The sequence below is a fragment of the Paramacrobiotus metropolitanus genome, unplaced genomic scaffold (assembly GCF_019649055.1).
Source record: "Paramacrobiotus metropolitanus isolate TYO unplaced genomic scaffold, Prichtersi_v1.0 Parri_scaffold0000001, whole genome shotgun sequence".
NCBI lineage: Eukaryota > Metazoa > Tardigrada > Eutardigrada > Parachela > Macrobiotidae > Paramacrobiotus > Paramacrobiotus metropolitanus.
Window position 1 is genome coordinate 4315202 of NW_026570221.1, and position 72089 is coordinate 4387290.

The window sequence follows — 72089 nt, forward strand, 5'->3', positions numbered from 1 at the left end:
TGCTGCTTCGGTCGACTTCGACGTAGTATCAACAGTTTTACGGGAATTTTCGGACAATGGTTCAGGATCTTTCGCCATGCGTCCAACGACGCTTGCGAGGGTAATTTTCTGAGCGATCAGGTGATCAGCAATATCACTTTTCATAAGGTCTTTGGTATTACCTGGTCGGATACGCAAGAATTCGCATGGATTCTTGAGCTGCTTCAGAGAATCTTGCGTCTCATTCAATTGTGCAGAAATATCTGCTTTGGTAGCCATTTTTCGTTAATTAGCGGTAATTAATGGTAATTATTAGCATATGCTGGTATGCGAATGCGGTAATATTACTGTAGGTAATTGTAACGCAAATCGGAATTTTGCTGTATTGTAGTACAGCTCAATTATGAGTTGCGCCAATCAATTAACGCGAGACGGTAATTTCCTGTTCGTGACATGTTATTGTGCTCAGACTACGACCCAGACAGAACCCAGGTAAGCAGCCGGGAAATATCCGACAAACACGGAAATGACCTTTCGAATTTTACGAAAGTGCTTATCTCCGCAAGAAACAAGCAACTTTTAGGAAACCTTGAATTTGAGGTCACAAGAAAATTAATTATAAGAATAATTAATTGGTCAAATTATGTTGTATCACATTACGCTGGAAACTTTACGGCAGCCAAACGTCCACATTTAAGACGGTAACAGATTTTCACCACAATTGTACCTACAATGAGCGGTAACTTATCAGTGATTTATTGTGGAATCACTGTACCTGTAGACTTGCGGGTTGAGGAGGACGATGACGAGGAACTGGCTGCGGACTCTTCGGTCTTCTTCTTCTTATCAGACTTCTCCACAGGAACCACTGACGCAGATCGCTTCTCTGATTCTTTGACAGGGAGCTTGGGGATTTTATAGGGCTTTTTTTATTTTTATTATTATTATTCATCGTGGAGCAGGTAGCCCATTTCCGGCTAGGGTGACATTCTAGCTGGGATTTTAAACCTGGCCAAATAGCAAAATCGAAAAGTACGAGTGCAGATAGACAGAAAAGACGTCCTAAACAAAATTGACACGGTTCAAAGCTTGCTTAAAGGCACCAACTGTATGAATATGGAACAGATCAGAAAAATTAGAATCAACAAAAAATGTCCACAATTTATTAAGTTTCCAAGCAAAGGTCGTCTCGCCAACTTTCTTCTTCGCTACCGCCTTGATCAGGATGCGGTTTCTACTCCGAAGGTTGTACGGCTTTATACGGTCATCAAATTCCACCATCTCAGAGATGTACTGCGGCACATGGAATTTTTCCGGATGTTTGATCTTGTATAACCATATCGCTTCCTTTTGTTTCCATCTCGTGAAGAGCGGTAAGATCCCATGTTGGTTCATGAACGATTCCGTGGGTATCTTTGCGTAGTTTGCAGCCGCTCGGACACCGTTACGATGCATCGCGGCCAATTTATCACGCAAGCGCACAGATGCCCCGCTCCACACTGTAGAGCAGTAGTCCAGATGCGACTGAACAAAGGCATAGAAAAGCGCAATGCGTTGGGATGTTGGCAGGCCGACTTTAACACGATTTAACAGTGATATACCGTACCGAACATTCTTCTGGACCTTTTAACATGGTCAGCCCAACTGAGATGTTCATCAGTATCACTCCAAGATGTTTCACTGACTTTTCTGGAAGTAATTTATGACCGTTCAGCATTACGCTTACGTTGGTTTCGCGATTATGCGCTGAACTTATTAGTAACAAATTCGATTTTTTCGTTGACGAACAACCGGTTGGAATTAAGCCACTCACAGACTGCCGGTAGTGCTTCAGTTAGATCTTTGCTGCGTCCGCTTTCGTGTTAGCAACAGCATAGCAGATGGTGTCGTCAGCAAAGCTTTCTAAATGCACGTTTGGTAGCCTCAGTTTCAGTAGGGCATTAATGTAAATTGTAAATAAAATGGGACCAAGTATAGACCCTTGCGGAACGCCTGCCCAAACATGTTCCCACGAAGAGAACTTCATGCCATGACGTACACGTTGCGAGCGGCCGGTCAGATACGAGTAAAACCATTTTAACGCTGAAGACTTTACTCTATATCACGGAGTGTCTCCAACAGAGTCAAATGGCACACTGACGGAAAAGCTCTTTTCAAATCAAGAAAAACAACTGCAACACACTTCTTGCTATCGACAGCCTTTTTCCATGTCTCCGTCACTTTTAACAATAACGTTTCACATGAATGGCCGTTACGGAAACCGGATTGGTTAGGTGCAAGAATGCCTTCTTTTCAAAAATTTGTTCAGCTGCAGTTGGGCGCATTTTTCAAACAATTTTGACAAATTACACAAAAGTGAAATAGGACGAAATTCATCGAGTGTTGGATGAACAGTTTTTGGTAAAGCGATTACTGCCAATTTGAAAATTGACGGGAAGACATTTTTTTGAAACACTGGTTTATGAGATGGGTTATGGGCTCGACCAGTATAGGGAAATTTCAGCAAGAGTTTATGTGGTATACCTTTCGGTCCCGCACATTTTCTCTTACTTAAGATTTTCCCAAACATTTCAGCAACCACGTCTGGAGTAAGCTGATCAAATTCAAATGTCGCCGTATCAGCCTCCTTCGGGATGACAGCCACGGGGTGCCGTTTACCGTGCTCCCCCATTGTAGCGAAATGTTTGTTTAAATTATTTAAATCGAAGTCCAGATTACCATTTTCGTTGTTCTTTCCTCGCAAACGGTTAATTTCGCGCCACATTATTTTTGAATTTTGTACATTTTGTTCGAAATAGATTCGCTTAGCGTTCTTAATCTCCGTAAATAATTCTCGCTTCAAGTTCTTAAATTGTTGACAATTGCCTTGATACTCAGAGGCACTTTTCGACAACTTCTTCCGCTTGTATGCGAGATTTTTATTTTATCAGACGTTTAATGCGACCGTTAATCCAAGGTGCACTGCTATTCGAGGCTCTTTTCGATCGTAACGGATAGCACCTGTTAATTATTTCAGCTAAACCACCAACAAATTTTCCGCAGTCTTCTGGTTGGGGACAGACTCCAGAGAAGGCTGAGCAGTCTTAGACGCAGAGGAAGTAGCAGCAGCTGGTTTCACGGCGGATGTCTTCGGCAGTTCGGGCTTGCGAGTCGACTGAACTTTTAAAGTCCGAAGTTCTTCTGCTGTTATCTTCACCGGCTGATGGGATGGAGGACGTGAGTCAGATACTCCTGAGGATTCTGACGATTCCGATGAAGAAGGAGAGGGAGAACGCTTACGGGATCTTCCGCGTCCCATGGATCCGGGAAATTCAGGACAGGAGACCCAGGAGCGCCATACAACGAGACTCTCAAGTCTCTCAACGAGGATTGCTTGTTAGACGGTCCTCGAGACCAAAAGGACTGTTCTGTGCTGTTGGTATTGCACGGGATAGGGAAAGGTCAAACAAACTCAATCACACAGCCACTGGCTCACAACTTTACTTCGTAATCAGCAAACACATTAGCAAAATTAATTACCGTCACGTAAGACGGAGAAACTCAATTAAAATTAATACCACATCAGACAGTTAACCGCAGCATCTCAAACACCTGTAATCAGTGTGGTCAGCCACACTGATCAAAACCACACATGTCACGCTGAACGCTTCAATATCTACTTTCTTTCAGCTTATTCATTACAACATTTTTTTAGTAATTGCTGCCCTTTCTGGTAGAAAACTCTCGTATCAATATGATTAAATTATTTTAGCAGAGTACACACCTTTTCTGCCAAGCTGTTTCTGGTAGTCACTAATCTACCGTCGGCGTCCTGGTGTGCCTTTGAAGACATTTAGGTATGAAATAGGAATACCATTTCCGGTCACCATGTGTGCGCAGACCGGCCGTGGGCATAGTGTATGGTCTTTCTTGTACCATGTGCTAAGCTGCACCTATCAGGAAAATGCATCTCATTGCGCATTGGCAGAACGGAGCGTAGCTCTTCGGGATGAAGGCGAAAATACAGCAACGTCCTCGTACTGGTTGCCGTGTTCGCGCAACTTACGTATAGGAAATGTTTTTAAACTTATTTTGCACAAGACTTGCATCACGAACAGTTCAATTCTGGACCACGGGCAGCAAGGCAAACTCAAGTGGGGACATTGTAGCTCTTTAAGTGCGGGTTGTTATGGTAGTCCACCTTTCCCTAAAGTTCATCAACCTTTCTGCAAAGGTCATCCACCTTTCTGTAAAGGTCATTAACCTTTCTGTGAAGGTCATCATTCTGTCATGGGTTATTTACGTTGGAACCAGTTGCATTCAGTTTTAGCTTCGACCATCAAACGGTAAATGCGCGGAAATGCTTGTAATGCAATCGTACAACGCTTTTGCAAGCCATTCATTTACTGATGGCAGCAGATTTGATATTCATTAATAACGGCGCAAAATATTTTGAAAAGTCTGTCAATTTCGCAAGATTGAAGTGCTCTGTACAGAAATCAGTATCTAGACAGGAATCAGTATGTACAATAATCAGTATCTTGTTCAAGGTTTCGTCAATTATTGAACGACTTCCAACAGCGTTAGATGACTCTAGCAACCATATTTCTGCGCATTTATCGGTTGCTGAACGAAGGAAAAAGTAAATAAGGTTATATCGAACAAAAATGACCTTAGACAAAAAGGTTGATGACATTTGCAGAAAGGTGGATGACCTTTTGCAGAAAGGTGAATGACCTTTGCAGAATGGTGAATTAACTCTGAAGAAAGGATTATTAGCATGACAACACTCGGTGTTAGTTGTACAACTTCCGCACATGAGTTTGCTTTGCTGTTTTTGCTCCAGAACTGCACTGTTCGTGATACTAGTAGAATCAATCCTAGTGCACAAAAAGTGTGCTAAACTGTTACTGACAAACTGTATAAGTTGCGCGAACACGGCAACCCGAACGAAGAAGTTGCCGTATTTTCGCCTTCAACTCGAAAAGCTGCGCTCCGTTTACAATTAGGTGCATGTTCTTGATGGCTGGAACAGCAATAATATGCAGCATATGATAATTATAATACAAGTCACACCCTACAGTACAGATACGGCTACGGCCGCTCCCAGCATAATATGACGGGAACTGGTATTCATATGGCAGAATAAGTCCAAATGCACACCATGACGCCGACTTTGGATCAGTCATTAGCGGATTCCTTAAACCGTTTGGGAGAAAAGTTGTATGCGAGCGATAGAAAGATTAAATCATATTGGTACGAGAGTTACAAGTATTTACCAGATAAGGTGGAAATGACTAAAAACTCAGTTGCGCTAATTGACCTTTATACAGAATATAAGAAGGTGGAAAGTTAACATAGTCGACTAACAGATGGGTTACCTTCGGCCACAACCTCAGAAACCACAACAAATCAGATTTAAAAATAGAAAACTATCAGAGCTCTGTCATTGTGCTCTCAAAACAAATATCTTTCATTGCAAAGAATTAAAAAATAGCAAAGAACAGTAAAACATCTCAAATGTTGGTAGCAGCAGAGGGAAATCAAAACATTTTTGCATGGAGCAAAGTCTGTATATTAGGCTTGCATTTTTCCGTACACCAGACTCTGTGGTCTCACTTCATCTAGCGGATACAGTACCGTCGCCTTTATCCGTTGCATAGTATATATACTGGCGTGTAATGCTTTACCGTCTCTGGACTTTATTGGTGTTTTACCGCACTTACACAGTTTGTTAAATAATACAGTGTCAGACTTGAGCATTGTAAACGAAGTTCTGTGTTAACACAGAAAATTAGTGATTTATATTGAATAATTCTTTTATGCTAAAACTAACGTTAGTTTTAGCATAAATTCAATAAAAATCACTAATTTGTCCTTCGCGCGAAGGAGGTCGTCCTACAGTTTGGCCACGCCCACCGTTATACCGGTGTCCTGACCCAGGAGTGGCATCAAGCTAATGGTGTGCAGTGCACCCTGAAGGGCCAATGGATGGCCAAGTCAACAGGTTTGACGTCCTTGGACTACGTCAATAAACGGGAATTAAAAACGAATTTTATGTGGGAGGAGCGAAACCGCGATAGCTGGACTGCAGCGCATTTCGAAAGTGGTCTGCTCTAGTTTAAAAATTTCTATAATTCGTACCAAGCTCAAATCTTGGAAACCGCAGTTGTAAATGGTGTTGGATAGATTAAATATTCATATAGAAGGTAAAAAAAATTAAATATATTGTCTAGTGGTTCATGGGAATTTTTGAAATGGACACCACCAACTTTGTGGACGGATCTACAGCGTGGTAACGCCAAGTTGAAGACAGCGCATATTTAATTCGCCCCCTCACTTCCCTGTACTTGTTGGTCCTGCTCAATTATTATGGATAAAACTATGGTTCACGGTTCACCTATTCGAAAAAAAATTTTCGCTGACTTTTGTATAGATCTCATATTATTTATATTTTAATTTCATTTCCGGTGAAATTTCGACTGACCAGCGTTTTCAGGATATTTTGGCTTGAAACTTTTTAACGCTCTTCGTACTTTTCAGTGTTTGCTTTTTTTCTCATGTACTTTTCCGCCTATTTCAAGAAAAAAATAAGGTGGTTGGCTTTCCTTATCTTCCACAGGAAAGAGGATTTTTTTAAAATATGCTGTTTTCAAAAACCGACCGGGATTTTTTAGGTCGCCGTGGTAAATTCCCTGTACAGTTGTAAGGCATTACTCGGCTTCTCCCTGCCTGTTTTCGCACAGACACAACTGTTAGGTGTCCTAGTTTTGTGTCTGCTCAGGGGGTAGTCGCTATTAACTACACTTGTCCAACAAAATCTGGGACCTACTGTGTCATCCAGGAATCTTCCCTTTGGGAGACCCTGCAGAATCGGAAACCAATTCGAATATGGAACAATTTTGTTTTGTTCGTTGGCACAAATATCAGTCTTTACGGTGATAAAAAGTACGAAAGAGACCCAGACGATCTGGATTTTTTGCGTAATTTTTTTGTTGATCCACCCCCTTTGCATTTTGCGAAGTGGTCACTGGTCAAATTCCAGTGACCACTTCCGGAAAAAATCCAAAAATTCCAGAAAGAGTTTATCCACCAAAACAGAGTGTTTTTCCAGTTCTCCAAACATAGCGTTACTAGTTTTAGCAAAAAGAGGGTTAAAAGTACCAAACTCTGAAATTTTAATAATTGGCAACCAACTGTCTTCAACTTGGCGTTACCACGCTGTAGTAGTAGTTCTACTACCATTCGCAGAAGCCGACCCAAGAGACGGCGGTATTTTACAATAGTTGCCTTTAGGCGATAATATTTCATACACAATCCAGACACCGCATGACTGGTTTATGCACGAAGCCGCATGGTACGCACGTCAAGAAAACTTAGCCTAAATGAAGACAGTCCAAGATAAATTATCATTCATTATTTGAAACGTAGTCTGTGCTCTGGAGTACCACTAGCGTCGATCAGACTAAATAAAATCGCGGATAGGACATAACAATAAGAAGGATCATTAGAAATGCAGTGCGAACACCAGTTTTTGCTTTCGGTTTTTTCAGAAACCGATTCTTCCTCTTTTAAAGCTCGTAAACTGTCCAGAAAGGCATTGATAGTGCCGTGTGATGAAGCGGGGAAACTTGGGAAATGTAGTCCTCTTATTAGCAACTGGCTTTTCTGTAACCGTGACTATTATTCTTATTCCGTGCTGCCAGTAGTGTCCGCTCTCTTTGGACTGTTTTTAACTGGGCTGGACACTGTGTCGGATGTCATGCTGGCTCGAAAATATTTCATACAAGGGCATGTCATCTGGGGTTCCTTGACTGTGTCATTTGTTGCTTTGCCCATTGTATTTGCCCTGGGATATCGTGTTTTATACCACAATTGTAAATGGTACGAAGTGCATCCGGTTGGACCTATTTATTGGTATGTACAATTGACCGTATGTTCAACGGTCCAAGGCAAATGGCCCGGTACAGATGCAGTATACATACTTTAAATTCGTATACAATCACTGAAACAACGAAATTCTTATACAATCACTGAAACTTTCGCCTTCGCACTCCGCAATAGGTGGTGTACAGAATTATGTTATCGTAAAGCCAAATGATTTTCATTCAACCGCTTGCCCCCAGAAAGCGGCCTAAATTATTGACTCCGGCAAGTTATAATGTCTTTAAAGATTTCAACGCATTTTGTCACAGGTTATGGGTCCGTTCTCTTTGAAATGTTGTTGTAGAAGGCACTTAAAATTACTTAATACAAAGTCAAGTCTAAATCAAGTTTAACTTGGCAATACTTTCTGAATTTTAGATAGTCAAAAATTTTAAAAATGCTCCGAAATTGGTTTTGGTTTAAATTCGATAGTTTTGGTTTATATATGTATATTTTGCAGCAAAACTTTTTAATTTCCAGAAGTTTAGATAACAATAATATATAGACAGCGTTGGGCGTTAATGGCATTGGCAGCTGATATTGAAGTAAAAATGAAGTTATGTTGTGGTATCTGTAAATCGTGTTTTACCATATGCTACTTATAAAAAATCCGTATTAAAATCATGCGCGTGCTACTTTTAAGTAATCCGTAATAAAACTACTTTGTGTTATGTTAAGACGAAGAATCCACTAGCATCTTTAAATACAAATATTTTTTACAACTACGAAATTACACTCTCTTTGATCGGGCGCTGCAGGGATACATGGTAAAGTTAGGTTATTGTTTTCGTCGGAGAAGAAAATGGTTTTGTAAAACAGAGGTTATGAAGTTGACGTACAGTAAAAACTTTTATCCGGCAAACCGTCCGGACGGTTAAACATTCCGCTGTTTGTTCTAATAAACAATAGAAAACAGTGAAATTTGCTCGGCAAATTTGTTTTTAAAATTGGGCAAAAATGTTCCCCGTTTTAGACAACGTTTGTACATTAACGAGAAGTTATACCGTGTTCGTGGTCTGAGCGGCAGAATCGCTTGTGCGCGAGGCGCACAACGTTGACAACAGAACCGTTACAGCTTATAACAACCAAAATGGTTCTACTACACATCTTAAAAAGAGAATAAAATCTTTGTATGTGTTCAAGCCAAAAAATCTGGTGTTTTGTACTTTGAATTTACAAAATGTAATAACCAATTTCACTGTTTTTGGAAAAATTCAAATTTACCGTAGAAGGGGCGTATACTAGAATAGGAAAAACTCTGAGAAGAGTTTTTGTGTTTAAAGTTTGAAATACGCCCAAAATTTGCGTTTTTGTGCACCGGAAGTCACTTTATTTTTGTGTAGCGAGTTAGGAAACAGTTATTCACAAAAGCCTCGCTAAAGTTGTTAGCAAATGATTTTTCTACACACTGATCAAATTTGAGAATTTTCGGATTCTTTGGGATTTAATTTTTGATTTTACGAATTAACTTTGTCAAATCGGTCAGTAATCAGCGAAGAACTTTCTTTGTTCTGCATTTTCCATGAAACTTTCGCTTCTGCGCCTGCAGTGCCGCCACAGTCAGTTTGCACTTATAAGGAGAGAGTGGCCACCAGTGAGCGCTCACGGATCCCTGTTATGTCTTCTCCTTTGTCTTACGGCTTTGTTATTCGTGTCCTTACTGACTACACAAAGTTTTGGTCTGTTTCCTATCACACTCGTCATTGAAATGTTATTTCAATAGTGTATCTTGTTTGCTGCCAGCTGTGGTCATTCGGCTGGACGCCTCTGACCGCAGGTGGCAGCAGGGCAGAAAGATCGCCAGTCCGCCAAATTTATCATGGGTGACAATCGAAAAAAATTGATAACTTTTTTGCGACTTGCCATACTGATCTCATATTGTTCTCGATTGTAGATAAGATAGTATTCTTGCCGTATGAGCAATTTGAAAAAATCAGTTTTTCGAAACCTGACAATGGTATAACTTCTTCTTAAGCCGTAGAAGAATGATGTCCCGAATATGCCGACATACGTTATAACTTTTCCGCACCAGTATATCTGATATAAAATCGCTCTTATTGCTCATCAGAAATAATGGCCCATTCGGAATAGTTTTGTAAACTTGTTTAAGTTTTGTTAACGCATTAACAACGTTGGTTTCCCAGATGTTTTCGGGTAAGTAATATTTATGACAAAGTCAGAAAACATAGCCTTATCGCCTATACTGCTGCATTAGAAGGCCCAGCTATGCCAATAAAGGTATTACGGTGCGCGTGACCATGTGAGCAATCACAAAGAAGAAGAGCGGAAGTGCAAAACTCGCAGCTGTGTACTGGTTTAGCACACTATGGCGTTAGTGTTGCACACTGCTATATGCGAGCGTGGATTTATCAAGCGTGATACGTGAAGCCGGTGTACCACATATCTGTAGCAGTGCCCCCCTAATGTTACAAGTAGGAAGCATCAGGGAATTATTGCACTGAAAATTAAGTTCATTAAATTAACAGAATTTAAATACAATAACACTAAGGATCGTGTTTCCAATTTGAGACCTGAAAATATTTCGGAGGACCGAAGTTTTCGGAGGACCGAAATTAATTAAATCGGAGTGGCTATTTTGTTCCAGTATTTGGTGAGAAATAAACTTTTCTCTATTTTGCCCCATATACCAGGGGAGAATAGTGTTTTGCTTTCGCACCAAATGGATTTAAATAGCTTATAGTTTTCTTATATTTTCTTGTATTCATTTTCTTATCTTTCTTACGTTGTCTAATGTTGCTTATGATTTCTAATGGCCTTGATTTCTTATGTTTGGTTTTCTTATGTTTTTGTATGTTCTCTTATGTTACATTCTTATTTTTTTCTTAGTTGTGCGGCAAAATAGCAAAAAGCTGTTTTAAACCACTACAGAATACTGGGCAAAATAGTCTTACTCTGTCTTAGCCCTAATACATAAGTTAAAGTTTTGATTCCAAAATGCACCAGCGCACAAGCATTTTATTGCTTGAGCAAAAATTTTGCTCGATGGTTAAAGCCTGCGCAATACAGAACTATTTTAGTTTGCTTAGTTTATAAAAAACTGCGATCAACGCTATTTACGGTAAGGCAGCTGGGAGCCGTTTCACAATCTGAGCCCAGGTTTGTGGAGTAAGTAAAATAATACTAGCATAGTTCTGTGCATTTGTAACCTTGCTAAAAAATGGTTTTCTAAAAGCGGAAATTTAACATTGATTGTCATCAGATTTGAATACCGGTATATTCTGGAATTATTGACGCCATTTACTTATAGCCGATTTATTTCGCGCAGTTCGCACATAGTCTACCAGTTAGAAAATAACTTTGTATTTGTGAGTTTTTAACTTTGTATCTTTTGCATTTGGTAACTGTGAGGTATACTATGACATTGCATATGAAAGACGCGATATCGTCCTTAGCGACCGCTGTCCTTACGCTGATGTCCATACGTGGCAGCAGATTTAGTTGCTATTTTATCGAGCTACGATTCACGAATAAAGCGGCACTATTCCCACATATACCACAGTAACCCATCGCTTATTTATTCCGCTCAATTTGCGTAGGGTCTACCAGTTATTTTATACAACTGCCCAACTTGGTTGCCCGGGGCTGTGTTGCAGCAAAGGAAAAAATCTTTTACCGCGCGCCTTAGTCAACTCCGTAAAGAAATCAGAAGCCCAGGTTCCAATTCGTGGGGGTTATTATTTGTTATTATCTTTTTTACCTGCTTATTCGTGCCGATTAGGTCTGGCAGGTGAGTGTTTTTACTGTGGTCAAAAGTTCAGATGCATGAATGGCGTCTATACGCAAAAACCTTATGTGTAGTTCAAAGTTCGTTCAACGTATGAGTAATTCAAAGATTGGTAATTGCGTCAATCGAGCATACTAAAGATGTGCTTGTTTTCTGTTCGTGTTTTTTGTGTAGGTCAGTGCGAATAATCCTGATAAACCTGAAACAGCGCAAATACGGACATTTCGAAACCCCTGAAGAAGCAATCAAATTCGCCCAAGCGTCAAGGGAAATGATGATATGTCAAGAGAGAAAAGATTATAGTTTTGCCGACGAAAAGTATCTGGAGTCATATCCGCAACTGGTTTTGCAAGCACATGTTGTAGCCGATTATCTTATCCCTTTTCTCACCGAAAACGCTAATATTCAGCATCTTCACTTGGAATACGCTAGTTCGGAAATCTGTATTTCCATCGTGACATCGGTACTTTCGGTGCTCAGCTACGAAGCGCTTGTGATTTTCGACAATATGGTGTCCATTAAAGTTGATACGTTGACAGTACCGAATATGCTGCGAATTGGCCGCATGATTCTTGATGCGATGTACCTGGGACCGAGGCTGATGTGCATGGTCTGTTTATTTGCAGTTGAACCGAAACACATTATTATTCCAGCATTTTGGATTGTGCATATGGCAGGTGCCTATGTTACATTATCTTTCTTACCCAAATCTCCGGAAAGCAAATACAAATTACCATACCGGTTTCGAAAACATATTCTATTAGATGCCTTTCGCGGTTACTATAGTATGCAATCGACGTGGATTAATCTTTCTCGAACGGCAGCAATAAGCATTTTGCTGCCACCTTCTCTGAGTTGGAAGGAGACATTGTTTACAGCGGCTGTATCAGAATATTTAGTCGAGCGGGGTATGCTAAAAGATGGACCAAATGTTAATGAAATGAATTACACTCGCATCATCTGGAAAACGAAATGGTTTTTATATGTTTCCCTGTTCCAGATTCTAGAGAGTTTGGTGATACTAGCGATTTGGTTGTACTGTCATTTCAACGTGATAACACTGCGTTACGAAATCGCAATACCGGTTACGATTACCTTTCTGCTGTTATTGCGGCCGTTGATGGAAATCCTCCAGACTCGTGTGTTCACTCCGGCAGATCGAGATAGGTGCTCCAGGTATACCGGTAAGACTAGTTTTGCCTTTATATAAGTGCGAGTACAAATTTGACAATGTGTCTCGCTTTACAGGTCTTATTTTTCCACATTCAATGATTTCGGTGGGAACTGACATGGTTATGACTTACCAAAAACTGCTAGAAGTGCTTCGAAATGTGGAATCGTGGTTGCACGACAACGAAAAAGAAGATCCTGACAGCAGGCGACCAATAGAAAACTTGAACAGTTTTCAGTGTTTCGGCGCACGTAAACAACTGTTGGAAGCCCTTGTCAAAATAGCGGCACTTTCTGATTTATATAAAATTGCCTCTCTTGATCAGCCGCTGGAATGGAATTCGGATCGCGTTGATGAAGTCTGTCGAGTTTTCGAATACATGCGCTTAAGCAATCAAGCCAAGGATTACTCACTCGAACTGACGAAGAATGTTCGCGTTGATTTACTCGCGGATTGGAAACTCCTTACCGAGGCAGGGCGCGTACTGGTAGCCATATGCTTTAAGCACGACGGAAGAGCTGAAACAAGCGCTCACGAGCAAATGGCGACCGACCTCGCATTTATCTTGCAATCAATAAGCCGTAAGTACATAATTTATTTTTTCTTACAATATTATAAAGTTACCAACTGTTGCAGTAACTTGGTATCTTCAACAATCATCCCGCTTACTGCTGTGAGTTAAATTACAGGCCGCACGGAAGCTTGGAGGGTTGCGATCATGACACTTTTAAATCATCAAGTTCTTGCCGCGGAATTCCACAGAGAATTATTTCTCGAAAATGTCCATTATCACCTAGGCAAGGTTTTCCAATATAATAAACTCGTAATAAAAAACGATGACGCATGGCGAGCGCAAGAAGGTATAAAGCTACCAAAATTTGATTTTACACCTAAACGGAAAGGGGATAATCAGCATCCACGCTGACCGTACTGCGTCACCGAAACGGACGGACGTCGTCGGACTACCACGTATTTCCCTCGGCACTAGTCTATGAAATCCTTAAAGTGTGCGAAGCAAGATATATTAACACAAATATTTTTGCCACTGCTCTTACACCAATGAAATGCTCTAAATAAGTTCTTTCGAGAGTGTCTCGCTTACGAGTTACGCTGCTGCTTTCCTAATTTGCTATATTACGGTCATGCATGGTTCCCTTACTCTACATGGGTATCTAAAAATTGGATTTTGTTAGCTAGTGTTATCTCTACTTTGCCACGTTTGTTCTCTGAAGTATTACTAATCAAGCGCTCAGCGCTACGTTATGTTTTTTGCTTTGCCGTTATTCAGTAGAAAGGATCCATTATATCTGATGATGCAGTGAACGATGTTTTGAATTTTTATTTTATTTGAGTTTGTACGTTCTAGCGAAACATTATTGTGTTGATTAATCCAGGAAAACCGGGTACTCGAAGGGATGTGACTACAGTTTTGCAAAATTGGCAGTCAGGGATAGAAAAATTCAATTAAGAGAAAAATGTTTTTTTTCAGAATTTTAGCGACCATAGGTCAAGCAGGAGATGCCCATGTCGGCCTAACACGCATGGTAACCATGTTGCGTCCGACATGTTATTTATTACCGTTTATAACAGCTGATAGAAAAATCGCACAGAGTATGCCAATAGCTCAAACGATAGATCTCAACGAGTGCTTGAATACACAAGCATTGCGATGGTCATCAAGATGATAAGTGGTCAAGGAAAACGTAAAAAACAAAGAAAGCACTAATATGCCCCAGTACATTAGTGCTACTTGAATATTTCTTAACAGTTGGTCACCTCTGCTCTACGTTTTGGTCATCGGCCTCAACTTGAATCACCGTTTGAATTACGTGTACAGTGGTAGAGATACTATATCGGTTGTGCAACCGAAAGGGATAGGCGAGATAAAGAACAGGAAGCATGGTTGACATAATGACCATCGTTAATAGGCTGCCGGCCGGTGGCCAATTCTTCAATGTTCCACAAAAAACCAGTTATTCAGATTCATATGGAAGTATAGTGTAGTAAGGTCAGCAAAGCTCTGCCAAAAACCTATTAAGTGTGTCTTTACAAGGCAACAAAATTCAGTATTTGGAAAGGAAAACACAATTTCTAGCCGTTATATTTACCGTTTTGCACAGATTCATTTTAAAGGTCACGAGCGTTCATGAACCGGAAGGTCCAAATAGCTCGCTTGATGCAAATGTAGAAGCTGAACAAGCAGAGCATTAACGCAAGAATAATAACTTGTGCAGGGATATCTCAGTCATGACGAGTCTAATTCACATAAAATTTCCAAAGAATGTCCGACTTTTCCCAGGAAGAACGGAGTAGCCAGGGGTCCAGGTTGCAGTATATGGCGATAATGGCGTTCCACATACAAGCACATGAACTGCACAATCTTCTGTGTGTTATATGTATTGTACAATGGACTACCGGAAGTGACTTAACGCTGGAAAATTATTATAGTCGATACAGCCGACGTTGAGTCACTTTTGCAGTCGATTGGAGATAATCAGGGTAGTATGGGAAATAATTGTTTCAGGGCCACCGAGAACAGTCATTGCATAATTTTTTGCATTTTCTTCACACGAATTATAATGGAGTTTAGTCGAAAATCACGTTTTTCGGATTTCCGGTCTGTGCTGACCAGGAATCACTTTTCTGACCACAGTGTTCAAATCAGTCAATGAAACCTTTTATGGGCTTTATTTTGATAGCTCATTGTACCGTGTACGATGCTTCTGCCAATTGATATAAATTTTTAACAAAATATAATTTATTAGTACCCTGCCCAACCGTGTCAAAAACGACATGGTATTTTCATTTGACCAGCACTGACCAGTGAGCGTTTTTCTCCGAACGTTGTTCCGGTTTTATATAGAGTTTATCAGTTACTTCTTTTGTATTTTTTTGGTAGTTATCTGATACGGATGCGGCTGTGCAGGTAAGCAGGACCTCCGAGAACTCCGTTTGGTCGGTTTTGACCATGTTTGGTCACTATCTGGACATTACGGGCATAGCGGAGCTAACTGTTATTCATTCTAAACTGTTGTCTAACATTTGTCCTTTACAATAAAACAATTAAACACTACCTACGACTATAATTACGGATTAGAGAGAAGAAGTCTTCCACCATGTCGGCTTAGCACGCATGGTGTGGAACGGGTTAAAGTTTTGGTTTATGGAGTAAATTGCTGGCCTGTGGCAGTTTGTAATTGTAATCGTCCTGACTTTTCCTGATGAGAGATACCGTAACAGTCGTAGTATGGCATCATGGGCCGTATCACAGCCACATTGAGCTCCAGTAGTGACTCAGCCAGTGCGTTTTTATACCTATTTTCGATAATCAGGCTTCTAAAAGTTCTGAAGCATTGACATTATTGGTAGTAGGCTACAAGATGTTACTGCAGCGCTAGTTTCCTGTTGCACTAACGATGACTCAAGCCATCTGTGCTCTTATCGGTAAACTCCGACCAGAAGCTTCGCTTCCTTGTCGGCTAGCATTCGGAACTCGGAAGAACATACGGGATGATTTTCTTAAGTCGACGTTATTGTGAATTGTTAACAGCATCGCGACATTTTGCCGAGGATAATTAGCCGCAGGACAATAGGTTGCGAACACTTCGCCGCAATTTTATCTCGCCCACGTATGTAACCGGCAAATACATCCGGACGGTTTTGCCGGTTACATATGTATTTCTGCTTTATTGTGGAACAAACCAGAGATTACCATGGCTTTGACGTCTAACACGCGAAATTCATAGTGTAATCGTGTCCGGAATGCGAAAAACGATAAAGTGCAGGAACTAGGTTCTTGCTGTAACTTGCAGCACAATAAGCCGGAAGGCCATTGTCTGATCAATGAGTGCCGCCGGCAGAAAGGTTTACGCATTCTGGCAGCATGGTTTACGTTTGTTTATGTTTGTTTAATGAGCCTAACGTTTACAACGATCAGGAAAAAAACCTGCACGAGGTTGCAGACTAACATACAAGATTAGCTGCCGCAGTAAAGGACAGCCACGCACAAAATTCATTGCAATATCGCACTCACAAAAAGTCATACGTGCTACTATATACATCATTTAAACGTGAAAACAAGAGATCATAATGGTCAACAAACAAATTAGTACACCCATTCTCGGACAAAAACATTAGAAGGCCAGATTTCAGGTGGGAGAATTTTTTCAGCGTCATCCTTGAATATTCCAATTCGATCAAACGACGTTGTGCGCTTATCTCCTCGAGAGGGAATAAATTAAATCTCTTAAGAGCTCGTAAGTGCCGGAGTCAATCCGGGGTCGTTCTGGTCAGGTAGTAGGTTGTTGTTGGAGACCGCCGTCTGCGGCAAATTAGGTTCACGACGTCCATATTCGGGTTTGTGTTAAATGGACATGACGAAAATTCGGTGAGGTTCGTTTTAGTCCTAAAGGGCCGTTGTCGTGTCAATTTACAATTTACGATTTACGGTGAGCTATGTCTTTTATTGACATCCCTCACATTACGGTTTCCATGTGATGCTCCTAAGAATATATTCGTATCTTCTTGAGGCCCACTGAAGCCTGTTTGGACTACCCTATAGGATCTCAACGCCGGTGCGGTTGCTTCGTCCGGTAAACCAAACTTTTTACGCGTGTACACTGACCATATCCGGAGACGGGAACAGCACGGCACAGCCGGGAACGGCAGCACAGTCGGGAACGGCAGCACAGCCGGGAACGGCAGCACAGCCGGGAACGGCAGCACAGCCGGGAACGGCACTTCATGGAAAGGCACTTCATGCAGCTCTACGGGCTTTTTCCCGCGTAGAGCTGCATAACTTCCTAAGTGGCTAACTTCGAGATAGCCGAGGGGTGCATTCTACAGGGGCAATGATATCCGCTCCCTTGTCGGCTAGCATTCGGAACTCGGAAGAACATACGGGATGATTTTCTTAAGTCGACGTTAGTGTGAATTGTTAGCCGGTGTCGGTATGGCGCTCCTTCTGGCAAACAGCTACGATGGAGCAGAAAACTCAACACACCAGATTATCAACGCTATCAGATTATGCTCCTCCGCCAAGCACAGAAATTACGACGTACTGTACTATCTTGGCAATGGAAAGCCATGTCCATCTCCTGATTTTGAAAAGACTGCTGAGGATGCGGCAATTTGCGGTTACCACGTGCGGACCTCCTTCAGACAGCCTTTTTCCTTTCCGGATATCCCAATTGAGAGCTTCCAATCGGGTAAACACGTGGCGACAAAGTGTCGATAACGGTATTGGGATACGGCCGAGGAATAACAGGAAATAACAGTGAAGCGATGCGATTGAAGCGGGAAAGGACTGGCGCCTCCCGGCAGTCTGGTAGAGCGCTATACTTGCTACTGTTCGTCGTGCGTGGTGTGTTTACCGCACTAATCAGTGCGCTTACGTTCGACTCGTACTGTAATTAGCGCTCGCCTGTTTAACTGTGAACGCGACGCAACCGACCGACCTAGATATCCGGACCGACCAGGACGTCCAGACGGTTTGGTCGTCAAACCGGTCACAACGGCCAGGGACCAAAAACGTTCACCGTTCATTTTGCCCACCAAACCTTTTTGCGCTTTTGATACGCTAAACATGTGAAAGTTTTTTTCAGCGGCACACTATGGACTGAGCACCAAATACAGCCGAACAGCACGGTGTACGCCCAGACTGACAAAAAAATTTGATCGGAGCACGAATAACGCCAATATACCCAGTTGTTGAGGGGGTAATCTTTCGCGCTGGAGGTGCTTTTAATGAGCCCGGTCCGTTCAGTGAGGGAAAATCCCATCAGTTACCAGAAAGAATGTCCACTCGCCAGTCAGATGAGAAAGTAAACTGGCTCAGCAATTGTAGCAGGGAACGCCTTTGCGATCAACCGTGTCTACAGCTGTAAGACGGCGGATGATAGTGAGATCGAACGTTTGAGGCAGAAAGGGATTTTGCGATCTCAGGAAAATAATCCCGTAGAACCTAGAGACACACTGAATCCTGTTATTCCTCACTTTCTCTTTGCAAGAAAAAGCAGTTTGTTTTCGCTAGCGCGGTGCAGCGGCAAGCCTGGCACCGTGCGGAATGTCGATCGTAGTCTCCGTCGGAGGGAATCAACCAAAATCGCCTTGTTTCCACGAGGACCACAAGTCCGGCTTAGAGGTATATTTCTTGACCGATGATCGAACGGAAACTATATTTCCGGACCGGGATAATTCCGAAGTGATACCTCCTTATTTGTCAAAGCAGAACGACAGTTTCTATCTCCCATCACCCAGAAGGATGTTCATAACAGGAAAGCGATATAATCGACTCGTTACGATTGGATCGGACTTAATCATAATCATACGTAGCATTCCAGCTGCTAACTGGACCTTGACCCAATAGGCCTCGGTCACACTATCCGTTATAAAAACGGTACTCGTACGGGACGAGCGAAGAACTCCGGACGGTGGAGCTCGGACTCGACCAAAGCAAAAAAGCCCCGGAAGTATGTACCCAGAGTCGGATAAACTGAGAACACCCCATACAGGTCCGGGAATCCAGTGATCATAGGCAACCACGACTTCTTACCGGACTGGATACATGCAGCCCGTTTTGCCGGCTATTAGTGGAACCCTAACCCAATAGTATCGGCCAAAATATCCATTACAGCATCGGTAACCGCACTCAACTCCAAAACATACGGAACGACCTTTGAGCCAGTCTGTTCCGGATGACGTTATTAACCAGGCTTACCGGACGGCGCAGATCGCAGTAAGCCAGTAACCACCGGACTCAACACAGAATCGGATGTGATCCTTTTATGATTAATTTTGACTAATGTACAGATAAGTCGATTAGCTGGATTGACCTCAGTGGTTTTATGACCACATATCGTGCAGCTCGATGCTGGTTATATGGTAATTGAGTATAACAATATGAGAGCCATCTATCCGTTAATTGCAGATTCTGTACTCGTACCAGAGGAGCGATCCGCGTCCGTGTGCGCAGAATGGGGATCGAGAGGGGACTCGGAGGAGCTTGAGCGAGTTGGATGTACGCAAATTGAGTAAAATTGGTCTGCATATGTCAGAAGACGAGGAAGAACAAGATGTACTTCAAAATGATACGGGATCATCACGATTCGGGTCGGCCAAGTTTACCTTTGCCTTTTCTTTGCCTTTGCCTTTTCACTTTGCCTTTTTCAAGATTACCTTTACCTTTGCCTTTGCCGCCGCGAACACCTTACCGTCATAATTAGCCTTCCCAAAATGCCATTTGAAATAACCTTTACCGTCGGTTATAACCGTTACATGACGGACCACAGTCAAACACTTTACCGTTTCTGGGCTTTATTGACACTTATGCAGTTTGTTATAGAACGATATCAGACTTCGTAAACATCGTAAACAAAATACTGAGGTAGTTTTTAGCATAAAAAATTTATTCAAGATAAGTTAGCCGTTATAACCACTAATTCGCACTTCAGTATTTACATGGGCATTATTCCAGGTAAATGACAAACCGTAAACATGCACGTAAGAATTTACAGGGCCTTATTCCGGGTAAATTAGCCATCATCAGGTGGATTAAAAATTACAAGTGGAAACCATTATCTCACAGCTTTAAGATTTGCGCTTCAGTTTATAATTACAAATCCTCAAACTAAAATGTGTTCTAAAACTACCGTTCCCAGCGCAGTAAACTGTGCTTTAAAAGCGAAGGCCGTCGCGAAACATTTTTGCGTATTCTTTTTCGTTGTCCGCGGCATCCACAAACCATTTTCCGTCAAACATAACACTGAATCCACTGACAGGGTTAAACCCTTTGTGTCGCTTGCCGATGCACGATACTTGCATATGATAATGACGGATGTGCTTTTCCGTCGCATCAGTCGTACCTTGTTTGTAGTCTTTCTCATTTCGTATAACCACAAGGCCGAGGTGCGGAGGTGACTTCACCAGCAGCTGACGGCACCCAGCGCATTTGATATTAGTATTAGCGTTCGGTGGCAGTTTCGTGATCCGAAAAGGCTCCTCTTTATACTCTCGTGCCCAAACGGGACCCTCTATAAACGTAGCAGAACATGTAACCGCATTTAACAGGTATCTGAATTTACATTTTTTGAAATTACTTGAATCAAAAATTACCTTTTTCCAGCTTTTCTGGGGCAGGCATTCCGGACGTAACGGCGTCCTCATCAAACCGAAGGCGCTTTGCCGCGGAAAACAATTCAAGGGTGTCATCCCATTCTCGGCCATCACGCTTGGTGTGACCCGTCCCACGATACTTTGCCCTTTCAAAGCCAGGTTTGCTTCCGCCGTCTGGAGATACGCTCAATGGCTGCGCAGAAGTAGCCCACTGAATGATGCGTGCTACTGCATTTGACTTGGCTGCCACAGCTATAACGTGCCGGCAAAGCTTTTTGGGCCCGAGGCCAGTAAACTCTCCACATGAGCAAGACGACCCTCCGGATTCCAGTGTAATTTCAACTTTGTAATGCGCTTTGCTGTCATCCGATACAACGATGTAAGAAACAGTGCCAGACACCTGTGCGGGCTTTGTGTTCATGCGGCCGCAGATTTCGTCGGCTTCCAGGAGCGCTCGCGCCTCGCTCCATCTGCCCATGTATGTAATCGGCAAACCAGACTTTTCAAAGGGGGGCAGAAGCTTGTCCACAATACTCGATACGGCTGATTGAGCTGTCACTGGCACTGCCTGTACCATGCAGGACAATTCACCCGGATCACACCCAAAAAATTCCACCATTCTGGCTTTTACATAATCTTGATCATGGGCCATCTCCGGAATAATCGACAGCTGAGCTGATAAAAATTCTGCCAGCATTAAAGGACCATGATCAAACAATGCCATAGCTAGCTCTTCTTTCTGGTCTTTAGGCAGCTGAATGGAAAGGCTTTTTCAAAGGCGTTAATGAGGGCCTTCTCGCCGTCCTTAACGAAAGGAAATCTTTTTTGCTGTAGATTCTATCCATGTTCTTCAAGCTGAGTTGCAAGAAACTCGGCAAACTTAGCGTATGAGGCTTCAGTCTGGCATTGCGTAAACATCACTGGACCGGCTAACAACGTCTTGGATCCTGTTCCACGATTGACAATGCCGTCGACACTGATTGTGGTCGTCACAACGTAGAAGTTATACATCTTAAAAGTCACATCGATCTGGAGAGGATTATGGTCTGTAACAGAAAACGACCTTCTATTTCATCTATAACGCGGCGAAAGGGCTAATATTTTTACGTCTTTGAACGCAGTATTGCTTCCTTAAAAGTGACCACAATAATATATAGCTTGTTACCACAAGCGCCATTTACCGTTTTGTGCTATCAGCGACAGCAAATAAGGAGTGCTCACAATATAGTTGACCTTTGCTCCATCCGATTCAAATTCACAGGCCACCATGTTAACATTTTCGGCTAGGCCAGTCATATCCAGTCTGACACAACGTTTTGCCGTCTTAGTCCTCTGACGTATGAGACAAATCGCTTGCCGCCACTGTGTCGGTAGTATGGATTAACTGCATTGTCCGCGCGTGTGGAGCATGTTGCAGCGGCTTGATGATATACTGCGGAAGCGCTGGCCGCTTTCCCATGGTGTGAACTAGCGATGATCTGTTTCACACCGTTGCCAATTGACCGCGGCTGGTATTGCTTCTCGACAGATAACTGGTGTGGCGTGGCTCCGTTTTTCCACAAATACATTACGAGGACAAATTGGCCGGTCTTCATTTCCGCGATTAGACTTCATCTCATCAAATGCCATTGGGCTCTCGAGGAGATTTTCAGTTCCGGTTTCGTCGCCAAGTGTGAGCTCATCTAGCCTGAGTTCATTGAGATCGTCATATGTGATCCTCGACTGTTCGTTGAAATCGGTTGTGGCCAGGTTCTCCTTCTTATCCTGCTCAGATATGGCAGGGCTGGCATCTTTTGTGATGTCCGGTCCGTTTCCGTTGCCCGTTCCGAGCTCGTTCCTTCTTTGGTGACCTCCTGGTTCACCTCACTGCTTCCCGCCGCAGGCGCGGGAGATCGTTTGAGATCAACACTGGAGCTCTCCTGATGCTCCGCCGCCTCAAGCGCCTTCTGATAGGTGCTCTCTGAACCTCGCAAGTCCTTCCTCGCAAAGGTTGTGGCAGCTCGAGTGGTACGATGATGTACCACTGGACGTGAGTATGAGTTAAAATCATTCCCATAAGGTTTAGGTGCGCCTTGCTGTGAGCCTCGGGAGCCTCGGCTTCCCTGGCTGCTTTTAGAAGTCGGTTCGATGATGTCTTTGTCCATGATGATCCAACAACTGTGACGCACCTGTCAATATTGCTCACACACACGTTATAATGAGATCGTTTAAGTCCCTGAGATCACCTTACAGCTGATCAAATTCGATCGTCCGTTTTTAAAGGTCACTTTTTCGACAAAAAGATCGAGAGGTTTGTCTCAAAATGAATTGCTTCAGCTGCTGATATCAATTAAACTGTTAAAAGATCGTTTTCGAGTTCGTATTCAGTTCATATAGATGATTTCTGCTCGTTGGTAAAGGTCACTATCTGATCTGATCTGAGGTCAAAGGTGACTGATGAGCTCGATCTGATCGATCTCAGAGATGGTCACTTTTTGGTCAACTCGCTTCAATTACAAACAGCTTCTTTTAACTGAAATTAGACCACTTACGATGAGAAAAGTTCGATTTAACTGCTGGGGAGATCGTTATGAGATCGTTTAGCTCAATTTTACCAGTAAAAATTTTGACCAATCTGAGTTCGTTTAGCTGACCAATCACGTGTGCCTGTTAAAATTTTCTGACCTGCCTGACGTCACAGGTCGACGGCCAGACTTGCGCGCCGTGTGCAAAAACTCCGCCTCTGTCTAGCTCAGCTCAGTATCCACCAATAAGAATTGAGCTTTTTACGCCTCAACCAATCCAATAATTAATAACGGTTTTACCTGTCTACCGTTCCGATTCCACGAAAAGATGATCCGGTTTTCTTCTCTGTTTTCTCCGATCCCGCGCAGCCGTATTCCGTACGGTTGTGGAGCCTTCATTATCCGACCTTTTCAGCCTTCTGCTGGGCTTGTCAAGCCTACCAGCAGGTCGCTCTACAAACTTTTGATGGAGCGCATTTACTGACTCTTGGCACCTCCTTCGGTGCTGCCAACTCGTGGCTTCTCGGCGCTGGTGCCCGACAGCCTTGACCCCTACAGGGGGTGCCCGCTGCCTAGCAGAGGAAACAGCACTAACTCTCCGACAGGAGAGTTTCGCACCGCAGCCGTCTGCCGTCTGACTGGATGTGCACGACGAGTTCTCCTACAGGAGACTCTCTAGTCAGTGCTGCCTTTGATGTTGGCAATCCGATCGATGAGTGCGCCTTGATCAGATGAAGAAACCAGTGCATTACTGGTGCGATGAGATCGATATTGATCCAGATCACTAGGGCCGTTCGCCAACAGATCAATGTGGCCGTTCGCCAGACAAATAAACAATTCAACCCAGAAACCGTCTGTTCACGGCTCTGCTAACATGTTACCGTGGACTCAGGATGAATCCAGGACAGAGACCCAGACTGACAGGATCCTGTGTAGCGTGCTATGCTATCGGCTATGGATAAATGTGCAACAAACGACATCCAGCTAGCATGAGAACACTTTACTGACTGACTGAACAACTGACTGAACAACACTCATCGGAGAGCCAAATCCATCACGCTCTCAGCCGCGCTAGGCGCCACCCACTTGGGTGCAAACTATGAACGGCTTTAGGCGTCAGCCAATCAGAAGAGACACAACACAGACAAGCCATGCAGCGCAGCGCCATGGTTGAAGTTAAATGCCAGTGAAGCCATGGCTCACACTATTATTTGCTATGAGAAACTGATACGACAAATTAAAAATCCAAAATGTTTGCTATGTTGTAATTTATTGCCGCAGTAATAACGAAATGAAAGCAATAATTTCGTAAACGTGCACGCAGAAGATACAACAGCGCTAGAAATTCCGAAAATGGTAATGTGTTTGACGGTATTCTGTTATGCAACTGTGAGCGGGGGTTCTTTAGCGTTCACGCTCGTGACGCTACTCGCCACTGGATAACGTGTCTGTGTTGTGCTTCGTTTTGATTGGCTGAGAAGGCTATAGCCGTCCATTGTGTTGTGCCTTGTGGGCAGGACTTAGCCCACGTGCGGAGCAGCATGGATTTGGCTCTCCGATCGATGTTCGCGCTGTGTGGCGCAGTGTTGATTTTCGCTTGTCGAAACTTTCAATATTCATTAAAAGTTAGCAATTAGCTGTGCGGCTTCGCGTGTTATTCGCTGCTCGCAATACTTTACAGCATTGCTCACTACGCGGAATCAGTTCAGTTCTGGTTGCCGTATATAGATCATTCTGATCTATCATAATATGGTAGCAGATCGTTAACGGTTCTCAACTAATCTAATTTCAATTGATTTAATTGTCAGGCAAATCTGGCCTGTTATTTGTTGTCAAGCAAATCTGGCCTGTTTACCAGTAAAGCACTGGTGTGTGTGCGGAATAGCAACGCGCAAACACCACAAGCGGTGCAACTTCCACGTCGACGGATTACCAGCCTTGGCGTCGGTGCAGCGTCTCCCGAGGGGACCTGTGCTGTAACCAGCGCTGAGCAAGAGTGCAAGAGTTTCAGACGGCGGGTAGTGTCGGTGCAAGTATCTCCAGACGGAGAACTTGCGCTGTAACTCCTGCTACGCGGCGAGCATCCCACAAAGGGATCAAGGCCGTGGGCCACAGGCGGCGAAGCGCTAAAAGGGACGCACGGATCATCGGTGAAGTAAGACTCCACCAAACTGGTGTAGAGCACCTTGCTGTTGCTACGGCAGTCAGCCGGCACAGCACCTAGTAGGAAGGCGCCACAACCGCTACGGAAAAGCGGCAACGCGGGAGCGGAGTGTGGAGAAGAAATTTGGATCATCTGGAGCGTTTTTCGTGGAACGGACGGGAAACAGGTAGAAAACCCGTTATTAATTTTCGGATTGGTTAGCTGGTAAAATTCGCAATTTTCATTGGTCCTCGCAGAGCTGAGTATAGACGTATGCGGAGTTTTGCACACGGTGCGCATGTCTGGTCGTTGACCGTGACGTCAGGTAGAATAGAATTTTAAACGGAGAAACGTGATTGGGCGGTTATAAGAGCCGTGATTGGTTGAAATTTGAACTGAATAATTTGAGCCAGCGGACCAATAGGAATGAAGTAAACAACTTTATGGGGATTTTCCACAGATTTCAATGGGAACTGAATAATTTGAATTGAGACGAGTTATTTGAATTGGAAAGTGACCTTTTGAGTTGAGCTGAATGGGAAAGTGACCTTTGAGATAAGAACGTGACCTTTAACATTCGAAAGTGACCTTTACTATAAAGTTTCAAGTGACCTAAAATAAAATTAAATGACCTTTTAAGTGACCTTTAAGATCTGAAAGTGACCAACGGGGACCTTCAGCGCAGAGAATTTGAGCTTTGTATCGGTTCAGCGATACTAACTGCTGTAGAATTTTGTTTCCAAACGTGTCAGAAACTGTAAAACGGGTTTCGAAGTTTTGTCTGAAAAGTGACCTTTAGGGCAAACCTCTCGAAGTTTTGACCAAAAAAGTGACCTTTAAACGGAACTTGGTCAAATTTTTTCAACCGAAAAGTGACCTTTACAAAGGACTTAGAAAAATTTCGCAAAGTAAAAAGTGACCTTTAAGGCTACTGAATATACCGTATTAATTACGTGTGTGTGAGAACAATTGACAGGAGCGTCCCAGTTATCCGATCAATATGGACAAAGAAAAGAAAAGCGTGGAACCAATATCGACTGGATCAAACAGCAGTCAGGGAAGCCGTGGCTCCCGTGGTTCACAGCAAAGCGCGCCGAACCCCTACAAGATTGACCGTCACCCGTATACTCGGGCAGTTGAACACGACAGAAGCACCCGAGCGCCCAAGGCACCCACAAGAAATGACTCGCGGGGCTCTGATAGCACTTATCAGAAGGCGCTCGAGGCGTACGCTAACCAGGAAAGTTCCAGCGACGACTAGAAGTATACCCCCGCGTCCGCGGCGGGAGGTAACGTGGTGAACCAATCAAAGGTCACCGAAGAAGGAAAGTCTTCGGAAAAAGGAACAGAAGCAGGTGGCACATCACAGTTGGATGTGGCCGCTGCTGGAACAGATGAGCAGGCTAAAAAAGTGACCCTGACTCAAACGGAAGAGAAGAACACAAAGGTCACTGAGGAGGAACTGAAGGAACTCGGGTTGGATGACCTTTCGCTCAATGATAAGGCAATGGGCGATGACCTTTGGGCAACTCCAATGTTGTCGGACGAATCCAACGAATCGTATTTTACGGACGATGAAACGACAATGAACACGTCTTTCCAGAAAGCGATGAGAGAAGCTGACCGAGCAGAAGGGATGACCCCATTCAAGAACATCCCCGAACATCTAATTGAATGAACACAAACAGGAAAGGTCATAAATGTACGACCACCATCACCAAATAGCCCCACGTCAACTCTGAAGAAACGCATTCAGGAATTGGAAAATGAACTTAGCACCAAGGACGGGCAGGCGAACAAACGGAAGAAAGAATACCAGGAAAGACTGATGTCACTCGAGACTCGGTTATTCAAAATGGAACAGCAACGGGGTTATCTGGAGAGCTCAGCGGACGAATGGAAAGTGAAGTATGAGCGCCAGAAAGAAATCGCAAAAGAATATCTGAAGATGGCAGATGATAGAACAATGGAAGGTCATCTCGCCATCAGTGACCTCAACGAAAGTATGTCCGAGGAATCAGCGGAAAGGTCACGACACTTGGCGGAATTGAAGGACGAGTGTGACCAGTTGCGCCAAAAGGTTACCGAAGCAGAAGCTAAACGGGATGAATACGCCGCCAACCTTGCAGAGGTTACACAACGGTTGACAAAGCTGGCAACGGAGACGTTTAAGCTCGGGAACGATCTGAAGCTGCGAGAGGAAGGTATCAGTACTCTGCAACATGAGTCAAAAGGTCATCAGAAACGTGCGGATGAAGCAGAAAAACTACGTGATGACGCAATCAAGGCGATGCGTGAGGCGAGAGACATTACAGCCACTGAAGGAGAACGCCTGAAAGAAGAAATTAAAAAGGCCAACCAGGAGAATGAAAAGGTCACGGGAGACATTCAAAAGGTCACTAAGGACGGACTCAAATGGCAAAAAGAAGCACGACGACTGGATATAATGGTCACGTCATTGGAAATGAAAGACAAAGAAAAGAGCCAAGAAATCACGAAGCTGAATGCTGAACTACTCGAGATGACCACTACAGCACTGGCGAAAGATGTTGAGTTGATTGCAATCAAGAATCAACTGAGATCAGCCGCCGGAGAATACCAGAAACTTGAAGGAGATGTGAAACAGTTGACCGAACATATTAACAAGGCGCAAGAAGAAACCGAAAGGGTTGTACAAAAGGAAACTTTCAAGTGGCAAGACCATACGCGAAAGGTCAAGCTGGAGAATACGGAGTTGAAGTTAGAGCGTGATGACCTCCATTTGAAAGTTAGACGCCTCGAGGACAAAAACAAGGCACTCCAGATGTCTAACAAGCATAAGGACGAGCCACTCCTGCAGCATGGAGTCAAAACAGCAAAGGTGGAATCACCTCCGCCCAGTTACAGCAAGGCGCATGAAACGGGCAAAAGCCTCCATTTCGAGATGCCGCTACGAACCGGTACTGGCAAAGGAAACGCAGTCAAGACGGAAAAAGATGGAGAAAAGGTCATCGATGATCGGACATCAGAAGGTCACAGTCGGCCGCCAACTTTCGATGGAACCTCACACTTCGCCCGTCACGTCGAAACAAAGGTCATCGAAGACGAAGGACGACGGGATGAACGACCCCGCAGCTAGGAGCGTGAAACACGATCCAATAAGAAAGCAGCAAGGCGCCGTCGAAATAGCGATGATAGTGACGACTCTAGCGATGAAGACAACAATCAGAAGTCGGCAAAGGAATTGACAAAAGCACTTAACTCCATGGCCCGGAAAACGACCCTATATGACCTTTGATGGAAGTCGCGACGCTGTGAATGGCTGGAAAAGACTGGTCAAGGAAACCCTAAGAACCTACCAGCTTACTGACGATCAAATCATGATCGAAACAGCCAGCGCGGTAAAGGGCCCAGCCAAAACTTGGTTTGAGGGAGAAATGGACATCGCATCGGAAGACGGAATCGAATATTCGATAACCGAATGGATGGATAAATTCAAAGATAAATACGGCGACCGAGACGAAGAAGTCTTAGGCTTACTTGAGGCCTACGCAAGGAAGTTCGAACTGGGAAAAGAATCGCTCGACCAGTATTACCAGGCGATGATGCGCTTTAATGCAAAGAGAATCATCACTGAAAAGCAAGCAGTCAGGTTCCTTATTGAAGGATGTAGAGTGGACAATGACCTTTACAAGGCATTACGGGCACAAAAGTGCAAAACGCCAACCGACGTGAAAGACTTTTTCCGACATTGGGCAACGGGAGAAGAAAAATACAAGGCACCAAAAGGTCAACGTAACCAGGAATACGTAACCATCCGTCAAGGTCAGGTCGAACCGGTGCCACAGCAACGAGGCGCAGCCGCACCGGTTCAGCAGCAAACGGAATATCGCGCGGAAACTCCGGTCAGAGAGGTCACAGAAAGAGTGACCTCTATTGACAGTCAGACGGGACAGCCGATGACGTATGCGATGGTGGCTGCTATACAAGCGGCGGCTCAAGTGAGGCCAGTAGCCCAGAATGTGGCTCCCCAGAATGTAGCCCCGCTGCCACCTCAGAATATGCCTCCCTCGAATATGGGGTTACCGCAACAAGGTAATCTCGGCGGATATGGAAATGGTAACGGGAATTGGAATGGAGGTCAAGGAAACTTCCAGCAGAATCGAGGTCAAGGTCAAGGCAACTTTTAGCCCAACAGAGGAAATCAGAACAACTTTCAGCAGCAACAAGGGTCACGAACGGAATACAAGTTTCAGCTGATTAACAACTGGGTGGCAAACGGCGTGCAGATGTGCCAGTACTGTATGTACGGCAACCACCAGACACAAGGATGCAAATTTGCCAACACGCCAGCAGATCAGAACCCGAACTTATTTGCCTTTAGGGAATGGCAACGGTTGCGCAACACGGGTGGTTGGCACCAAGCAGTCGCAAACGGATACGACCTCATCGCCCAATGGTTTCAGCACAGGGCAAACTTCCAAAACCAGCAAGGAAACGGAAATAGTGCTGGCCAGAACAACGGCGGCTACGGCCGAGGTGGCTACGGCCGCGGCGGCTTCAGAGAAAGGGGCAGAGGCTATGGCCGCGGGAATTATGGCGGTAACCGAGGCGGCGGAAATGGTGGCGGCCAAGGTAACTACTACAACAATGGTGGTGGTGGTGGCGCCCAGAACAATGGAGGCGGCCAAAACAATGGCGGACAGCAGCAAGGAAATGTACAAGGCGCACAACAAGGAGGTGCGCCGGTTCAGAGAAACGGGCAAGAACAGTAGGCGCCGGTGAGCCTGCTGATCGCCCCGACCCTAAACCACCGGATAAAGGGGGAACGGAAAGGTCACCACTGCAGAATGGTACTGCAGTGAACGTGACCACTGCGACGGCTATACAGATGCCGTCAGCGAAGAAGGAAAGTGGACCGGCTAGATGGATGCCGTCAACGCAAAGAGGAAATGGAACGGCTATACGGATACCGTCACAGCAGCAAAAAGAACTGGTTACCGGGAAACCAGCACAAGCGGATAAAAGGTCACCGCAGAATGGTACTGCGAGTGGGAATGCGCAAGTGGGCAAAAGGTCACCGCAGAATGTACTGCGAGTGGGAACGCGCAACGGGACAAAAGGTCACCGAAGAATGGTACTGCAAGTGGGAACGCGCAACGCGAACAAAGGTCATCGCAGAATGGAACTGCGAGTGGGAATTGTCGTGACGGTAGCGCGACACTGCAAAAAGGGCAGCAAACTGAAAGGTCACCGTATTGCAGTGAGAAGATGTTAGCAGAACGACGCGCATTACGGAACGCGAAAATTCAACAAGCGCTGCTGAACCAAAAGAAACCGCAGACTGATTATCCAGAAGGGGTGGAAACGCACCATGAGTGGTTCCGAAAACACATGGAAGAAAACGGCAAGGCGGATGAACAAAGGTCATCACAGCAGAACGAGACTGCGAGAAAGAAAGATCAAAGGTCACCTTCCGTGGGAAAAGTCCAAGTAAAAGGTCAGGGAGTTAGTGCGAACGCTAAAGGTCACGCCGACAGCGTCGTGGTAAAAGGTCAAGAAACAGACTTGACACTGCGAACAGCGCAGCAGAAGAATAGCGAACCGGCACAACAGAACTCCGATGACTCACTTGTGGATGCAGTAACGCTGCAACGGGAAGGAGATATGGCAAAAAGTGGCCATTGGTTCCCAGTACCAGAGGCACTGGGAACCGAAAATGAAAGGTCACCAACACTTGAAGAGATAGCGGCAATACAGAAGGAAGCAGCAGCCGCAGCGAAACAATCGCTTGTACCGGACTTGGAATGGTCAAAGCCTATCCCAGTACCAGAGGCACTGGGAGTAAAAAGTGTTAAAATCCGGACAAACAAAAAGATAGAAGTCCCATGGGAGATATTGAAGCGAATAACTGAAGAGGAACAGATGTTCGCAAGCGAAATCCGCGGCAAAGCGATTGAACAATTGAAAGATCACCAGAAGAAAACGGGACCGGAGGTTATTGAAATATCCTCAGATGAAGGGAGTGCGGTTCAAACTGAACGTGAGCATAGCGCCCCAGCACAATTTGATGCAAAGGTCAATCCGCAAAGGACATTAACCCCAGAAGAAAGAGCCGGGAGTTGTCACCACGGTTGCTATGAAGACCAGCGTAGAATACAACCGCAAACAGAATGCACTAATTGTACCCAAGCCGCATCCCAAGATGACCTTTCGGAATGGCCAAAATGCAATGCAGCGACAGCAGACCTTAAAGGTCACATCCTAAAAGAAGTGAGGAGCATCTTACGGACCGTGAGCATGTGTAACCCACACATTGAACGATATCATTGGAATAGATATCGAGCGTGGCTCTCTTGCGTCAGAAATTTCATATACGGAAGAGGGAAATGGTTGCAATATTGGCAACGGTGTGTAGATAATGGAATCCAGAACCCTCATGAAAGAATATTGTCAAGACGGAAACTTGAAATTGAAAACGAAGAAATGAACGAAGAGATTCAGTTATGGGAAAATGCGAGAATTGAATTATTCTGGGACTTCCGTATCAACCACATGTATAAAGGTCAAGGGAAAACGATTAACTTCCCATCAGGACTCGGCACACCCGTTTACGAGTCAGTCGAGCAATTCTGCAAGGCACTTCATCATGACGACTCGGATATATTTGAAACGTATTGGAAGAAGTTCGAAGACGAAGTCCCCATATTTGACATTAAGGAAATGCGGGAGTTACAAGTGACTCGCAAAATAAGGGAAGCCGGTTTTATGATAAAGAAGAAGTTGACCTTTGCACCAGACCCTGACGGAGTTGAATACCCGGAACGTGGTGGTGATACGTGGTGTATGTATGAAACGATTCCGAGTGATGACTTTGTCACCGAAGAACTGATGGCAAATTGCGTCTTCGTTGGTTCCAAAAGACCTAAAGGTTACGAAACGGTCCAAACAGATAAAGGTGACAAAGATACTGACAAAGAAACTGAAAAAGAGGAAACACCAATAGTGGAAGAAAGATCGAATGAAACAGAAGAACATTCCCCGAGTGCTGTTGAAATAGCACAAATGTTAACCGATAGGGGAGCAATGTGGAAAAGGTTTCAAGAGGAAGTAGAAAAGATAACGAAAGGTCAACAAGACCCAGTAACGGAGGCAAAAAACGGAGAAAGGTCACTCGATAACGGTGAAGAATGTCTGCCGGTCGAGCAGACCAAAAGGCCACTGATGAGCCTCGAGGAGATTGACGAATTGCAAAGGGCAAACCAAGAAGAAGAAAAGTCAAACTCGGATGAAACAAAAAAGGTCATCGACGAAAATCCGAGTGGCACGGAGTCACCCGAGAATCGCCGCACGATATGGACGGAAGACGAAAGAAACGGGCAAACCTCTGCTCAAAAATCTGAAAGCGAAAAAACTTAACGATTCGCGGGGAAATGAAAGTGACCTTTCATCCGGCGACGAAGGAGTTGATGAACTTCCACTTGAAAAGGCTGACAAAGGTCAAGCTACTGCACAAGAATGCGAGAGCAGTGACTCAAACTCGGAATGGACGAGTTCAAGCGATAACTCAACGACTTCAGAAGATTCAGGTGTAAATGACCTTTCCGAACAAGAAGACATGTTAGACTTGGATGAAGACGACAAAGTCGATGAGGAAAAGGAACAAGATATAAAAGTTAGAAGAGTTAAAATTCAGCGAACGGGACTGGATAAAGATGTGATTAGAGTTTACAGCGACCAGCGAATCAAGCTCAAACTGTCAATTTGCACACGCGTAAAGGTCAAGATGGGAAGATATGCACCTGCCTCAACGAAACTGATGTTCACACCCGTCTGCAAGCTGAGACTGATGTACAGCCATTAACAGGAGTGACAGAACACCGAGGAAAGCACTTTGAACTGGTCATTGCAAATCATAGTAGTAAAAGGTTGACAGTGAAGAAGAATCAACTTCTGGGCTACGTAGAGCCCTACGAGCATATGGAAAGCATAAAGGTCAACAGCGGCACAGTAAAGAACGTGCTCGATGATCCCGAGGTGGATGATACGACGAAAGCAGAACTGACAAAGATCATCGGAAATTTGAAGCTGGGACCTGACCTTACACAAAAACAGAAGAATGACGTGTACAACGCGTTCTGGGAATTTTGGAAGGTCTTACCGACTTCTAGGAAACCGTACGGCGATGTAAAGGGAATCACCCATGTAATTGATACGGGAGATGCAAGACCAGTTAAATGCAACCCGGCCAGAACCAGTTGGACAGGCCGAGAGTTCATAACGAAGCATATTGAAAAGATGCTGGCGCAAGATGTCATCGAACCGTCGGATGCTGACTGGAGTTTTCCAGTCGTGCTTGCAGCGAAGAAAAATGGGGACGGAACAATGGAGACAAGATTCTGCATCAACTACATCATGCTGAATAAACTGACGAAAAAGAATAATTATCCGTTACCAAACCCAGATGAGTTGCTAGATGCATGTGCAGGCAACAAATATTATGGAAAAATGGACTTGCAAAGTGGATTTTGGCAGATCCCAATGGATCCAGCTTCCATCGATAAGACGACCTTTGTAACTCAGGACGGAATGTTTCGATTTAAAAGAATGCCGTTTGGAGTCTGCAACGGGCCAGCAACATTTCAACTGTGTATGGACAAAGTACTTTTGAAAGCGAAAAGAAAGGGTTGCGTTTTCGGGTACATTGACGACGTTATCTTCGCTGGAAAGACTTGGGAGATTTTCATGCAGAATATGATAAACGTCTTACAGAGTTTGGTTGAAGCGGGATTCACGATTAAACCGACGAAATGTGAATTCGGAATGAGAGAAATGGGATTCCTGGGTCACATGGAATCAGAATGGACCCTGAAAAGGTCACCGCAGTCTCCGAATTCAAACGACCTCAAACAGAAAGGCAGTTAAGGTCATTCCTTAGTCTTGCGAACTATTACCGCAAGTTCATAATGGGATATGCACAGAAGACGTGCCACTTGTACGAATTACTCAGACAAGACAAACAAGTGAAAAAGGATTGGAATAAAGTACGTGAAGAAGAATTCAACAGTCTGAAACAGCTGTTATGTGAGGGCCCAGTATTGGCGAAATTTGACCCCGCAAAACCAACTGTCATTGAATGTGACGCGAGTAAAGAGGGAATAGGAGCCGTCCTCTCACAAGAAGGTCATCCGATCGCGTACGCGAGTCGCGTCTTACACGCAGCTGAAAGGAACTACGGCGTAACGGAATGGGAATGTCTGGCACTAGTGTTTGCTGTCAGGAAATTCAAGCCATTTATTGATTACGCGGAATTCACCGTAAGAACGGATCACCAGGCGCTGACCGACCTATTAAGGTCAGAGACGAATAAAGTTGGAATGAATAAGCGTTTGACCAGATGGGCAATGGCACTACAAGGTCACCAGTTCAAGATTGAATATAAACCAGGGAAATATTGCGATAACGCGGACGCATTATCAAGAGCGCCAATTGAAGGTCCAACTGGCCAAGAAGAAGAATTTGACGAAATCCCTAACTCTGAAGATTACAAGAAGGAATTTGATACGAAAGAACCAGAAACTGAAATTGGGCAGTTGTTTCTACAGATGGTGGAACAGAGAGAGAAACGTCTAAAGGTCAGTTCAGCTACGGCGAAGGAGTCGGCTTAAACCGGAGTAAACGCGAATCGGGTGAAAAGCTGGTTGCCCGCCCTTAGTGACTTAAAGGTCACCGGACCCGGAACAGGATCTGAAGCTCAAAACGGAAAGGTCACCGGACTTGACGCATCAGCGGAGAAGCAAGATGACCTTTGGGAAACGGACAAAGTGGCCCAAGCGTTGAATGAATGTCCGATTAAGTTGTTAAGATTCCCGAAGCAGATGAAAAAGAGATATAAACCGCTACCGCGCTGTAAGGTCATCCGGGATTGGAACGAACTTAGCACGGCGACAGTTCGTATCGTTAACTTGCAAGGTGACGAAGAGGAAGAGGATGACTCGAATCTGCAACTACGAAACAAACAGCTGTACGATCCCCATTTGGCAATGATAATCGATGAGCTGGAACACTTACCGGATGCGGAAACAAGATCAAAATTTGAAGTTCATTACCAATTGTGGAATGGCATATTGTACCGAGTAAAGGATAAAAATGGGAAACTTGAAAGGTCATATGTGGTACCATTGTCAGTGCGAAGGGCGATAATTCACGCATTGCACGATGAAAAGGCGGCAGGACATCTGGGCTTCGAAGAGACATTGTCAGCAATCCGACTCCGATATTATTGGGATCGAATGAGTACAGACGTAAAGAATTACATACTTGCCTGTCAAGGATGACAATTCCGCAAGACGCCAAGGAAATGTCCACCGGGCAAATTACAAGAAATAAAAGTTGAACATCCGTTCTTCCGAGTATACGCCGACCTTAAAGGACCGTTGCTACCGACGAAGAAACGTGGATATAAGTACATAGCGGTATTCATTGACCAGCTGACGAAGTACGTGATTGCGGTACCGATGAAAACGGCAACGGCTAAGGAGTTCGCAAAAGTGTTCGTCAAGCACGTGATATTGGTACATGGCGCACCGCATATCCTACATACGGATCGTGGACGGCGCTTCACAGCTGAAGTATTGACAAAGGTCACCAACGTCTTTAAGACTAGGAAAGTGCACCGCTTTAGGCTAGCACTATAAGACCGAAGCGAAGCTAGGAACAGTAAAGGGGAATATAACCCAAAAGGTCACACGTTCAGGTCTGCTTGCAAAGACTACTCGTACTAAGACATAAGTGTAAGTAGTTGCTCACATTGGAACAGTACTTGCCGTACCCACTATTCTGTATAATGTAAGTAATATAACAAAGTCCTTGAGTACTGTAGCGGCTCCACCAAGTTATACCACAGAGTTTGTGTACGGGAAAATTGCACTCGCGCAGCGTGTGCATGCCCATGCATCGCGTGCACAATTAATACACACACTCTGGGTACTGTTTTCCCGTATACAAACTCTGTGGTACAACTTGGTGGAGCCGCAACAGTACTATATTGGTTACAAGAACGTATTTCCGTAACATTCAACTGACGTTCGTGACTCACTGTCAGTACAAGGTGCATGGAGTACTAACGCCGCTTACTGCTGAAGGCGCTAGTAAGCGACGCTTGTCTTTTTAACGATAAGTTGCAATCGTACATTCCGCTCTCTTTAAACTGCAAGTGATACGAGAAGGCCTTTTGAATATAATATTAGTTAGCAAAGTACGTTTCCTCACATTCCTATAGCAACGTTTATTAATTAGTATAGGATGCATGAAATATTAGCACAACTACTTACTACTATACGGTCTATACCTGGCTATGAATAAGCAACCTTGTGTAGAAGCTGCGGGGCTCCAGCAAACACAATAATAATTCTGGTAAATGTTATTCCGTTATATATTTTTACACACCTGCCAATCCATTCTTTCATAGCAAAGAGAATTAAATCATGCTGAACGTAGGACTTTGCATGGTTACATTATGTACTGCTCTCATTTACTGATCCGACTCCCAAGCTTCGGTGCGGTCTTATAGTGCAAGCCTAGAACGGTGGACTTCTAACCTCAGTGGTAAATATGCTACCGGAAAAAAAGATAAGGGTTTATTTTTTTGAATACAAAGGGTCGACTATCGTTTTAGCTGATAATTAGTAAGCTATGCGCTGTTACTTGGTAGTTAGTCTGAAGACATTGTATTAAATTGTACTGTGCTTAGTAGAACGTGATCTTGGGACCGTATAAGCACGTAAGTATGCCCGTTGGTGTTTTGCCTTAACGCGAGGATGCCTGCGATTTGGTCATTTTGCGGCAACTCGTATGACGCTGTCAAGATACGATTTTGAGTTGTGTGAATGTAAAGAAGACTCAGAGGGATGATCATTCTACACTACTACGTTGGCAAAAAAATTGTTTTACTTTCACTCAATCAGTTATATGGTTTTAAAGTCAAAAATTTTAGGCTAAATTCACTAAGCGCTGTTTGGTAAAAAAATAATCTGGAAACGCTATCTTGTGCAGAAACATTGTAAAAGCTTTTCACACACAGGAAATTTGAATAGAAGTATCGATTCATTTAAAAACTTAAAATATTCAAAACTGTTTTTGGGGTGTTGGGGTGGTACCCCCTGAACGTTTACCGTTATAACTCTGGTAGTTTCAATGATATCCAAAATCGGTGTGTGTGGTAAGCTCAAGAGACAGCTCGATTTAATGACATTTTACACTCAATTTTTTTATAAAGCGTTGATTTGTTATTCGATTAAGTTTAATTTCTCCGGAAGCGCATTCAAAGTTTACGGTGTTTTGTTGCGCTATGTCTAGAATGTTCAGCTGGACAGCTGAGTAAAACAAATGAAAGGCGGATGACTCTGGGATGGCGGGTGAATGCGTGCCGCATGCAAAGACAAAGGCCGTTGGTCAAACAAACCATCACACCGTCGTGTCACTAATGCTTTGGCTCAGCATTTCTTTGAAGAAGCTGATTACTTTGCTTGCTCACACAATTGCGGTTTCCCTACGCTGTATTACGTAAGTAGTATTAAGCACCTAGATGTCCCCCCTAAGAGCCCCTAAGCGTCGGTCACGCCCTAACTTCTTAGGGCGTGACCGACAACTTAGTGCGTGACCGACGTGCGTGACCGACGCACAAAAATTCCCGTTTTCTTGAACATAGAGGACCTTCGCTTCGCTTCGGTCGATTAAACATACGTTTGGAACTGCGTATCACCCAGAAGGTCAAGGCCAAGTGGAGAGACAAATGCAGACGATTGCGGATGGCTTGGCACAGTACTTGAAGGCGTGAAATGAAAGAAAGTTCAAAAAGTGCCTCCCATACGTCATTTCGGCGATGAACAGAGCCGTACATGCCACAACGGGTTATTCAGCATTTTACATGTTACACGGCAGAGAAATGACCATGCCGGAAGATGTGGTGACGAAAACGAACGTACCGGACGACTATGGGACTCCAGATGAATGGGTGGAAACCATGAAAAAGAACTTGACCTTTGCTGAAGAAGTGGCGAAATGTAATATTAAAGACGCATATGAGCGAAATGCGGAAATTTATAATAAAAAGAAATCGAAACTGAATTTCAAAGTTGGCGACTTCCAAAGTACTTTCAAGTACTGATACGACTTCCAAAGGATACGAAACAAGGGAAGAAGGAAACCCAGTCATACTTTAAGGCAAAGTACGATAAGGTGTGGAAGATTCTCAGTTTCCCCAAGGCAAACGAAGCGGAGGTCATCGAGCAGAATCCAAAGAAGGAAGCGGACTTAAAGGTCGTCTCGATAGATCGGTTGAAACCCTGGCACCCGCCACTACCGGTCGAAGTAGCAAAGCGCACTTCCCAAAAAGACTTGGAACCAGAGCGAAGTCCGCAAAATGATTTGGACTCCCAACACAAATCATTTTTCGAACCACGCACTGCTACCTTAAAAGATAATGACCTCTCGAAAAAGTCAACCGACCATTGATGGAATAGCAGAACGGGTATCTCAAAAAGAGCTGGAACAACCTTTTTTCGAACCACCTCTGCTACCTGAAACGGATGTAAATAATGGAGAAGAGAAAATGGAGAAACCGAAAAAGAAAAGAGGAAGACCAAGGAAAGAAGACAAAGACTTTGAAACAGCAGTTACAAAAAAGTTGAACGCAGAAGCCGGGAATTTGGCAGAAAGGTCAACAGGAAGCGCAGCTAAGGGCTTAGAACCGAAAAAAAACAGTACGACCTTTCCTGAACCACGTACTGTTGGAGTACCAGAGCGTACTTCGAAATTTTTCGAACCACGCACTGCTACCGAGACCGAAAATCATTTGGATGTTGATGAAGTAACAGAGCGTACTTCCAAAAAGGACTCGGATCAGCCCTCTTTCGCACTGCTACAGAGAACGTCTTCACAAAAACGAGAGAAGAGGAAATAGAAGCAGTTAAAAAGAAAGCTGACCAGTTAGGTCGTGATATAGAGAAGGCCATCAAAGAGCGAAAGGTTAAAAAGAAGAAACCAACTCCCACGGAACTTTTAACCCAGAAAGAGGAATTTGAAGACGCCGCTGACAAAGACTTATTTGATCGGATAACTAAAGGACGCAAAGACATTAATCCGAAAATAAGATTAACAGGCGTTAATGATATTAAGAGCGGGAGTTGGGAAGGTGTAAAGGTCATACGTCGCAAAGCGGCTCATCGTTATCGTTTTCATTGTTACAGAAGGTAAGCGAAAGTTAATGGACAGATTGGAACGTCAGATAACAGACAATTCTGACACGGAAAGTATTGGAAACCCGCTAAAGGCACCTACAAGAATGGAAGGTCAGCAGGAGTATAACGTTTACTACGGAGAAGAATCGGTATCGTCGGCGGAAACGGCTCAGAATGAACCGATAACGGGCCCACCGACTTACTATGGAGGCCACGCGTATTACCCGTATCAGGATCCGGGAACGTCAACAAGTTATCAAGACACGTCAAACTGGGTCTACGGCACAGTTGTCGGAACCCAGTATGCGGGACAGCCAACGCAGGGCGACCCTAACCTGCCAGGATCATACACTCCGCCGATAATGGGACTGGGATCATCTAACCCACAGTTTATGGGGTCACCGCAAGTGATGATGGGACCGGCAAGAATGCTGATGCCGCCACCGCAAGTACAATCACAAAGGTCATCGCCGATACTGCCACCATTCCCGCACACAGGAGGGCTATCGTTTTCGGATATCGGAACGCTTCACTTTAGAACGCCACAGACCGCAAGTAGACCTCCATGGAGATCGCCACATAAAGGTGGGAGGCGAGGAAATCGATTTGAGTCACCACGACCGCCGCGAGGAATATTGCCATCGCTAGGTCCCAACCGGTAAATGATCGGACTAGACGGCCTACGGTTAACTCCACCGGGCGAACCTTTTTTGCGTCAGTATTCACCAAAACTACCGGTTGACATTAGAGATGACGACGCACAGCTTAACATAATCGTGGGAAGCAAAGAAAGGTTGACAGAAACCGATAGGCAGGCCATCCGCGACTTCAATCGGATGTGCCGTGACCTTTACAGGATCCACGATAGGGTGGACGATGAACACGCATTCTACGGGAAACTACTTAGCGTGGAAGGAGTCATCAGACCGGTCCATAGCGCAATGAAGGAGAGGTCGCGCGTAATCGAAGCAAAACGCAAAGGGATATCGATAAAGATTGCATCGATGAAACAATATCACCCAGCGTTAGTCAACAGGAGATGGCCAGAGATGATCGAAAAGATTTTGAGGTTCCTGAAGACGTTCCCTGATGAGAAGGAGGAACCTGTGACTGATACAGCAGATACAGCAGGGCCATCACGAGTACCGGTTAAAGCCGCAACTTCAGTCAAAGAGATGTCAGATAGTGACCTCCTGGAAGGGAAAAGGAAAATCGAAGAAGCTATGTCCGAACGGGCAGAAAGGTCACGAGCCAGCTCGATTGCGGACTCATCTCGTGGAAGCGTGAAAGGTGGAAAAAGAGTGAGGTCACCAACGCAAAGCCCGAAAGACGGTGAACCGAAAGCTCAAAAGAGCAAAAAGGTTACGGCGATTAAAGCACCGCCGGCCGAGCTACAGTCACCGATACCAGTAGGAAAAAGGACACAGTCCACATCAAAGGAGCAGGAAGTTGTACTTTTCCGGTTACCAAAATGCAGAACGTTTACTGTGAAGTACACCGGAATCGACCATAATGAACTAAAGGTCACCGCCCGTATAGTCGACAAGAGATTGAATAAAGAAATCGAATCATATTCGAGCGCAGCGGACAGATCCGTTAAAGACGAGATCGGAGAGAAAGCGAAAGCAGAAGTGTTAACTGCCTTGCAGTTTATTCCACCGGAAGAACGGCACAATCCCAGAATCCTTATCCAGATGATGAAACACGTGGTTGCAAAGGTGGCGGCCGAAGAGGATGCTTGGATCCGAATCAGAGTGGGATCAAATGAGGACCTCTTGGCATACACGTATACAGTCAAAGGAAAGTTGTTGACTGTGGAACAATATTACCTGAGGGAAGAGGCAAAGTCAAAGCCAAAAATAACGCTGGAGGACTACGAGAAGACTTCGAAGTACACCGACTCGACCGCCCGGAAGATGACTATGAAATTCCATATGGTCGAGGGACCACCGGAGGTTGTTACGGCGGCCATAGTGGATCCAATTACAGGAGATCCAATTCGTTCGCACCATGCGACATATCGGATGAGAGCGAACGCAACGCAAATAAGGCGGCGCTGGACCAACTGTGGAACATCGTGCCCGAAAGCGACCGGGAAGACGTGACTGTTCTAATTAACACGAAGATCAGCATGATGCGATACCGTGCTGAGAATGACGGAGCCCACTTTAGGCTAACCAAAAGGACAGATGACGGAAAATTCAAAACGGTATTTTACGACGCCAAGAACACACCCCTGTGGGAAATTATCACACAAGGTCACCAAGACTTCGCTGCGCCACACTTGGAACTTGAAGCGCAACAACCGGCACACGAAGGCGGGGCCGAGGAAATGGAAGAAGAGGCGCAGGCAGACACATCGACAGCTGCAGCGGAGGAAACAGGAGGCGGCAGAAAATCACTGCAACGGGTACATGATATTATTAAAGGTCACGCTAAACACCTAGTGTGTGAAGACCCTAACTGTGAAGACTGTAATAAATCGGGCGACTCTGAAGAAGAAGGTGACACAGAGGGAGAAGAGGAAGAAGAAGCCGAAGAAGATGACGAACCTTTACCTCCTAAAGCGGTTATCCAACCGAAGAAAGCAGCCAAATTGGAAGAAGCAATGAGACCGGATAAGAAGAAAAAGGATGACAAAAAGGATGATGAGAAGAAGAAAAAGGAGGAGAAAAAGGGCGACGAGCAAAAGAAGAAAGACCGTGAGAAGCAGAAAAGCAAACCCGCGACTGCAGACGTTGAGATCCTTGATACGACGGAAAGGTCATCGTCACCAGCGCCTCCGAAGAAATTTGTTATTGAATCAGCGACGTCAAAAGTAAAGGATGTTGAACCGACGACATCAAAAGGCAAAACTCTCGCGGTGAAGCTAGTCGTCACTATAGTTATTTCAGCATCCACACCGAAAGAAAGACGGGAGAAACAGAAGGCAAAGAGAGAGGCGTCTCGCGAATCTACGGCATCAGAAGTGAGTCTACCAAGCACTTCGACGGTCAGCGCGAGGTCACATACGGACCCAAAAACGGTTAGAGGAAGGACCACAGAACCAAGGTCACAACAGAGCTTAGCTGACGCCTTCGAAAAAAGAAAGAAGGCGAAGAGTGAACCCGTTACGTCAAAACCGAAAGGTCACGCGAAAGCTAAAGCAATATCAAAACTCGAAGCGCTGCAGATGTTCACATATACCCAACCGGATGGTGATAGTGAACTCGAGTATTTTCGGGAGACGAAGCGGAATTCGATGACCCCGACGACGATAATTTAACAGTTTCCGAACTCGTCGATATGTTTGAGGAAGTAGAGAAGAATTATTTCGCGCGAATTAGAACGGCACCGGTCACGACGAAATTCAGGACAGGCCTAAAGAAATACTTAAAGGAGAAACATCGTAGTTTCACAAAGCAAAAGTTTGAAGCCAATTTGGAATACGCTCGGAATGCGGGGAAATTGATACAGAAGCATCCCAACTTCGAGTACAAGGCAAAGCTGTTCAGACCGACAAGCGCGGATAAAGCGTTGACGAGCCCTAATGAAGATGGCGTTACGCGGATAGAAAGGGTGATCAACGGAATGACGAGTCCGTTGGGATCAACGAGTCACCGGATTAGTCAGTACATTAATGCCGTTAGGCAAGATGGGAAAGGAATGATTAAAGAAATCGATACGGCCACTGAACGGGTGCTACCTAAGATGATTAAAAAGGGCATCTTGCGAACAACGAACGCACATAGAGGATAGCCGATTAGATACACGAGACTGGACTTAATACCACCGGAGAAACAGGATCGTTGCCATATGTCGGACAGTGAGGACACAGAAAAGGCGGAGATTCCTCGAACGGGTGACCCTAAGAAAGAACGCGCCAAATCCAAGGCACAAGTCCTGAAAACGGCGAAACAACGTAAATTACCAATGGATTCTGGCTCAGAATCAGATGACGAAGATCAAGCCACTGCACTTACGCCTTCTACACCAGTGACAGAGAAGGACGAACAATCCAAAGGTCAAACAACGGCTGAAACGACTGAGAAGGAAGCGGATTCTAAAGGTCAAGAGAGTCCTGCGCCGACCGAAACACCGAAAGGTCACGAGACTCCAGATGAAGGGAAAAGTTTACGACCCTTACGGATAAAGCCACAGCAGATACAGAAGCGGCCTCAGCACGACAGGTGTTTCAGAAATCGTTGTTAAAAGATGCACACGCATTGGGGAAACCGAAAGGTCAGGAGACTCCAAATCAGGGAGAGAAGTCAGACGAACCGAAATCGGCTCAATCATCGTCAGGATCACTAGCAAAGCTAACGATCGATGAGAAACAGAGTCAAGAGACGGAGCCTACGGACTCGGCATCCCCCCAGAAACCGATAACTACAGAGAAACCAGTTGACTTACCTGATTATATGCTTGGGTTACCGTTGAACGATACGAACCCATCGTGGAAAGAAATCAAACAAGTCTTGGAAACTCAACCAGAACGTCGTATGCTCGTCGGTGAACTCAAAGATACGGTTTTCACAAACTTGAAAGGGAAGACGTCAAAAAACCAGTTAGATCGGATCACTAAAAGGGCCTTTAACGAAGGATCCGATACTAGCTGCTTTCGGCTACTATCTGCAGTGCTCTCGCTATCCGGAACCGATTCGTGGACGTGCCAGGTTATTTCCCTTTCTCCCGGGTAAACCGGGAACTACGGTCATTGAGAGATGTAATGGATTGTTGTGCTGTTAGCACCGTAAACCAAATTCTAAAAGCTGTGCTGACAATGACAATATTGTACCGACCTCTCATCTGTTCTGCACGGACGAAACCGAGGAAAACTTGGGGAACTTGTTCCGAGGAAAACTTGGGATCCGATACACCGACTTCAACGGGTTTTCATATTATCTACCGCCGAAAGATCGAACACCGAGACTGAAGATGAACGTAGTGTCATGGAAGATAGCCATTACTGATGCGGCCATACCGGGCATTGGCGGAACAAAAGGGGCATCATGGGATGACCTTTCGAATTATATGGCGGTCCAGTATGAGTTGGGTGAACTGAATATCGAAAAAGACCGAAAATGGATTCAGAAAGCGGTCCAAAGTCTGATTGAAGACGACGACGCACTTGAACTCACCCGGGATGGGCGGATCGACTTCAAGGCACACGACCCATCCGAGTCGTCGGAAAAGCCTAAAGAGTGAAACGGACCGGTGTAGTATGCAGCGAGTAAAGAACCACTGCATATTACAGAAAAAGCATAAAGTAATTAGACAAAAAAGGGGTCACATGGGAATACGAGAGTAAAAAGGTCACTCTAAAACTAGCAAAGTGCAGAAAATAGCTGTATAAAAAGGTCACAGCAGTCAGGACAGGCGAGCGAGTTCAGTACAGATAACGTGAGAAAGGTCACCACGTTATAGTGAGAAAGGTCACGGGGAGATAGAAAAGTCTCAGCTCAGTACTGGCGTAATCTAAATAAGCATAAAAATGAAAAATGCCGCGTTAACGGATAAGGATAGAGAAAGGTCATTGGAAACAAAATACTATGATGGAATTGTTTTGAATTGCAGATTCAAGTGGCAGAATGGCACAGAAAGGTCAAGCCAGCAAACGGAGCCAGTTAACACTTCCAAGCGACGTCGACCAGTCTACCGGCTACAATCCTAGGTGTCTGGACTGCTTACGGAATAACAAAAAGGTTGATAAGAAATTCCCGTGCTAGATGTGCGTTTACAAGTTGAAGGATCAACACATCGTCCACCTCGTTGAACTCACGGAAGCTAAACGTGGAAACATGGATGTGTTTCAGAACCTCATTAGCGCGAGGAATTACCGGCAGTGTTGCTTTACTTAGTAAAAGTAAATAGTAAACCATACTTAGTAAGCCGTTTTTGCCTTTTACTAATTAAGTAAAAAGTAAGTAAGCAGCAAAACGGAAAAGTAAAAGTAAAGTAAAAGTAAGAGCAGCCGAGGCTTCAGAAGTAAATAGTAAGTACAAGAAAGAGGCGCGAAACGGAAATAGTTTAATTAGTAAAGTAGTCTTTTTACTAAACGTCCGCAACAGATAAAAGTGACGGGCATCATCAGAATTCTGCTGAACATGCTTTTTTCCATAGAAGTTACGTTTGGCAGTACAGGTTTTCTTCTGAAGCGCTAAAATTGCTGCACTGCAGACGCCTTCAGCGGTTAAGGTGGGCGACTTACGTGACTGCCAGGCGTATTAGCTAGTGCTGCTTCACTGCAACGGATACGATGTATTGACTTTTGATAATTTTGTTAAAAAATAAGTACTGTAATTTTACACAGAACCGAATTCTTTATTGAAACAAATCTCTGAGCACAAACTGAAATTAATCGGTGTGCACACTGTCGCATAGTACAACCTGTACAAGCAGTTATTTTGTTTTAGATACTTAATATGCTTAAGAAATGAATAATTGTGGCAAAATTGAAAACTTTGTTGCGTACGATTTTCATAAAACACGAATAGTAAATACTAGTTTACTAGTGATTACTAAGTTAGTAAAAGTAAGTAAGGTTACGATAAAAAAAGTAAAAAGTAAGTAAAAGTAAGGAAGAAAGATTATGAAAAGTAAATAGTAAAGTAAATAGTAAAGTCAATAGCCAGACGAAAAGTAAAAAGTAAGTAAGGTTTTGGGGCAATAGTAAATACAACACTGGAATTACGGCAGTATCCCAGTGGAAGAGAGAATGCTTCTCGAAGATCGTTACCGAGAAGCGATACAGAATAACGAAAGTGCCTGGGACGAGACTTTGGAACCACTGAGATGCCCAGAAACAGATGCATACCGCAAAAAGTTCAACGAGGGCAAAGAAAAAATGCGGCTGAAACAAATGGAAGATGAAATTCGCGCAAGAATTGAAGCGGAGAATAAGCGGGCAAGTGAACAGGCAGCACGAGAACAACCGCCTAACCCAGCGAGTTCAGCCGTATCGACAGCAAGTCTGAAGGAAGACGATGCGCAGATCATACGACAGGCACTGATTCTCCAAATCGAAACATTGGAGAAGGATCCAGCCGCCATGCAACCAGATCTGTTTGAAGCACTGCTTCGCGAAAAGGTCAGACTTCAGAAGGGATTCGAACCGGCACCATACATAAAGAAGGAAATTGAAAGACGTATGGACGAACTGCGTAAGTCTCGCCAAACCGAAAGTGATGTCCTGCAAGCGCTTAGAGGCCTCAAACGCGATGAGGACTTCAAACGGCCACGATCACCTCCGAGAAGAGAAAGGTCACGCGGACATTCACGCGAACACGAGCGGACTTACGACCGAAGAAGTGAAAGGTCACATAAACATTCTCGAGAAAGGACTCGTGATTACCACAACGAAAGGTCACGCGAACGTTCTCGTGATTGGGACTACCGTGGCGGACGAGGATGGGAACGTCATGGCAATCAAATAATGGAAACCAGTATCCAACGAAAGATTGACACGGCAAAAATCCTGTCGGGAACACGAGAACGCGAAGAGCGACGACGAGCAGAAGCGTTTCGGACAGAACCTGAAAAACAAGGTCATCAGGTGCCGATGGGAGTCGCGTTCCGCAACCGCAATGTCAGAATGGACACACCTGAAAGGTCACGAGATAACCGACGGGAAAGTTGAAACACGCGAAACAGAAGTCCGGATCCATTTGATAAGGGGTGGCAGGAAGACGCCGCATATTTCGATGGGTACGAATCAAATAAAAGGTCATCCAGCAGAGAACGGGAAGATACCCCTCCGAAACATCAGCGGGTATACTCGACAGTTCACGTAGTAGACCCAATCGTGAGCGCCGCACAAGAAGATGACCCGATGGAAATGGCGCCCCAAGAAAACGTCATTCATCGAATAACTGTGGTGTTGGACAGTGACCTTCAACCGTCAACTTCGGCGAAAAAAGAGCCGCCACGACACGAACAAGAACAGCAAAGAGCACAAGAAGGTCGACGAGAACCGGATAATCGTCGTGAAAACGTTCGACGGGAGAATCGAAATTCAAGATTTGACGATCGGAACAGACGACCGGAATTGATTAATATGGATTATCAGATGGACAATCTCGAAGAGCAAAGGGCAGAGATTTGTCGACATTTCGGAATTGATATTGAGTCGGTTCAGGCCGCACAAATTCTGAACAGCCTGGAGCACTTACGACAGTTTCTACGGGATTCAGACTATGCGAAGGAGCTGCGACGAGGGATAACCAGTCGAGTGCGTATCCTACGCGAATCAGCGCTGACGCATTACTTTCCCATACGACAGAACGGATTGAACAGTTTACTGGATTTGAATCTGCTGAATGTGCCACTGGACACTACTGATACTATCGGAATGACACAGATCTACTATACCGATTATCCGGAACGACGGGAATACGTGTCACAGTTTGTGTTACGACACGTGAATCCAGCTTTTAAGCTGTTAGCAGCAAGAGCGGCGATAGGGCTACAAGTGGATCCTGGGTCGCATAATGAGAAAAGGACAGGCCAGAAAATTTTTGCTGCACGACTGGCACACTACCAGTCACAGAATCAGTTGGTGTCCAACACCATGGCGGATGACATACCACCGACCCTTAGAGCTCAAGTTGTGAAGCTGGGAATGCCCATGGAACACGTCGGAATAGCCCATACGGCTAAATCGATGTTGAGAAAATTTAAGATCCGAATGGAGAAGGGCAACCTAACACAACGATTGGCCTCACAAGTACAAGAACGGGTCGACCGGATTAAGGACACTACGGGCAGTGACTATGTTGAACCAGCGGATGGCGTCGAGTTCTACATAGAGGAGTTCTTGGTGAACAAAGGTGACCGACGCCCGGCACACGCTCCAAACCAGTTCGGAAAACGTGGCATCCGTAATCAGCACATCCGTGACAACTACGCGGATATACAACGTCGTTTAGCGGATGACCCTAATAACCGCAGATTGCAGCTGGAAGAATATGACGCGCGTCATCAACTAGAGGCGATCAAACGAAACCGCCAAGGAAAAGGTCGCGGTCAGCGACAAGTTGACGCGGAAAAGGTCATGGGACTTGAATCGGTACAGCCAGTTGACCGAACCTCTGACCAAAATCAGCCTGAAGCAGCGAGAAAACGCCCGCCGCGAGATGAAGACGGCGAGGGCGATTCAAATGAGATGCAAGAATAGTGCAGATCGTTAGGATCTCACTATCAAAAAGACGCGTCTACGGCTATTGTCGGTACGCACAGAAATGGTATTGTATGAAGGGCGACATAACGTATCAACATAAACTGTATTTGGGTTTTCGTCGTTTTCAGCGTTTCGATTGCACGAAAAGTCAAATTGCGGGAGTAGCCCTGCGGCGAACAGTCGGTTCACTCTCATTATAAATGGTGAAAAGTCACAAATGACTGAAAAAGAGAAAGAAATCATGTGGAGTATTTTGGGGTTGAAATTGATTCGGTCTAATACGCCGGCCCCAAGGGAGTAGTTACGGTAATCAAGCCGGCTCTCTCTCTTCCAGCGATTCAGTGTCAAAACTTTAACGAGAGAAACTACGGTAATTAAGCCGGATCTCTTGTTACGAAAGTGCGCCACAAGCGGCGAAAAAGAAAAAGACATCAGGTGGAGTACATCAGGGGTAAATTTAATGCGGTAACTAGCCGGCCCCATCGGAGATGCAACGGTAAAATTATGCCGGCACTCTGGCCGCAGGAGGCGATAATGAAACGGATGTGCGACAGAAAGGTCTTATGGAAAGTTTAACCAGGGAGGCAAGCGAAGAGGCGCTTGGAAGTCGTCAAAAATCGGCTAAGTTCCTCCATGACCTTTGACGGAAGTTTAATTGAAGTCAAGATGACCTTTGGGACCATTACTGCGTCATAAATGGCCTCATAAATGGCGGCCCAACAGAGTCATAAATGTGGAATTAAAGTCGCATGACCTTTTGGAACCATTACCCAATTGAGTCGCACATCCCGGATCATCTCTATGTGGATGACCTTCACCAGGGAGGAAGCGAATCACGCTTGTCTTTATGACGTCCCTCCATGACCTTAATGGATCTCAGTATTAAGCCGTACGTTTGATACGCACCCAATTCCAAAGATGAAGCAGTATTCCTTAGTCGTACTTGATACGCACCTGATTCTCAAGCGGATTTGTGATGGCAAGTCGCATCTCATATGCGCGGAATTGCTCAACAAAGCGGAATGGGCCAAAAGTGCTTGAAACTTTGGACAGGACCAGTGACCTTTACGAGTCAACGGAGGATCCTATTCTACATTTGATTAAACTTCTGTTGATCTGTTTTGTTGATTTGATAGTATTTTGATAGTGTTGATGTTTTAGTATTTTTTATAGAATGGATCTCTTTATTCACATCGTGTTTATGGAATTGTACTTAAAGGAATTGATGTGATAAAACGGAATAAGAGATTCGATGTTTTTTTATTAGCAGTCGAGCACACACAGACAGTGGCGACCTTCGTCTTTTCGTGGATTTGGAGGATGTTGAGCCTCAACGGAGCTCGGCCTCCCCCCAGAGGCATGTGAGCGGGAGTTCACTAGCGTTCACACTCGTGACGCTACGCGCCACTGGATTACGTGTCTGTGTTGTGTTTCATTCTGATTGGCTGACGGCTATAGCCGTCCATCGTGTTGTGCCTTGTGGGCAGGACTTAGCACGTGGCGGAGTAGGGTTGATTTGGCTCTCCGATCGATGTTCGCGCCGTATCGCGCAGTGTTGGATTTCGCTTGTCGGAACTTTCAATATTCATTAAAAGTAGCTACGCGACATCGCGTGTTATTTTCGCTGTTCGCAATACATGTAGCATTGCTCACTACGCGGAATTAGTTCTGTTCTGGCTGCCGTATATAGAGCACATTGGTCTATCATTAGAGGTGGTACAAGTGCGATGTGATGCTGAACACTGCACAGCCACGAAATGGGGATGTCATATGTTCCTGTCTTTTTCTATTTACGAAGCGGCACTGGCATTTCCATCATAAAATGAAGTATACCGTAACTAGTAAACCCCGCGCAAATTGCGCGGAAGAAATTGAATGAACTACTGTACAAATAACTCACCTTCCTTACGTGATTTAAAGACTATTTTTTAAAGATATTTTTTTAGCGTATTCCTAAATAATTCTCTGCTTGATTTGTACTATTGTATACCTAAATGTAACGTTTAACTCGGATTAACCGATGTTCTGTTTAAACTGCATGTTTGCATTTTAAATGTAAGTTGTGATTTAAACGTATCATAGCTGATAGCATTACCAATTTTCATACATTGCACTAAAAGCTACGCTCTACCCGGCACCATAGCTGTACTACGGCGCGACACCAGTTAAATTAACGTTTTCTTCACACGATTTTTCAGCTCCACTACCTGGTTGTATAGCGCTAAAGTGATCAAATTATTACAACGCAAAGCACAAAGCCCAACCGCCCATTATAAAATTCAATTACTTTTATTAAAATATTTTTTTCATTGTTTCCTGTGGTTTCGGCCTGCAGCTTGTGAAAACCCTTTCGATCCCTACCCCTTGTAACTGTAACAAAAAAGTTGCAAAACGTCCAGCCATCCCCGCCCCTTCGTGTTACGTAATGTTTGCATATATAACCGGCGCGCCCTTACCTCCGAAACAGCATCGGTCCCTGTTTCCCGTAAACTGCATAAGCAAATTGCGCCTTATATTCAAAGTTGTCCGTACAGCAAAGTTTTTTGGTTGCCTCAAAAGAGGTGTGTTTTGAATGCTTTTGATTTAAGTTTAGAAGAAATCTATTTTTCGGTAAGTTTACCACAGAACGCAGACTGTCAATTCTAAATTGATCGCTCCATCACAGTTATTAACCGGTCACCATGGTAATCGGTGTACTAACTTTACTGCTATCGAATTATTTTGAAATTCCTTAAAGTTTGTAATTCAAATTAAGCGGTAAGCACTAATTTACCTAAGTGGTATCCAGTTCACATTTTCAGATTTTAATAATTTTTTTGCGCATACATAGATTATAGGTGCCCGCACCCTGAATAAGTTTCGGACCACTTCGGACAATGGGAATTGTCTTGTTCACATTTTTTTATTCAGAAAATGGAAGTCTCCGCGAGTTCAGCTCGCGTCGCAGCTCGGCGTCGCCTGTGGCTCCGCCTTCGATTCATAGCCCAGAAGTACTCACTGTGCTCCTAAATCTTTAACTGTTACTAATATATTATATTAAAGACGTATAATTAGTGAATTTTAACAAACGATAAGAATGCAAAGGGGGAGAGGTTGAACTTCGTTCACGCTCACAGGACGCTGACAGCCGCTTTCTTATGTAACAGCCTGCCAGCCAATACAGTACTTGTGGTTCAACAGTAAATATCCTATCCCATGGACGGGTGACACGTTAAAATTAAGCATACCGCTCCTGAGGCAGTTACTTGGCCACCAACTGGTATCGGAATTGTTTCCGATTTACCTGATTGGCTGTTGCATTGTTTCGTAGACTTTGTATAGTAAAGTTTCCCAGTCTTTTCTTTAGAACGTTTTCGTTTTCCTAAATCGAACTAAATTCTGTAAAAACCTATCTAATTAGGGCTATCGATTAATATACAGAGCTTAAAGATTTATCCAGTGTGTCGTTCGGGATGGATGCGCAGACACGCTGACCACACCTCCTCTTATTCTTTTATTATATAGGATTGCACGTAATTGCACGCTTGAACTTCCGGATGATCTCGTAAAGCAGATGACACTGCAGTCGGGAGAAACACGCATTATAAAGTATTTATTGCAGCGTTTCGGTACTGAAATCCACTGGCAGAGCAATGTTTTCTGGGCAGTTTTAAATGTCACCGAGAATCAGAAGAATTGTGCCATGCCCTTGACGCGGTTTGCACACAAGCCGCTGGCTTTGAACGAGTAGGATTAATTTTATTTTATTGCCATCTGTTAAACTTACGCGATGCAATAAGAGTTCGACACCGCAGCATCTCCGACTGGTGATCGAGAACAAGAACAGGACGTTATGATTCGCATGTTCGGTCAGGAGAAAGTGCAGTATGATGGTCTACTTACCAAGAAATCCTCCGGGATGCAATATTCATTAACTGCTTCACTGTCGCCAACATAATCCTCTTTGCAGCTAGAGTCTGGCTGTTCACTGCAACTTCCACCCTGAGCGCCGATGATTATTTATTGCTGGATATGGTAGGTTCGGCGAGCAATCAACATACCTGGCGTGGGCTGTTTTTTATTAGATGTACAATACATACGATGCTAATTCTACGTAAGTTTAGGTTTACTAATTTCTTCTTAGACTATCTTCGGTTTTCTTAGATTTTTTCTTAGATTTTCGTTGGTTTCTTAGTTATTTTTAGGTCTTTTTAGGTTTCTTTAAATTTTTTTTCGGTTTTTAATTTGCTCATGTTTCTATTGTTTTCTTATGTTTTTCAGGGCCTGCTTCAGATAAGTTTGTGTTGTGGTTTTTTAAATAACCTTATAAACTAAATTTGTTCAGGTAAAGCCCGAGGAAGAACCCTTCAGATTGTATGGTATTCCTGGGATGGGCGTTGCTCCCATCGATCAGTTTTTTCATCATCAGTATGCTGGCGGAAATAAACGCGCAGCTCTTCGGTCGCGTGAAACACTTGTGCGTTGATTCACATCGGCTGGAAGCTTCCCCGCATTTGACCGCGTGGACCAAATTCACACTGTGCAGACAGTGTGAATTTTTGTATGGGATTGTTCGAGGAGGACAGATAATGTCGTCGGCTTGTCAAATGGCATGGGTGACCACGCCAGTGGTCATCCACTGCGGTAATAAATACACCAGTGGACTGAACGTGTTCGATTCGGCAATCACAAATTTTGAATGCATATTGATTGTGGAGTGTGTCAACGCCTTTACCTCCATCAAATGCTCTGCTATACTTTTGGGTCTGAAGGGATTGTTCTGCACTACTGGTATTTCCGGATAGAAGTACATATGGCCGCAGTGCTCCTTTCCACCGTGTGCAGAAATTGAGCAGATTTTGGAAGATTATGAAAGGAAATTGAAGGTTTATGTATGCAGTACCGCACAGTTTTGTTCGGACAAAAACCGGGAATAAAATGTGTCTGATTAGATACACGCATGCACCATTCACAGGCTTGCAGTTTCCGCCAGTTTTTTTTACTATATACATCAAGATTTGAAATATTTTCTCCACGCCATTTGAAGTATTTTTACGGCACATGCGGTTTTCTTATCAGTTTTTTTAATGTTATAGCTGATTTACTCTTACCGAAAACATATAGCCTCGTTGTAACGCTTTTGGCGCAAGTAAGCGCTTCCCTGTTGGGACCCAGTGCTGGCGATTGATGCGCACTGGATGCATGTAAGTAGTTGTAAGTTGCATACTGTTTTGTCGTGCAAATAAACGAAAGACGTTGTCAGTCTCGTTGTATCCACTTCCCTGACCACGACAAAGTCAGTAGAGCTACTCTTGAGATCTCAACTTATTATGTAATTTATGGAAGGAAGATCCTAGATGGTAGAATTAGGCTTGATGATGTGCGAAGAAGGAAGACTGGAACCCGGAATCCCTGCTGAAAGACACGAAGGAGTATGATACAAGAAGTTATACGTTACCTGTCCTACGCTAGATGGTAGCCGAAGCGTATGAAAAACTATCCATCAACCTTGCGATAAAGGGCATGAAGATCGAAGAATGAGAAGAGACCAAAGGTCACGGGATGCGAGTGGGAGCTAGTGGGTAACCTATTACGCCACGAGACTATCCGATAATGATAATGCACGTCGACGAAGTAGAGGGAGAACCCCTGACATAAGTGAAAGGTCACTAAGAGGTCAGTTAGCGAGTATCCTCACTTGAGAAAGAGTATCCCAGGGCAAAGTCTGAAGTTAATCAGGTCGTGAACAAGTCACTACTTTGTTGGAAGAAAACTCTTAACATTTGTGTGGGCGACGAACGCCTTATATAGTCTTGGGCACGCGCAGGTGCGACTCTTCGTACGCGCAGGTACGGTTCTGAGAACAATAGGGATTTAGAATCTAGCCAATACTCTACGATCACTGACACGTGGACTAATCAAAGACAGCATCAACACAGCATTAACTAATCAGAACAAGAGGTCAGCTAGTACAACAGAACAATAGGTAAAGCTACGTCATGGACACGCGGTCACGTCGAAATGGCAAGTCGCGGTCAAAGTTCTCTGCTGGACATTTCTCAGAAGCGTCGACTCGAACTCGGGGTCATGACTCAAGTAGTCGTTGTAGTAAGGTCTAAGCCTAAGCCTTGGTGTAGAAGTAGTAAAGTAGTACCGATCTGGACGGGCTAGTACTCCCGTACACGTCAGTTTGCAGATTTTAATCAGTATCATAACACATATTATTCGATCCGCGGACCGGCTAGCCGATTTCTGACATTTAGCATTTTTAGCGATGCAGTGTTTACATTATGTTAATAATTTTATAACTACAGTCTACAGTAGTACCGTCTTGAAATCTAAATTTTTCCCGCCGCAGTGAAGATCAATGCTGCATCAGAATCTTCTCAGGCAGCAGGTACAGGAATCAGATTGCTATATTTGCGAAGCTATATTTGCGCTAATTACCGAGCATCGCCCGAGCTGGCTGTTTCTTATCTAACCATGTTTTTATATGCTCCTAATTGCCTCATTCCACTATAATAACTTTGAAACTGCTTATTATTTTATACTGTTACTCGCGTCCTATACGTTATAATTTCTGTTGATTAACTGCAGTTGTTGTGCTGCCAACTGTTGCAGTGACGCAGCTACTCGTCTCATCGCACGAGTCGCACGCGGCCATCGCACGAAAACTTCAACTCGTTACTGCTGTTATCGGTTGTTATAATATACCGACAACGCTGTTATGCGCTCGCGCACCGAAAGATAAAATGTCAAAATACAGGTTAATGACAATGCACACAGAAGAAGAAAACAATATAATAATAATATTCATTGTAGACTTTCTGCGGTAGAGAGCAGTATGCACAATCCAAACGCCGCAGGAGAAAATTGCAACGTTTATTCTCCTTCGGGAGTGTACTTGTGGCCTATGCTGAAATGTGTTGAATAAAATTATATTTATTCTACGCAGCTTACTACCATTATCAACCGGAGCGCATCGAAGGTCCTCTGTTCAGACGAAATTAAAAATTGTCTGTCTGTCTGTCTGTCCTTTACGGAAGTGGGAAATGACTTTATACAAGGAAGTAAAAACTGTTCAAAGAAGTGAAGGGACGGTTTAAGGAAGTACCCGTAAAAATGAGGAATTACGCCCTGGAATTATACGTCATGTACAAGACTAGGATAATTAGTGGAGAACTCCATTATACTTCAACCGTTTCCTTGTACCACTGTCGTCGCCCGCCAGATTTGTGACTTTACGGCAGTACATATGGTTAAATCTGGCGCGATACTCAAAAGACGACGATGTCCCAACGGTCGTAACTGAAGTGCTCCGTTGGTCATCGACTCCCGTTGACTCATCGAGTCCCTGTTCAAGTAGAAGAATTCTGGTACCATTTACTCGTACCAAGTCACTTTTGCTCTCGGCGTTAACGCCGTTAAGTACAATTACTGAGGGTAACTTGTACGTGTGACTTTAATGCATATCCGGCAGCCGGCTGCGGTGTCTGAGCTGAACCAAGTGATCTGGTCACTCATAATTAGGAAGTAAACAAAAATAGCATGGATCTTGATCATTTAGAGATACTATGATGGTAGATTAAGTACTCATCGTATCATACGATTATTATGGCCTCTGGACAATTATTACAATATTATTACGTACGCTATTATTACAATTACAATATTATTATCATTATTACAATATTATTACGTACAGTAGAGTATTACAATATTATTACGTACGCTGAATGTATCATACGATTATTATGGCCTATGGAACGACTAGCCGAATTCAAACTTTTGTATTTTTATCGCTGCACTGTTTATTTTATGTTTTTTTAACAAGTACAGTTTTGTTACCTTTAGTTTTTAATTTTACCCGTTGCAGTTAAGATAACGTTGCATTAGTAATAACTCGCTAATTTCAAATAAACTCGCCAGAACCTTCAAAGACAGCGTGTCTCATCTACCGTCACACGACTTTTTGAGCTCCTAGGCCTGTGTAGACTCGGTCCTGAATTTACATATATTATGTCTTATGATACGCCTATGAAAGTTCTTCGGAGCTATTTATTAGCTAAACGCAAAGACAAACGAACGTGCCGTGTAATAAGCTAATAAGCCCTGGCCAATGTATTAACAGCACCGTATGGTCGGAGCATTAATAAAAAGGAATAATCCGATAAGCATTTCCGCTTCATAACATCAGCGTGGCAAGTTAATGAGGACGACCGCACATCCAAAACGTCTTCTACAGAGTACATGGATATGATATACGTATTCCACACTTTGCGCTTGGAATGAGCCACCTTGGAAGCGACCCCAGGCCACCGACGCGAAGTCGCGAACTTCGTGATGTTTCTTTTATTATTATTTATAACTTGTATTGTAACTCCGGGGTTGAACAGAATCGCTCGTTAATATGGGGTATCGAGTGTAGGACAAAACCAGCTTCTGTTGTTAGTTAAATAGATTAATTGCACTATGGAACCAGGCGGTCGTAATGCAGGCGCTGAAGGCTGAAAGTCAGAATTCCAGATATCGTACTTCGTCCGTCGCACCGTACTGTTCCCCTCTGGCCACTTTGGTAACACCCATGCACTGCTGCACCTTTTGAAACATTTCAACGTCTCCGCCCTTATCCGGATGAGGCAAGCCGGATCCCTTATCCGGCGCCGGATCCCTTATCCGGCGTGGCAAGTTAATGAGGACGACCGCACATCCAAAACGTCTTCTACAGAGTACATGGATATGATATACGTATTCCACACTTTGCGCTTGGAATGAGCCACCTTGGAAGCGACCCCAGGCCACCGACGCGAAGTCGCGAACTTCGTGATGTTTCTTTTATTATTATTTATAACTTGTATTGTAACTCCGGGGTTGAACAGAATCGCTCGTTAATATGGGGTATCGAGTGTAGGACAAAACCAGCTTCTGTTGTTAGTTAAATAGATTAATTGCACTATGGAACCAGGCGGTCGTAATGCAGGCGCTGAAGGCTGAAAGTCAGAATTCCAGATATCGTACTTCGTCCGTCGCACCGTACTGTTCCCTCTGGCCACTTTGGTAACACCCATGCACTGCTGCACCTTTTGAAACATTTCAACGTCTCCGCCCTTATCCGGATGGTGCTTTCGACAGGCAGCAAGATACTTGTCGTTGATCTCTTTATTAGTAGAACTCCGGGTACAGCCTAAGAAAGAGTACGCGTTCTCCACTGCTTCGTCCTTGGGAATATCGAACAGATTCTGTGTCAACCAATCCACTAAGAACGCCGCCGTGCTGCCGCCCACCAGACTCCCTATAACCCCACCGGCAAGCGCTCCCACTGGACCTAACAGACCGCCTAACGCTGCTCCGGCCACGGCTGCACCACATCCTGCAGCTACCGTCACGCCCTGATCGACCAGTGTTTTAGCGACGCGACGACCGCTGATCTTACCGTTCCACCAGTGCGAGATGGTCCTCATCGCCTCCCAAGAAAGGTAGACCGCAGCAAGCGCCACTGGAGCTCTCCGGCCCATTGCTTTGACCACGTCTGCTGCCTGCTGGACAATGGGCATCAGCGCCGGGCTAACTAGGATCTGCACTACCGGCAAAATGCTGGCCTGTGTGGCAGGAAAGGCTGCTAAGCCACTGGCGCCGCCCATGGCGCCGCACACGGCAAGGTCAGTGATATCCGGATGGCCCCACTTATGACGCACGTCAGGTGTAATCAACGAGTGATCGACACTCCTTGGGCTCTTGCTTTCCGTTTCCGACTGGATAATCCGCAGAATGGCGAGGAAGCACTATATGAAGATGTACGATAGGTAGATTTCAACTGTATGCAACGTAACTAACTATTATATTTATTATAATGCAACACGAAACGACGATACCCAGCCGTTTCGTAAAATCCGCTTCTGTCAGGATTTGGTAGCGTATGGCAGGTGTTACGGATGGCAAATTGATAACTACTGTACCCATAAACTCAAAGGAAACGTTTAGAACTTCGAACTTATAGCTTCCTAGTGTGCAGCGCATTTTAAATTGTTAAAATTGCGTGTCCTTGTTAAAATCTGTGTTCCTGACAAGCCAGTCTGGCAACTTGCCTCGTCTGAGTCCACAACGTCGTACAGAGATTTCCAAATTCCGGAATTCTGATAGCCATTCATTTTATCCTCTTTTGCGGCCAGAAAGCGAGCAATTTCTGCATATTCATTAGGATCGGTTACAATGGCTTTCAGTTTTTTGACAACTTCTGAGCGCCATTCTTTGTCAGCCATTTTGAGGAACAACGGACACTGTTAAAGTGCGTATAATGTAATTACAATCTTTGACCATACACCGTAGAATAAAAACGATCTGGAGTGCTTTTTATTGAAATACCGAAGTCGGCTAACTGGCGATCGAAAGACAATCCCCGCTTCGTCATACTTTATTCAACGGCCGGCTGCACTACGCACGTCTGTTCAGAATTCGGGCTTGGTATTGAAGTATGTACATTGCACAAACGCAAGGAGTGGAGCGAGATGAAATTTATGATAAACAAATGTACGGTATGACTCGATTGACCCCGTAACGTGATCTCTGAGCCCGATTAAATTTATGCCTTCAAAATTATCACAGTCATGTAAGCACAGTCATGAAAAGAATGCAGTCACCTAACTACAGTGTCTGTATTCTCATATACGTACAATCAGATTTATATACACAATTATTGTATCGCGTACGCAGCAAACAACAACAGTTTTTTCTCTCGTTCGGTATCTATTTCTGAGCATATAAAATACCAACAAAAAACGAAACAAAAACAGGACGGTTGTACTGAGGGTGCAACCGAAAACCTCCTCTCAATTAAATCTGGTAAGGGAGGGACGGTGGGAAGATCATAAAGCTAACACGATTCGCTGCGGTATCAAATGTCCAAAGACTAGTTGAACCTTCGCAGCGAAAACTAAAACTAAGAAGAGCTGTTGAGGATAAAGCTTCCCGGGACAGCTATTTATATGGTCTCCTTCGGAGCGGTGTTACATCCCGCTTCCCCATGAAGTGACCAATGGCTAACACGCTGCCAATAATCGCACAGGTTACGCAGTAACCTTAGGCCGTTACTGTTCTACATCCTGTAATAAGTAACAGCGTAATTGATTTTTGTATTCATGGAACAAATATCTCCATTGCTTCCTGGTATACCGGTATGCGAACCTAGGAAGCAAGACCTGGTGTTTATTGTTGTCAGATGTTGTATAATTTATCAAAGCGATGGCTTGCATCACGTATTCTGTATCTGACAAGTTGACAACTGCTCATAAAGGTTACTGTTCATAAACGTTGCGATAACCCAACAGATTTGTGAAAACTCTTAAAATGTACCACTTCGAGTTTTAGGCACCGCCGGTGCAAAACATCGAAGTGGTGCGACTTTCCGCACCGCGCAGCTTTGTCTCTGACGGAAAACTCAGAGGCTAAAATATCCAAATTCTATCACTACACACTCCCCCTGGGCGCCCCTGGGGGGTGCCCCAGGGGGGAGTGACTGCAATAAATTTCAACAAAAGCAATAAAAATCTTTTCATTTTTTTAAAGAAAAGGCAAAACCAGCGCACGCATGATGCGAATTAAGTGTTAAAAATTAAGGCGAATGTCCACTTCCGCGCGAAGCGCGAAACCAGAGACCATTTTTACTGCGGAAATTGCGGAAGTTTTGATTAAAAATAGCAGATTAGTGCGTTTATCACCAAATTATTTGAGCTGACTAAAGTTTAAGGTCGAAATAAAATGTTAAGATCGAAGTAAAATTGCAGATGGAGGCGGGTTTCGCGCGAAGCGCGAAGCCGACGCACGTTTTTCTTGTGAGAATTGCTAGAAATTCTATAAAAAATAGTAGAATTATTATTTTTTTATTTCCAAGAGACCCCCCTCTAATTTTTTTAACGGTTTTCAACTTTTTTAATCTTACACGCTTGGACAACTAAAACTACACACTACACGTTTATCAGTACACGAAATGTGTATCACTACACACTATTTTAGCCTATGGCGGGAAAACCTAAATATCTGATCTGTCGGTGTCCTTTTCAGAAACGCCATCGGTTTTATCAAATCCGACACTTCAGCTCTCCTTCAGCATGAAGCACTACCGTGCATAGATGCCATTTATAGCGCTGACCGCGCACAGCACTGTGTAAGATAAAGCTGACATTAGGCTAATCCAGAGCGGCCGAAAAAATACGATTTACATACCGTTTCCTGACACTTACCAGTATAATATTCACAAATATACGTAGCCAGAGTTATGATTAAAGTTAAACTGGTTGAACAACGGGTGTCAAGTTGTCAACCACTCTTTTCCTTTGTCATAGTCCTGCTATGCGTCGGTCATGCAGTGCCGGCAGGAAGCGAGTGCACTTTCCTAGTAACGCCAGCATAATTTTCCATGCTCTGCTGTCTGGAACCTCGAGCAGCTTTGTGGTTTTTCCACCTAGTCATCGAGAGTTATTGATTTTTTAGATAAGCATTATATTACAGAAACGCAGTGGATTGCAAATGACCATCTCAGTTTAAAACACTACTTTCATCCTCAATAATTTGTTAGGAAAATTTCTAATCAACAAATGCATTGACTTTTTGGACGGTTACAGAATCCATTCAAAACAGCATTGCTTGCTTTATTCATTAGTCAGTAAGCCCAAAACAAATCGACGGTTAGGTGGATAACCTCTACGTAGAGGTTGCATGTACACATACAAAACTCCTAACGTCCTAACGTATACGTTAGGAGAAATGTGCGCCAACAGACATAAAGGTGAATGCGAGTTCACTTTAATTCTTTAAAGAACACTCTAGGTAGTGCGAATAGCCTAAAGGTGGGGAAGCGTGGTGAAATAACCAACTGGTGGTGCAAGGTGTTGGGAAAAGCCACACCCAACAAAGTATCTTCTTCATACCTCCTATAGTTGCGGCAGCAAGGTAAAGGGTAATAAAGGCACTGGCTGCATTTTACGGATGGTATTACTAATTCGCGGACATGGACGGACGAACGGCTGGACAGGACGGACACTGGATGGACGGGGACGAGGACAAACTGGACGACGGACACTGGATGGACAAGGACATGGACAGTGAACGTTGTGGTGAACAGAAGCGCACGAATTCTAATTTTTTTTCTTCCGTGTTGAAATAGTCCAAATTTGAAAAATGTACAGAGTACTGCTTATTGTGCACTAATACAAACCCTTCTGCAGAGCTTTAAAAGGAATAAAACATGAAAAAAATCGGGCTTGAAATTTAACAGCGAACAAATACAAATTGATGGAATTTAGTAATCATTCACTGTGAAATTTCCACATACCTATGGAAGTCCCGAATTTTCAGAAAGATCACATCTTCAATAGATATACTCTATGACGTTATGGGAGCATATGCGCCAGCTGATGTCAACTGTTTATGTGCCCAGATGTACTCACAATACGATAATTGCTACCCCACGCTACAGGCGGTATCGAATTCGCGCAAACAACACTTTTTTTAAAATACGTCGTAGTCAATGTCAATACGCCGTATCACTTTTACGTACTGTTTAGCCCATTTTCGGTTGTGGTCCACTTCACTTCAGCGTAAGGATGCTGCATATCCAATATCCAATCTGTATCCAATATCCTATCCTGATATATCCATATCCAAGCCCTTTGCCCTAATACAGGGATGCGCCAAGTTGGGACAGTTAAAAAAATTTCTCTACTTTCACCGGTGAAGCCTAAAATATTTTTTAAACTTTTGCGTGATAGTGCTTGCTCTGCTGCAACTTCAGTAATTTTGTTGCCATGCAGAAAGATCAAGCTCAGGGAACCACAGCCGAATTTCTAATTTGATTTTTTGTGCAAAAATCACACTACTTACTATAAAATAATCAAGCTCATTTGGCAAGTATTTAAAAATCGGAGGAGGCTGAATAGTTTTAAATGATGGGATGGTCACCTAACGGAACCCTCTTGCTTCTCTTTTAAGCAATGATATCTTGTATCATGGCATCACTACTAGTGGCAACCGCATTTCTCTAAAACGCTTCTTAACATACAAGTCTATGGGAGATGCGCCTTGTTTCTAGGCTACCTCGAGCAGTGAAGGCGGAAGTTCCCTTTGCTAACCCCTGATGGACACCTTCTGGGTAACTCAACAGTTTTCAAAAACCTCCAACCAGAAATGTCAGTTAGTACATTTTGCAGAGGTGCAGTTACAAGCGTCAGCAAAATGACCACTGCCCGTTCCCCTAAGCTCTCGCCCCGCCCCTTGCTGCCATAATGAACGATTTATCTTTGGCACTCCTGGATTTGCATTTAAAAGTTGTACTAGAAAAGCGCCCTTTTCCACTCAAGGACATCAGGACAACAGCACGAGCTGCGACATCCATCGGAAAGAACGTTTGGACGTACCTGTGGCAAAACTACGAATTGGAAAGACAACCCTGGCTATGAGGCTGAAGGACTTATTTAACAAAATAATAAGAAGCGGAAACGAGTTTTTTGGCAGTGGTTCTGTTAAAAAAAAAACTGCCCTTCATAAAATCAAAACATGTTCTGCAGTTCTTGTTTCTGTTTTTTTTTTCAGGAAGTGTGCTGATCAGATTTGAGAGCGCCTCGAGGGTTTGTCTGCTCAATGAACAAACTAAACTAAACTGCAACCAACGTAGGTAAATGAATGCAATATCATGATTGCTCATTGTAGTGCTGGTTAGGCAATTAATTCTTGTTTGATCACGCCCTCGTTACCTTTGCAAGCAAACATTTTTATTGTCAGAGCAGAAGGCTCTGTACCCAGGCCAGCCGCCCCACCGCCGCCTACCTGGTTGGCTCAAGCTCAAGCACAAACATCTTGATCTTCGCCAACAGCGGCGATGGCACAGTGGCATGGCTACGTGGATCACACACTCGGTAGCCAGCGGTTTGATTCCGCTCCATCGCCATTTTTGCGAATGCCTCACGGAACCGCCCTTCCTCGCTGAGATCCCCACGGACAGCCGACTGAGGGCTGACTCTGACATTATGTTTAAAACGGCAATTTTTCTGACTTTCTATAAAGAATGAGATTCTCTGAAAGTTTGGAGCTTGATATGTGTTATGATTTAATCTGATGATTATGATCCGAAGCGTTAACAATAAAAGAGAAGAAGTTAAACTGTTTTGCTCAGGTAGCGATGTGACTGTTCTTACTGAAACACACGATAGGCCGTTCATGACAGATTCAGATTTTGCTGGCCTAGATCATTTCAGTGTGTTTCGAAAAGCTAGAGCTGACGGCCATGGTGGCGTAGCTATTGTCATTCGTAACACACTGCGTGCTGTGCACCGGCCGGAGCTGGAATCTCCCTCACTTGAAATTCTTTGTGTGCAGTCTATGTCTGTTAATAAGCTCTTTATTGCTTTCTATGCTCCGCCTGATAAAAGCCTGCATGCTGTACCTTCTCTAATAGGCCATCTGCGCTCTAAATTTTCTCCTCATATGCTAGCTGACTGCATTATTATGGGTGATTTTAATCGGCCTGATATCAACTGGTCGAACAAAACAGCAGGAAAGCCAGCAAGTCGCAAACTGTTAAACGCTGCCGATGAATTTGGAATGACCCAGATAGTTAATTTCCCAACGAGGGAAGAAAACTGTCTTGATTTGTGTTTTGTAAGTGCTAATACACTTTTTCAACCAGCGGTTGCAATCTGCCCACCTGCTTCCAACAATGACCACATTGGTATTGAGTTTTCTGTAAAATTAAAAAAGTATAGCAGAAAGTATAGAACGCTAAAACGGTGGAAGATTGAAAACCAAAAGGTTGACCAGTTCTGTGGTGCTTTAAAGGATGTAGACTGGCCAGGTTTGTTCTGCTGCCTTGACGCAAACCGACGAGCGGAAGAATTCGAAAAAATTTTTATTAAAACGGCAAAGTTGTTTTTTCATTACCGAGAAGTAAAAATTCGCAAGAAATCTGTCAGTTATCCAAGAAATATTAAAAAAATTATCAACTCTCGTAACCGGGCGTTTCGATTGTACCGGCTAGTTAAATCAGCTGATAACAAACTAAAGTGGAAAAACCTCTCAAGAAAGTGCAGCGCCCTTGTTAAAAAGTTTGGAAATCACAAGCTTTCGTTAATTTCAACTGCCTATCGAAATAATCCTTCGAAGTTTTGGCAATACATGAAGTCGACCACTGATCGGATAGGCATGCCGCCACTTACTCTGAGTGATGGCACGTCAGCCTATACAGATACTGCGAAGGCCGACGCACTGAATACGGCAAACAGAGAAGTTCAGTCAGGATGTAATGCGCACTGTGCCGGGACAGACATAAATTTGTTTTGTAATAACGATGAAACTTGGGAAATTTCAGAGCTTTTGATTTTTGAGCAACTGGCAAACATTTCTTCAATGAAATCAAGCGGTAAATTCGAAATAACTAATAAGCTTTTAAAAATCGCCGCGGCATCCATTCTCACTCCGCTCAAATTAATTTTCAACGCTGCTTTAAATGAAGGAGTATTTCCCGCAAGTTGGAAGCATTCTTTTATAACGCCAGTACCTAAAGTTGCTGCCGATCATAGATTGCCCGGCAGTTATAGGCCAGTGTCGTTGTTACATCCTGTGTCGAAAATATTTGAACGATGTCTTGACCAGTTAATACGTGACAATCTGAACAAAACCGGAGCTCTCCTCGACCACCAGTTTGCTTACAGACGTAAAAGGTCACCTGAACTGCAGTTATTTCTTTTCGTTAAAAGTGTAAACGATCTAATTGCCAGTGGCGTTGCTGTTGATGCCGTATTTTTAGACTGTTCTAAAGCATTTGACAGGCTGTCGCATAAATCGATTTTAAATGCATTGACCGAATTGAATCTTCCCAGTCAGGTTGTGCACCTGATATCTGATTATCTGAGAAATCGTACGCAACGTGTTGTTGTTGAAAACGAGATTTCTGGTGCGCTACCTGTTAACAGTGGCGTGCCTCAAGGCTCCGTGTTAGGTCCGTTGTTGTTTATATGCGTATTAAACTTTCTTATACGAGCACTGAAGAACAAAAGCGCCGCTTTGGTTTTTGCCGATGACATAGTCGTTTTTCGTCCCGTTACTCAGCCCTCAGACAGCCAGCTGTTGCAGGAAGACTTGTCGTTTCTTAACGAATGGCTTACCGACAAACAGCTGAGTCTCAACGCTGCCAAGTCTGCCCACGTTCAGTTTTCGAAGAAGAATGCTTTAACATGCACGTATCAGTACAACATCAACACCGTTCCCGTCCCAAAGTGTGATAATGTTAAGCATCTTGGAGTATTCCTTGATCGAAAACTAAAGTTCAAAATTAACAGTGAAAATCTGGTAAGCAAATGTAACCGGAGGATTGGTTACATAAACCACATTTTTCGATACACTGACTATGGTGCTCGTATGCGATTGTTCGATTCGCTAGTCCTCTCTCTCATCGATTACTGTTGCTTCATCTCGCATCCGTCACTAAAGCAGTCGGTTAATGCCATCGAACGTTGTCAAAGGCGGTTTACTAAAACTTTGCGACTCGGCAACAATGTCTTGAAGTACAAAGAACGTCTAAAAGAACTAAAGTGGGACGATTTAAAAATACGCTGTTTAAAAAAAGCTCTACTTTTTATGTACAAATTGGTGTTCCGCGTTGTTCCGATGGGTGATCTGATCGTCACACCGCTTCGGTTTTCGGTGTCTGTGCTTGAGTCTGTTGCAGGAAACACCAGAACATCCGTGTCCCATCCAACTAGCCCCGACAACGATTTGTGGAACAACGGTGACCACCGCCCACGACTCGTATCTCAACAACCTCGTGTCCGTTTGGAATGAGCTTCCTTTGCTACCCACTACCTACGTCACGCTGAAGACCTTTACAGAAGCGCTGAAAACAGTGAAACTGGATGATCTGCCTTCCGCCAAACCTTCCTAAAAGTGCTTAAATTTCCTTTTATTTTTTTTTTGTCTTTTTACTACAAAGTTATTATGTGCAATGTATATGTTCTTGTCTACATACTTTTTACGGTTGCGGCTAAGTTTACAACGTCACAAAGAGGCGATTACGTGCCTAAGTGTCCTTGCTTTCCTTTTTCCCACGATTTTATTTTGAAAATTTCCGGAAATTTTTGAAAACTTTAGATGTACAGTACGTGGGTTTTGGTTTTATGCATCGACCCCACCGCGATCGCCTCCCTCCCCTTTTTGTTTTTCCACAGTTATATTCACTTACCGCAACCGAAACGATAGAAACCACTTCATTTCTTTCTTTTCTTGGGCTGCTATCTGTTAACAAGAGTCTTGCTCTCTTTGTTGCATACTGACCTTCATGTTCCGATGTTCTCATGTTATCAGTTAACGATGTTTCTATGTTGTGACTACTTTATGTTGTTCTGAACAATTTTGTCATGTTTACTACCCACTGTGTTACTGTCTAAAGCCTAGAGGGGGCACCTGCTCCGTGCAAGGACAATAAACTCCATTATTATTATTAGCGAAATCCATAAATTGTATTTTGCGGTTGCATTTCAAGCCCGGCTTGTAATCGAATTATGCACGATAAACGATCAGCTGTACATTTTCAAATTTAGCCTATTTCAATAGGGAAAAAGAATAATTAGAATTCATGCGCTTCTGTCCACCACAACGTCTACTGTCCCTGTCCGTGTCCATACGTGTCCGTCTTCTAGTTTGTCCTCGTCCCCGTCCATCTAGTGTCCGTCCTGTCCAGCCGTCCGTCCACGTCCGTTCATGTCTGCGAATTAGTGATACCCTTCTACGGATGGGTCCGACGGGTTATTAAGAGATTGCGGGGCGATGGCACAAGCTGGAGCGCGGTAACGAAATGTAGTTAATAATGTAACCCCATTTACGCAGTGATACCGGTTCATGCAGCAGGGTTTCGGCAACTCCCGGACAATCTCCTTTCCTCTATTTGTTTATGTTTGTGAACAGCAAAAAATAAACAGATTTGATTGCTGTCCATAACGACACTCGAAAAAAATTTATATTTTTTCAAAGCGTGCATGTTTGCGCCGCACGTTTCCGAAGATAAATTTGTCAAATACTGTACATCCGAAACTTTAAACATCCATTTGAAATTACAGGGAGAAAATGAGTCTTGATTAATCATTGGTTTATACAAAAATTTATCAGCAGTGCAAGACTGGTGCGTTATGTTGCATCAGATTGCCTTTTGTGCAGATATTTTTGTAGGTATTCAACCAGCATTCTCACGGAGTTCATATCGCAGTCTTTTGCACAAACTATTTACGGTATAAGATTTGGAGAAAGAAAATAACCGCAGTACAAATTTGATAACAGAACGTTTCGATCACTTAGTTGTATACCTGCTTAACAAGAGAAAAGATTTATTTTGATAAAAATAAGTCAGTGCTGGTTGAACAGAAATACAAGATGTTGTGGTATTTCGCGGTCAAGGCGCGATAAACCAGAGTATAATGACTGCAACTGCAAGCTTGGACAGAGTGGTCACATCCAACTCCCTCAGATCAACATCGCTCCAGTTGCGCTCACTGCCATCCGGTCGGAAACCACAATATCTACAGTATAGAGTTACGATAACATACAGTTTTTATTTGGGTTTTAACCGCGAAAACGTTCGCAAATTTTCCTTAAACCTACAGTTGAAAGAAGCGTCGGATCGAATGCCACTGATCGGGATAGTCCAGATTATCAGAGTTCAGCATACAGCATACAGAGAAGTTCAGTCAGGATGTATGTTACAATGGGGGAAAAACACAACTCAAGGCAGGTTCGACTTTTAATCAAAACTTCTTCGCAACTGATTTTACACTGATGTTCAGGCGCTCTGCAAGCGCGCCTTTTATTAGCGGCACATCAAAGCGAATTCAAAAATGCAAAATACACAAACACTAAACCACAACAAGATTAGGCAATCAAAACACAATTATGCAATCATCAAAACTAAATTATATAAGCATCTGACATCATCGGAATGATGTCATAACAATTCCTCCGGTAGAAGAATCGCGTCTCGCGATTAAAAATCAATTATCAAAATTCTCACAAAATTTAAAAAGCAAATTAATTAAGCAATCTTAAGCGTGCAAAAAGCATTAATTCAGTTGCTTATCTGGGATGTCCTGGCGTGGTAATATCATTCCACGTCAATATTCTCCTCCGGCTCCGGGGATTCCGGACTCATCAGCGGTGGTGGCTGATCCGATCCTCCGGAGCGGGTATCTTCAAAATCATCCACGTTCTCATTTCCCATGGCACGTCCATTTTCTCCGTTCAGGTAAACAGTTTCCATCACCCGGACAGTAGCGCGCAGAGTTTCCAGTCTTTCTTTGACTTGCGTAAATTCGTTGTCATAGTCCAGGCGTAATCCATTCACAACACCACGCAATTCTCCGATTGCACCATTATGTCCATTGATGGTGCGATACTGTGCATTCAAGGTGTTGGTGTGTGTTGAAAGCGACAGTCCATGAGCATCCAGCCGACCGCATACATTCGTAAATCGTCCAACGTGTATGTCTAGCCTTTCTGTATGAATGGCCAACTGTTCCTTCATCCGTTTCGCTTCATTACGCGTGTCTCTTTCCTTATCGGCAACATAACGCACATCCTCTCTGTCTCTCGTTCTCTTGCGCTCACATGTGCGGATGAATGCATCGCTACGGAGTGTCTGGCTGTCCAATTTACGGTGTATACGTTTAAACTCCTCTCCAGCATGCAACGCATACGCTCGCTGTTTCTTATTCATTTCGTTCACCACGTTAATTCCAGTCTCTTGCTGATCAGCCAACAATTTCAAAGCATCGGCTATATCGGCATGATTTGGCCTCTCCATAAATGTGGCAATACGATTTCGTGCCAGGTGCAGCGATAATTTGGAGATAGCTGGCGGGGTTTCATCAAGGTTTTCCATCTCTTGGTTAACTGGTCCCGTATTCATCCGCAATATCATGGCATGACTTCCATTATCGTTGATATAACCGCGATAGATAGATCGCTCCATTCTTAACAGTCTGGTGTAGATGTCGCGCAGTTTACACAGTACAGCTTTGCAGTAGGCAATCACAACTCCAGAATCCACTTGACTGGTTCTTTCTTTCTTCATGCCGTTAAATTTATTTCTCTTTGGCCGTTTACTCAGCTTCCGTTGCACCATGTTCACAGGCATTGTTCGTTCGTGATGAAATTCGTGAGCATCCACCATCTCGATACTTTCTGGACGGACATCCAAGCGCGCAGTCCAACGCATGTCTTTTATGTAAAATCCAGAAATAACGATTCCGGTCAAGAGAAAAACGAAAACAATAATAATCACAAGCCAATAAACGACGTAACGCAGTTTTCCGAGGAATGAATAATTTAGGTTGGGTAAAGTAGAAACAACTGGCACTCCAGTACCAGTGGTGAACTTGTACGGCGTACGAATATCCAAATTATTTAATTGATTCACGTAGTCGAAGGCTGGTAGTGGTCGCCTAATAACTTCCGTCTGTAGAAAATTCACTCATACATCGTACTTTGGCGCAAACCGTGTTGCAATATGGACATGGTTTCCTTGCATGGTCGAATTAACTGGGACCCAGCTACCATTCTTGGATACACGTATTTCGCCGTCGATATTCAGAAAAGGAGTTGGTTGTACGCAAATAAAGTCAATCAGCGTTAATCCATCCAAGGCAATTGTGCTGTGGTTGTATCGAGGCTGTGGGTATTTGCAAGTCTCAGAATCCACAGCAAAGTCCAGCAGTCGAGATTCACATTTAAAGATTACTGCCTGATCAAGTCCCATAGTATCAATGGCGAAACAATCCGGGTATCCCATTGATTTTCCAGCCAAGATCGGGCTAATTCGGGATAATAAAATGAGCTGGTACAAGGCAATTTTGTCCATCCGGCAGTCCAAATTTTCAGTGGTGAGTGCTAGGGTGTTACCAATATCCGTCATATCATCTCGAAAATAATTAAAATGCTGCGAGTAATAATTGGACAGCTGAAGTTTCTCTGAAGCATTTCTTTTTGTCCTCATGACGTCCAAGGTAAAATTATGCAGCTTCTGCCAAAACTTCCGGGATGCTCCGGTGTCGGTCGGCTGAACAATATCTCCGAGAACAATTTTCAAGTTCGGATTTCCCTTAACATTATAGGCTTTGGCTTTGGGAAGTCCGCATACGGTGGATAGGTTCCCAAGGTAGAAATCGATTTGTCTGAGGTCATCTCGCAGTCTTTGGAAGTTCTCATCATTTCTTAGGACTCCAACAGAGGAATATCTTCTTCTGATACATTTCTGGTCATCAGGAGTTTCCTGCGCATTCCACACATTGGTTATCTGGTTAGACATTGCCTCTCCCTTGCTTCGTGAACTCGCGATCTCTCCTGTTGCTGTCATAACTGGACATCCACGACATTCCTGGCTAAGTTCTATCTCTTCCATTATGCAGGAAGTCGTTGTATAAGTGACCTCCCGCATCCAAGATCCATCTCCTTCCGGTTCTGCATCGAATTTCCAAACCGATCCGTCTTTTGCCATGGTCTGGCCGGCACATAAGGTATTTCTATGCATGCTCCAACATTCGGCTGGTGGTACGGTTCGCGTATAGCTTCTCAATATGGTGTCGTGACCACCAAAGAAGAAGGATGTGACAGTTTTTGTCTTGACTTGTTGCTTGCATGCGATTCCTTTAAAGGTGAGGGATTTAGGTTCCTCTTTATAGAGCTCGTATGTGATAGTTGAATCTTTCAGGACAGCCGGCAGAAACGGACACGTATTGTATTTTTGAAGAGAAACAATCCCGACATAGCGTGCGGCATGGCAGTCGCACACCTTAAATCTAGTTCCGTCAGCTATGCCGATCAATCCAAGGATACAAATTATTGCCGGAAACAAAGTGCTTTTTGATGTCCATCCCAGTCCGTCGCCTCCTCGTCGCGGACTGAACACCGGTGAGATGTAAGGTTCACGTTCCTCATTGGCAGCGGGCAGTTGGGGTCCAATTGCAGGTGCAAATTCTGTATCCATTCGGCCAGTTCCGGCAGCACGTCCAAAGCAGTCTTCTTGGAATAGATCGTCGAGATATCTGGCACTTGCCTCAATTCTCTCTTTTTCTTGCAGTATGTCTTCCATTTTTTGGTGTTCGACTTCGTACAAAGTTTTCCAGTGTCTGATTTCGTTCCTTCATTTTT

At 44.0% G+C, this 72089-nt stretch overlaps 3 protein-coding genes across 3 annotated transcripts; 2 read left to right on the forward strand and 1 right to left on the reverse strand.

Annotated features, from left to right (window-relative positions):
• Positions 1-7405: 7405 nt before the first annotated feature.
• Positions 7406-27237, forward strand: LOC129581588 (uncharacterized). Its single transcript, XM_055472765.1, has 4 exons — positions 7406-7875; positions 11804-12537; positions 12630-12664; positions 26929-27237. The coding sequence occupies exons 1-4, from the start codon at positions 7472-7474 to the stop codon at positions 27235-27237; spliced, it is 1482 nt and encodes a 493-aa protein (XP_055328740.1). The 5' UTR covers positions 7406-7471.
• Positions 27238-27414: 177 nt separating this feature from the next.
• LOC129581595 (uncharacterized abhydrolase domain-containing protein DDB_G0269086-like) lies at positions 27415-33435 on the forward strand. The gene is made up of 4 exons (XM_055472778.1): positions 27415-28570; positions 28932-29633; positions 29923-30309; positions 33119-33435. Exons 1-4 carry the CDS (start codon positions 27415-27417, stop codon positions 33400-33402), a joined length of 2529 nt encoding a protein of 842 aa, XP_055328753.1. The 3' UTR covers positions 33403-33435.
• A 23598-nt stretch (positions 33436-57033) lies between these two features.
• Positions 57034-59230, reverse strand: LOC129580856 (uncharacterized). Its single transcript, XM_055471579.1, has 2 exons — positions 59000-59230; positions 57034-58696 (listed from the first exon to the last, which is right to left on the reverse strand). Exons 1-2 carry the CDS (start codon positions 59171-59173, stop codon positions 57803-57805), a joined length of 1068 nt encoding a protein of 355 aa, XP_055327554.1. The 5' UTR covers positions 59174-59230; the 3' UTR covers positions 57034-57802.
• Between the last annotated feature and the right edge of the window lie 12859 nt (positions 59231-72089).

Coding starts and splice junctions, on each gene's coding strand:
- LOC129580856 (XM_055471579.1), bottom strand. CDS start 59,173: ATGGCTGACAAAGAATGGCGCTCAGAAGTTGTCAAAAAACTGAAAGCC. Junction 58,697..58,999: donor ACGTTGTGGACTCAGACGAG/GCAAGTTGCCAG, acceptor ATCTTCATATAG/TGCTTCCTCGCCATTCTGCG.
- LOC129581588 (XM_055472765.1), top strand. CDS start 7,472: ATGCAGTGCGAACACCAGTTTTTGCTTTCGGTTTTTTCAGAAACCGAT. Junction 12,538..12,629: donor AGAATATTTAGTCGAGCGGG/GTATGCTAAAAG, acceptor TCCCTGTTCCAG/ATTCTAGAGAGTTTGGTGAT. Junction 12,665..26,928: donor GTGATACTAGCGATTTGGTT/GTACTGTCATTT, acceptor GGCACATCACAG/TTGGATGTGGCCGCTGCTGG.
- LOC129581595 (XM_055472778.1), top strand. CDS start 27,415: ATGGAACAGCAACGGGGTTATCTGGAGAGCTCAGCGGACGAATGGAAA. Junction 28,571..28,931: donor CGATGATCGGACATCAGAAG/GTCACAGTCGGC, acceptor TGATCGAAACAG/CCAGCGCGGTAAAGGGCCCA. Junction 30,310..33,118: donor CAGAGAAACGGGCAAGAACA/GTAGGCGCCGGT, acceptor CAACGACTTCAG/AAGATTCAGGTGTAAATGAC.